This window comes from Anastrepha obliqua, chromosome 1 (genome assembly GCF_027943255.1).
Source record: "Anastrepha obliqua isolate idAnaObli1 chromosome 1, idAnaObli1_1.0, whole genome shotgun sequence".
NCBI lineage: Eukaryota > Metazoa > Arthropoda > Insecta > Diptera > Tephritidae > Anastrepha > Anastrepha obliqua.
This window is the reverse complement of record NC_072892.1, coordinates 81,074,937-81,147,025: the sequence shown is the minus strand read 5'-3', so window position 1 is coordinate 81,147,025 and position 72,089 is coordinate 81,074,937. Positions and strand designations below refer to the sequence as shown.

Genomic DNA, 72,089 nt, shown 5'->3' with positions numbered 1-72,089 from the left:
TCAATACGTCAGTAGCATAAGCACGTCGACTTTGACAATTAAAAGCGTACATATATCGACAATCCTTCTCTTTGCTGTACAAATTGAGTTTCCAAGAGTTTCCAAACAATTCATCGACAGTCTTCGAAATTCTGCTTGCAATGATGTCATTGTTGTTGATGGTCTCCGGCCATGGAAGAATCTCAAATCATCATTGCGTGTAATTATAAACAATCCATCAATGGAAGTAACACGTGACAGTGCGACATACGAGGGGTGCCTTTTATTTGGCAGGATTTGGCAACCCTGGTGTTGCAATCCGGCAACTGACAGCTGTATCGCAAAGTTTGACATTTTTTGGCTTTGACGTACTCAGAACGTTTTGAAATACCAGCGCTATTTGTGTTGTTTACAGTAACTTAAAAGATTCATCTCGGTCCAAAAATGGAATTAAATCGTGAACATTTTCGTGCGATTATTTTTTATATTACAACTTTCGACGTGGATTAACTCAGCAACATTGCATGGATGAACTTAATTCATTTTTTGGCGATGAAGCTCCATCAAGGACCAGTGTTTATCGATGGTATGGTGAATTTAATCGTGGTCGTAGTTCACTCCAAGATGAATTTCCTGAAGGTCGTCCAAAATCAGTTGTTGTTCCGAAAACCATTGATGCTGTGCGCGAACTGATATTGCAAGATCGTCATGTGACCTATCGTGAGATTGAGACAATCTTAGGCATTAGTGGGACCAGCATACATTCAATATTGCATAAACATTTGACTGTGAAAAAAATTTGCTCGCGTTGGATCCCACACAATTTGTCAATCGCTCAAAAAAAGGCTCGTGTCGATTGGTCGAAGGAAATGCTCAAAAAATACGATCGCGGGGCTTTGAAACACGTCTATGACAGCGTGACAGGTGATGAATCATGGATTTACGCGTATGAGCCCGAAAGTAAACAGCAGTCGACTGTATGGGTGTTTCAAGATGAGCCAAATCCAACAAAAGTTGTTCGCGCACGAAGCACTTCCAAGCAAATGGTCGCCTGTTTTTTCGGAAAAACTGGGCATGTCGCAACCGTGCCACTAGAACAACGCAGAACAGTAAATTCTGAGTGGTACACAACCATTTGTTTGCCAGTTGTCTTCCAAGAAATTAGGAAAACCAATCGCCAAAGACGGATCACTCTTCACCAGGACAATGCGAGCTCTCACACATCGGCTCAAACAACTGCATTTTTGAGCCCCCAAAACATCGAATTAATGGGTCATCCGCCGTATAGTCCTGACTTGGCACCGAATGATTTCTTTTTATTCCCGTACGTAAAAAACAAACTGAGAGGTCAACGTTTTTCGACACCTGAAGAAGCGGTTGCGGCATTCAGAATGCATGTTTTGGAGGTACCTCATTCAGAGTGGCAAAAGTGCTTCGACAATTGGTTCAAACGCATGCAAAAGTATATAGATCTTCATGGATAATATTTTGAAAAACAATAAAGTAATTTTCGATGATTAAAATTTGTTTTTTTTCTCTAATCCCGAAATATAAAAGGAACCCGTCGTACACTAGCGATTGTGACTGACTTTTATCGTATTCATAGACTATTTCAGAATAAGTACCGCTCTGAGATTTGTGTATGGTACTGGCACAGCCACAAACTACAGGAAAATGTGTACGTTTTGCGTTTATAGTTTTATTGTGATTTAAGGGGGTATTCTGGTCTAGAAAATTGAAAAAATCAATTTTTTTTTTTTGCATATTTTCAAAGCCTAGACTTTCAAAAATATGCTCTTAAAAGGATTTTTCAAAATTCGAATTATTTTCGAAGCTACAACTATTTTAGTGACGTGGCAGCTAAACTGGTTTGAGGGGACGGCCGTAACTTTAAACGCGTGTTTCTCAAAACTCCTTTTGCTGAGGTGGTTGACACGATATCTGAAGTTCTATTTGACCGATCCCTTTGAAATTTGGTGAGAATCTTTTTCATACATCTCTTTATCACTGGAGCCTTGGATTTTGAAAAATTTTAATTTGAAGTATTTTTAAAAAATTCGTAAAGGTCAAAAAACAGGGGTAAAAAAAATTTTTTTTTTTCAAGTAGGCGCCATTTTGTGAATTTTTATTTTTTTTTTTCGGCCGAGGCTCAAGATGTAGCGACATCTTTACTAATTAAGAATTTTCTTTGTTTGTTCGATTTAGATCACTACAAGGGTTGGAATCATGTCAACCAGGGAGCACTGTTTGACTAGCAACCCCTACTTCACCGACCTGTCACTGGATGAATTTTTGACTTTTTTTTTTTTTTTAATTTTTTTTATATACCTTAAACATCAATAAATATTATATAAAAAAATGGATGGTAAAAATGTTTTTAATTTTTCTTTTATCCTAGTTTGAAAAATACCCAAAAAGTAGGGCTCTAGACCAGAATACCCCCTTAATGGTATTGTACATAGCTGGCCGTCTAGCTATCGGTACTGCTGTTTTACTAACGACTACGAAGCACCGCACAAAGCGGAGAAAGAGAAGAAAGAGAATGCCGTAGGCTTATACATTTCGTGACTGTTTTTAATAACGCTAGCCCGTGTGTCGCGGCCTTGAAATTATACTCTGACGCGCGTAAGAAGCTTGACTTTAAATATGAGTAAAGTTCAAACAAATTATAATGAAAGCATCCCTATCTACACTGAGCTCGGGAGGATTATAGGAAAGTAGGGGCAGATTAATTTCCGAGCCTCGGATCGCTCTAGCAGCAAAACTGCGTATATTTTTAATTGTTGGTTTCCCGAAAAAAAACTAAAAAATAACACTATATATAACATATAAATATTACTGCCAAACAAAAAAAATAAATCTTAAAATATAATATATTTCTGATCTAATAAGTAATATTCGAAAAATTATTTTTATTTTTAACCAAAAAAATTAAGCACAAATAAGAAAGAAATAAATAAAAATAAATAAAGTATTATTTCTTACCAAGAAATATTGTACATAAATATGTACTATAAATAAAAATATATAAAACCTGACATACAATTTTTACTACTGATAATAATGTGTATATCAAAAAATTTTAGAAAACAAAAATATAAGCAATAATAAATTATTACTATAAAAAATTGTTTTGGTTGTTTATAATAACTACGCTCCCAAACATTCAGGTACCCACGTTCGACCAAGTATGTGGACTGGTACGGCTACCCCAATTGAGGTTGTAGGCATTGAAAATTCGTTGGATTACTGAACTTCTTTAATATTGTAATTAATGCAGTGCCACTCAGCAATACCAAAATAACGACTCGCAATAGTTATTAGTATTCGTAAGGAAAGGATATTCCATCAGTGGTTAGCCAGGATATTTAGGTACAAAAGTTAGGAAACTTCGGCATTCATCAAGCAAAACTATATGAGTAGATCATATTGAGCGTATTCCAGATAATTATAAACAAAATAGTGGAATATGAACATCTTCAGCTGGGGCTTACTAAACGCGCTGTATACCTTTTATTTTAAGTGTCTAGATATAGCCTGGATAAGCTTAAATTAAAATAAAGGAAAATTATTATCTAATACAAAAGTAGGTGTTCAGGCTTCCATAGATCAATTTCATATTTCCTAGAATGCTTGTATATTTTGCGAATCAAACCCAAAGTACTATATAGTACAAACCATATTTGAGTGGATATAATTAATCCGCCGACCAACTTCATTTTAATGGGGATAAGACGTATTCGACTTCGTTTCGGCAACGTACTGTTAAATATTTATTTAATTATAATGGATTTAAATACCGTCAATGTAAATGTGCAAATTTGGCCGTGATTGAAAATAACTGAGCCCGAAAAGACTCGTAATGCGGCTGGGCGTTCCATCTGCACTTGACACATGAGAATTTTGACAGACATTGCTTGACTTCTTTCTTTTACTACATGACATTTTAGAAACATCTGTAGTACAATTTTCGTTACGGAAATTTTCAAAATAACTCTTCGAATATCTTTAATCGCTTACGTACCGGCGAAAATTAACAACCCCAGCGGAGGGGCTATTAAAAAAATTGTCAGTTATGGGGCACTTAAAACCCTCGAATCGTGTATGAACGACCTCTAATGATGTCAAAGTCACTGTTGAGTATGGTGTGTATGCTACAAATATTATAAGAAGAAAAGAACTCAGAGGTGTGGCCAACATCCGACCACTAAACGGCTTTCAACGGCTAAGCTAAGTCATGACAGCGGTTTATTTACGAAAAAACTTAGATTGTACTAGTCATACGCAAAAACAAAAATCTTCAAAGTCTTCGCTCATGTTATGGTACTTCGCCATCTGAATAACGACTAATTGGACGAGTGTGTCAACGCGTATGAAATGAGCGGGCAGAATTCCGTTGCCGAGTACCCGATAACGTCACAGCCGAAGATAGTTTTACAATTTAATTTTTTTATTTTTATTTCTATCATCCATTCTAAGGCTGACAAAGGTTGCACGATAATAGTATGTTCCCCCTTCAGTAGGAGAGTGATCATTCATAATTCGCTTTTTCATTTATAAGTCACTTACAAATTAGCTTTCGAATTACGTAATTCATCTTCAAACATATTGAGAGTGAATTACCTCATCTAGAAGTAATTCAGTCTGAAATACCTTGTCAATCCAAGTTTTCCTTAATTTTTATCGGAAATTTCTCGAAATTACAAAACCTTTAAACGCTGAACCATCACCCGAAAAATTTGAATTTTAATAATGGAAGCAAAAAAGGTACAAAATTGTGAAAAAATTATGCTGGAAAGGGTGCTGAATATCTCAAGAGTTTTTTACCATTACAATTTCTTAAAACTTCCTTCACATCTCCTAAAACTTCTTGTAGTACCCTATGCTCAAAAAGTACCAGGAATGTGATGTGGACTGTTTTCTTCGATTGCCAAGGCGTATTGCACCATGAGTACCTTCCATCGGGCCAGACAGTCAATAAAGAATATTATTTAGCCGTTTTGAAGCGTTTTGCGCAAACAGTTCTTGGATTTTGCAAGATGATAACGCGCCATCGCACCGAGCCCAAATATGCTGGATTATTTGACCAAACACCAAGTAAATACTATCGTGCGAACACCGTATTCACCTGATATGGCCACGTGCGACTTCTTTTTGATTCCCAAGTTGAAGTTACCACTTCGTGGATGGAGATTTCAGTCGATAGAGGAGATCAAAGAGTCGATAGAGGAGATCAAAGATAGTGCGAAGGAGCTGAAGGCCATCCCTTTGTCAACCTACCAGGGGTGCTGGAGGACTGGGTTAAACGTTGGCACATGTATGTTGCCTCAGACGGGTCATATTTTGATGGAGATAAAATAAATTTAATAAGTGAAATTTACTCTGTTTTGTTTTATTTAAACATTCCCGGTACTTTCTGATCTTAGGGTATGTGGTTGTTTTTCTAGTGAAATATTGGACCATTCGGCTTTGAGAGCTTTCTTCAATTCCGAAAAACTTTGTCTTAATTTTCTGGACACTTCCTCCGATTACATTGGGATCAGGCGATTGCATGGGTGTTGAGATTAGTTTAGAGAAGTTGCAAATTAAGCATCTGGCAACCATATACTTAACCGCCCGTCACTTTGCCTAATATTAGTTTTAAGAATGTTCAGATTGAAATTTATCCATATTGCTTTCCACAAAATAAAATTTTCCGACATCTGCACTTGAAACAGACCAGGACACCATCCCAGAACCACATTCATGCTTCACGGTAACCTTTGTTTTCTTCGGCACGAATTCAGTACCGAACTTTCTCACCTCACCTAGATATATGAATGCACTTATATATTCAGTGGCACACTTATTTTTCATTACAATTCACTTTATTAGAATTTTTGTAAATATAAATAGCCTAGGCGACCTTTATTTACAATCTAAAAGTTGATAATGGTAATGGTTGTACGGGTTAGGCTAAGGCCTTTATGCACTGTGACCCGATTGATCTATTGTGCGCCCCTAATTACTCAATTATAATTATTTAGTGTACCGAGGAATCGAAGCAGCTGCTTAGGAGGGAGCAATTGTAGGTATTCCTCCTCAAGTAGGTACGAGCCCAGGATTCTGTGACTCCTGTGGTCTAATGCCTCACAGTTGGTGATTAAGTGTTCCATAGACTCAGACATAGACACAGAAGAAGCTGCATTATCTTGTACCAGGTAACCCTATTGTGTTAAAGTATTTATTACAGGCAAAGTGAACTGTAAGTGATCCACAGAGTAATCTAAGGCCTTTTTTATCTCAGGTTAGAGAAGATTTTGCTCTGTTGGCATCGAAATTCAAAAACTTTTTGGAGTGATTAGGGCTGCTTGTGCCGTTCCAGTGTTCTGAAAGTTACTTTTTTATCTTCTCATTATGTATTGTACTTTAGAATGAGTCCTGTTCATTCAATTGCCGATTTCTCTAAAAGTTTTTCGTTTTCGTGCAACTTAACAATCAGCCGGCGTTCCTCTTTAGTTGTCTATTTTCCAGACGAGCCCTTTATGCAGGAACTATATTTATCATTTCAAAGCTTGGAGCAAACTAAAAACTGTACCGGTTTTTATGAAATCTCATTTACATATTGACCGCGCGCTTGAAATGTAACAGGACCCTTTCGCATCCTATTTACGTACGATTATATGAATTCCATGGTTTTGTTTATTTTTATTTCCCAGTTTAAAAATGGTGAATGTAAAAGTTGAGCATTGGGTATGTACGATGAAGCGTTTGAGCCACTGTAGTTATGCGCATACATATGTATGTGCGAGTATGTACCGAGGGCACGGAGGTATATACGCTAGAAATTGTATTCTTACGAACTCCAGTATGAGTAAGCTCTCCCTAAGTATATAAGTAAATATGATACATGCATATCTACCTATGTGCGCATAGAGTATTTAGCGCTTACTTTGGATGCTCATTTGTCGAGTGTCGAATAGATGCGTTGGTGTTAGTGAGGTTGCCTTTGCTTCCGGTGTTATTGCACAAGGCGGGCGGAAATTCTTTTGCATATTTTTCAACTTAACAAATAATTAATTATACGTGCAGACACATAAGTTGAAGAAAAAAACAATTGCGTTTGCGTTGAAAGAGCCGTGAAGTAAAGCATAAATGGAGGCTACCTTGGTGGTTTGTGTGAAGCTCTTAAAGGAAGAACTGCAATTTCATGAATTTAAATTTATGCAATTATTATAATCATAATTATGTTTACACACAGGAATTTATCTTCCTAGATCGCATACATACATACACACACATACAAATATTAATTGCGCATATGTGAGTAAAGTAAGCTTAAACATGGTCGCATGGCAGAATTAGTAAATTTACATACACAAAGTGAGCAAAGGATTTTAAACACCAGTGTGCATACCTTTAATTGCAATTAATGCACTGCTCTGCACTCGATGCCCAATAATATTACATTTTCTGTATTTTGTATTCCTCTAAAAGTATTCAACCGAAAAAAATTAAAGGTCAATAATTTTTTACGAGTAACTAGACAAGCAGACCACAAAACTGTGCCTGTCCTATAAGCCTTTTCTGTTTTTCAATTTAGGGCGAAGACTTTCGGGCGATAGTAAAACACTCTGGAGAAACAGCTAAATCGGTTTTCTGTACCCGCAAACTTGTGTTATGATTTTGTTCACAAAACGGTGGGATGGAACAGCATAAGGGATCGATATAGATATAGACATATACATAATACCGAAATTAACTTGTATTAAAATGCGTGCGGTTATATCCGGTGTTTTTTAGCTGTTTGAGAACTATCTATATTAATAACTATGGTTTGGCTCCTGAGATTGGCAAACTGTGTCTACTTTTCAATTTAGTAAGGTTTGGTAAGCCATTATGAATCGCTTAAATCCAGAACAACGTTTCCAAATTGAGGAAATTTACTTTGAAAAATAAATCTGTTCGGGAAGTTCATAGAGCACTACAGGCAGCATCGCTGATTACACTGGATCACAAATTTCAACTTTTTTTCTGCACCAGAGACGCCGTTATGAAATTCCTATGTAAAATCACCGTTTGATTCCGAAAATCAAGGTTATTTTTTATTCTATGGTAACGTTTTTGAGATATTTACGAATTACCGTTATTTCAAAAAAAAAAAAAATTGGGCCCACTTAATCATATATATCTCGAAAACGAATTGAGCGATTCCAAAACCGTTTAAAGCTTTTAAAAGGTAATAAAATTTCCTATAAACTGTGTGTAAAACACTTTTTGCTAGGCCCTGCAGATTCAAAGATAACGAACTATCATAACGGATTTTTTAAATTTTTTTAGTAAAAATATAAAAAAATTTGTACTTTGAGAGAAAGGATCTCGAAAACTTTTTACTTTTTCGTGTATTTTTTGTTTTCACTCTAAGCTCTGTTTTATTACAAACAAAATAAACTTTGATTAAACAAATTCGATGAACTAATACAAAAGTTACAAGCATTCAAGTAAATATATCCATATAGTAAAACTTAAGTACCCTACAAATAGTAGCATATGTACATATGATTCTGTCATATGTACATATGATTCTTAAACTATCTATTTAGGCGACATATGAAATTTATTACACCAATGAAGAGGAGGGAACCAACTTGCCATTCAACGGACTGCTATATTTGTACTACAAAAGTATTTGGGGTTGGAAAGTCAAGAAAAGTAACCTATGCGAGCGTATCTACAGTGTCATTACCAGAACTAAATTCAACGGAAGCTACATTGCCAGAATCAAATTTAACTTTAGTTTCGGCTCCAGTTTCATTGTCAACAGCAGTATCTGATTACGCGGCATCATGTTGTACTGAATTGCAAACGGAAAACGAAAGAAACCCTTTGTCACAAGCACAACTCAATGATTGGATAAGGGATTTGGAATTGTCAAAAGAAAAGGCCAAACTACACGCCTCTCGTATGCAACAATTTAAATTTGTTTCATCCGGTGTTAAGGTAACATATTATATGACTCGTCACGAACAATTCTCTCAGTACTATACGAAGAAGGACAGTGTTTGTTATTGCAAAAACATTGCTGGTCTATTTAAACAGTTTGGTGAACCATATGATTCAAAAGAGTGGCGATTGTTCATAGACGGCAATTAATTAAGTTTAAAGGCCGTATTATTGCATATTGGCAATCAAAAGCCATCTATCCCGATCGCGCATGCAGTAAATGCGAAGGAAACATATGAGACAATGCAAAAATTGCTTGAATTAATTAAATACGAAGAACATGATTGGAAAATATGTACCGATCTAAAAGTCGTTGGAAAGCTATGTGGTCTACAACCTGGATACACAAAATACTGTTGCTTTCTATGCAAATGAGATAGCCGAGCACGTCAAGACCACTACATCATAAAGGATTGGCCAGAACGAATCGCGTTTCAAGTTGGGGTGCATAACATAAAATACTCATACTCCGCTCCACATCAAGCTCGGCCTTATCAAAAACTTTGTCAAGGCTTTGGACAAAGAAGGCGAAGCTTTTCATTATTTGAAAACAATCTTTCCACAGATTTCAGAAGCAAAAATAAAGGAAGGGATTTTTGTGGGGCCGCAAATAAGGAAAATAATGGTCAATACCCATTTCAAAGAACTATTGTCACCAGTGGAGGCAGCGGCGTGGGACTCTTTTGAAAAGGTCGTTACTTCTTTTTTAGGCAAACACAAAAGTCCTTCGAGCTGATAGAGAACGATTTAATCAAAAACAATGCGGAAATGGGTAAATAAAAAACACATATAAGACCGTTATATATACAATATATATATATATGTATATAAGACCGTTTTCTCAGTTAACTTTAAAACTAAACAAAAAATTTTAAAGCAAATTTTTAAATTTACATGAGAATATATAGCTCTTAATCTAAATTTATTGCCCTGCTCCGAACAAACAAGAACGACCAAAATTTGTTCTGAATTGGAAGATTAACCCAGCCTAAGAAAATTATATGCTAATGTGTCACTTACGTATTTATCTAATTCCTTTTTTAATTTTCTTTCAGGAGTAAATATGTCTTTAAAAATTCATTTTATGCACTCCCATTTAAATTTTTTCCCGCAAAATCTTGGCGACGAAAGTGACGAGCATGGCGAAAGGTTTCACCAGCAAATGAAAATGATTGAAAGTCGGTATCAAGGATTCTGGGATGTCGCTATGATGGGTGACTACTGTTGGTTTCTCATAAGAGAAACCGATCCTTATATAAATAAGCGTCAAAACAAGACACATAACTTTTTCAATTATAAAATAAGATCATAGAGTTAAGACAGAATACATACAGTACATATGCTATTATTTGTAGGATACTTAAGTTTTACTATATGGATATATTTACTTGAATGCTTGTAACTTTTGTATTAGTTCATCGATTTTGTTTAATCAAAGTTTATTTTTTTTGTAATAAAACAGAGCTTAGAGTGAAAACAAAAAATACACGAAAAAGTAAAAAGTTTTCGAGATCCTTTCTCTCAAAGTACAATTTTTTTTATATTTTTACTAAAAAAATTTAAAAAATCCGTTATGATAGTTCGTTATCTTTGAATCTGCAGGGCCTAGCAAAAAGTGTTTTACACATAGTTTATAGGAAATTTTATTACCTTTTAAAAGCTTTAAACGGTTTTGGAATCGCTCAATTCGTTTTCGAGATATATATGATTAAGTGGGCCCAATTTTTTGTTTTTTTGAAATAACGGTAATTCGTAAATATCTCAAAAACGTTACCATAGAATAAAAAATAACCTTGATTTTCGGAATCAGACGGTGATTTTACATAGGAATTTCATAACGGCGTCTCTGGTGCATTTTGGCTGTAAACCAGTGTTATTTCTTTCGAAATAAGGAAGGAGCCGTTACGGTGAATGGCGAGCGCTATCGAGCCATGCTGACTGAATTTTTGTTTCGAAAAATTAATCGGCTAAATATCGAAGACGTTTGGCTCCAACAAGACGACGCAATTTCCATGCAAGGTGCTCAAAAATCGATATATATTCAAGCCACTATTGATTATTTATATACAGATTATAATAAAAAAATCATTCCAACAATATTTCTGTTTTGTATTATCATTTTAAGTTCTTCAGCTCTTTAAAAAAGAACACCTCATATTTGCCCAATAATAATTTGCGTTAAGGGGGAGATTTATTTTGAACATCAATGTTTAGTAAAAAGGGTTTAAGTAGTGATTTAATAAACGAACGCCGTGCATTTATGAGGGTTAGGTTAATCCTGATCGCTACGCTAAAGACAATTTTGTATTCTCTACTAAAATAATACAATATGCAATATTGCAAGAGTTATGTTATAGAAAAATTTTGTTAATTAGCACAAGTATTTCTGTTAAGTCTACATCTCTGCTGTTCGTTAGCTTATACATAAAACATTATGGTATATCTTAGTTCTGTTCATACGGCGGCTGCCGTAGCCGAATGGGTTGGTGCGTGACTAGCATTCGGAATTCACAGAGAGAACGTTGGTTCGAATTTCGGTGAAACACCAAAATTAAGGAAAAAAAACATTTTTCTAATAGCGGTCGCCCCTCGGCAGGCAATGGCAAGCCTCCGAGTGTATTTCTGCCATGAAAAGGCTCCTCATAAAAATATCTGCCGTTCGGAGTCGGCTTAAAACTGTAGGTCTCTCCATTTCTGGAGCAACATCGAGACGCACACCACAAATAGGATGAGGAGCTCGGCCAAACACTCAAAAAGGGTGTACGCGGTGTATATATATCTTACTTCTTAAGCTTAGTTTAGTTTTGAGTGTTATGTTCCCAATCAGAGTTAGTGCTTTCAATAAAATATTGAAGGAAACATTCAAAATAGAGATTAACTGAAAACCATAACTCGCGCGAAGCCCACATTTTAGTGGGACGAACTTTTGGTGACCGAGCTGTCTAAAGAAATGGGCTAGTCATTTTGTCGCTTAGATCACCTGATTGGACTTTTTTACGCCATTCGCTACTGGCCATCATTCGGCGCTTTGTGTGTATTAATAAGAAGAGAGCGGTTATACTCGAAGATTTTTCCAAATTTATAATAATAAATATATCATAAATTCGGAGCCCAATACATAGACCGTTCAGGTTGTAGGGTTGAACTCCTTCATAATAATAATCATCACTTTAAATTTTAAATCTTTTTACTACCTGTCAGTTGACAGAATCACGTGGGCAATTGATAGTTTTTCCTTCTCTCAATCTCCTGACTCTGACGATATCTTGTCTGTGATGCTTCGGTAAACAAGTACCTCGGTGGTTCCTATCCTTCAAGAATTCTACTTGGCGTGTTTCGCTCTTAATTACGTCCCCGCCTACTGGAAGAAAACGGGGGTTGTTTTCATACCCAAGGCAGGGAGGAAGGGCCACGACTCGGCCAAAGACTTAAGGCCTATAAGTCTTACCTCATTTATCCTAAAGGTGTTTGAAAGACTGATTGATTATCATATCCGAGAGCACATCGAATCCAAGTTATCTCCAGCGTAACATGCTTACCTGAAAGGGAAATCTACGGAATCAGCCTTACAAGAGGCCGTAGGGACTGTGGGAAATTTCATAGATATAGAGAGGTGCTTTTAATAATATCAGGGCTGAATCAATTATCACTGCGTTAGATAGTCTATAAGTAGAAAGAGTATTTGTCTCTGGATCACGTTCCTGCTAGGCTGCAGGGAAGTTAATGTGGTGGCAAGAGGGGCTAAGGTCACTAGATTCGTTCTCAAGGGGACGCCGCAGGGTGGTGTCCTTTCGCCCCTACTTTGGCTAGTTGCTATTGACGAAGTTCTGATAATGATAAATAAGGGTGGGGATGAGGTAGTAGCATAGCCGATGACTTGGCCCTCATCTTATCGAGACCGTTCCCTCAGTCATGGCTAAGATTTTGAAAAGGTTACTTGCTGTACTCAGTCGCTGGGCTACCACTTATGGACTCCGAGTCAACTCTGCCAAAACGGAGCTAGTGCTATTTACCAGAAAATATAAAACTCTATCCTTTCGATTCCCAAATTAAACCACCACATTCTCCCGCTTTTATCGGAAGTTAGGTATCTTGGAGTGATACTTGACTCCAAGTTCCATTGGAAGCTACACATTGAAAATCGGGTGAAGAAGGCCAGTAGAGTCTTCTTCTCCTGCAAATCTATGTTCCGACTCAAGCCATAGGTGTCAGTTCATTCTAACGTATGACTGCGTAGTTTGGTGAGAAGCTCTTCGGAAGGGCTATAATATCACTAAACTGGGGAGGGTGCAAAGGACTGCATGCATTGGCAGCACCGGAGCATGTAAAACTTGTCCCAGTGCTGCCCTAAATGCCCTTTTGCACATACTTCCCATCGACTTTTCCGTCATTTCCATCGCAGCTCAAATCAGGTTAAAGCAGATCGGCTTCTGAAGGGAATTTCTCAAGGGACATAGTAACATTTTCGGCCAGTTAACACCGTATTTCTCCAAACTTCGAACAGATCTCTCTATCCGCAAACTAGAGTTTGAGGGTCGGGCTACAGCCATCTTTCTAAATAGACAGGATTGCATCGAGGGGAAAATCTGCACCGAAGTTTGCACCTCTGTCTTCTCTGACGGTTCCAAGATGGAATCGGTAGTCGAAGCAGGGGTTTTCCCCAAATCAGCCAATTTATCTATCTCCTTTAAACTGCCGAGCACTGCTAGTGTTCTTCAAGCAGAAGTCTTTGCAATCCTGCGGACATGCAAAATACTTAGGGAACGCGGGAGCGAGGGAGATATTAACATTTTCTCCGGTAGTCAAGCCGCGATCAAGGCTCTGACAACACCATGGTGCAGAACGAAATTAGTAAACTTCTGTAAGGAGGCAATTAAACCTCTTGGCTGTGCAGATAGCATTTCTCTGATGTGGGTTCCAGGACATAGGAACATAGAGGGAAATAAAATTGCTGATGAGCTTGCCCGGAATGGGACTGAATTGGCCTCAGAGACCTCCTACCCGGTCATCGGCATCCACCTGACAATTGTGAAAGGGGAATTGTACAAATTATTTCTCAGGAAAGCGCAGTAAAGATGGAGCTCCAATTCTTCATGTACTATTTCGGAAACCCTTTGGTCCCAGTAAAATATACGAAGGAGTCAGAAAGTCCTTTATACTCCTGGCCATTCAATTTCCAAACTCGTAGCTGTGTTTACCGGTCACTGGACGATCGGCACAGATGCGAAAAAGCTAGGGTTACCATTTAACCCCATTTGCAGAAGCTGTGGGGACCTTTCAGAGAAGGAAACTGTTGAGCACTTTCTCTGTAAATACCCGGGTTTGGCTACTAGACGACTAAGGTCACTGCGTGCTCCTTCCTTCAACAGCCTGGGGCGGTGCGCCAACCTAAATATCTTTAATAGTCTCCATTATATCAACAGCTGCATTTCACCTACCTACCTACATACCTACTATCTCTGAAAATCATTTATTTATAAAGTTCTACCAAATCTTAGTATTCGTTTTTAATTACAATAAATAATTTTGCGTTAAAATTTATTAATTTTTCTGTTGTACATAAAATTTTCGATTATTCTTTTGTTCGAAAATTAATATGTTTCTCTAAAATTAGCATATTTTATTTAAGTTTTAATAATTAAACTTCCATACATATTCAAACAGGTTTCGGTTACTGATGCAGTTGCCATATACGGAGCATTGCATGGTTGGTTAGTGACAAATCGTACGAAATCTCAATGTTTGTGTGAAATAAAAATCCAAGCATCCAATAATAATACTAAATTTCTATGATAGAGCGCTAACCATATAATATTTGCGATTAACGTACCATAAGTACAATAGTATTTGTCAGCTTTTGTGGTATAGGGAGCCTTTTAAGTACTGTGCGCGACGTCAGTAAATGTATTAGTAAACAAAAATGTTTAGTAAACAAAAATGTAAATTCTGTTTTCCACGATGTAAAGTGGCTGCCAGTGTAAGAAAATCGTTTGCATTCTGAATAACTGACAATAAAAATGTACCGATACTAAAAATAATAAATCGGTAAAAATGAATAATCAGTAGAAAAACAGTTTAATAAGTAAAATTTAATATAATTATTGGAATATGTTTATACTGAAAAAGTATTACCCGAGGCTCCACCCGTAAAGTTTTTTCTTGTTACCAGAACCCTACCGGAGCTAACAAATTTTGTATCTTTCAAAAAATGTCCTTACATCTCAAGAAATCATAAATTCTCTGGTCTCTGTAAACCCATATGCACATTTTAACTTTTATTTGATGGTCTTTCAAAAGTGACGCGTAGATGTCAGTAGTGAATAATTCCTTGATGGTACCATTTTTTTCTGTCATCTTTGACATTAGTCAAGTAGACAGGTGTACAATTTTGCACGATGGAACAACGCGTTCAAATTACTGAAACTTACTATGAAAATTGTCTATCTTTAAGAACAACATATCACAAAGCTCGTGATTTTTTTGTGGAAATAATTGCCCGAATAAGTCGACAGTTCAAAGGTTTTAAAAGTTTCAAGAAACTGGTTCTATCGAGGATAGAAAAAGGACTGATAGACCAAAACCTGGACGTTCTGTGAGAATATTGCTGCTGTAGCTCAAGGTGTTGAAGAAAAACTTTCAACATCGATATCTCGACCATCTCGACGTTCTCAACAATTAAGCATAATTTTGAATAAAAATAGCGAAATTTGAAGGAATATAAATTTTGATATATCATATTTTAAAACAACATCTAGGCGCGCCTTTTGAGATACTCTTTAACATTTGTAATAACAATTACCCATTTTTTCTTTTCTTTATACGCTCTTTTAAGTAAATTAATTGCATTTTATTGAGCTCTACAGGGCACATTCATCGAGATTGATCGGGATTCCATTGATTGCGGCTATGTATGCATAACATTACTTATTGTGCGTAATAAAACAGAAATATCGTTAGAATAAATTTTTTTTATAATTTCATGGCATTTGTTTTTTGAATATGATAACCGGCATATGCCCGACGAGAGTATGACTTACACGGTCCATTCGATCAGTCCAATTTTGGACTGCTTTTTGCAATAAATCCAAATTAGCAAAAATGCAAGACAAACGATGGTCATTTGGTTTCAGTTTCTGCAAGGACTGTATTTTATAGTCACGTGATCCAAAAACCTTGCGTAAAATTTTCCGCGTAGTCGGAGAAATCGACATTTCGGCGTCTTCTTCAATACTTCGTTCTATGAACTTCACGAATAGTTTTATTTTTTTCAAAGTAAATTTCCACAATTTAGAAGCGTTGTTCTGGCGTTAAACGAGTAATGATGATTTTCCAAACCTTATTGAACAGAAGTGTCAACACAGTTTGCCATTCTCAGCTGTCAAACTATAGTTGTCGATATGGATAGTTCACGATATAGGAAACACGTTTTGAGTGCTTTGAATACTTTTAGAAGATAAATTCGTAGCGTTTGTAAGTAGTAAATGCATTACTCCAAATAAAAAACAGCTCGACATATAGGGTGTTTGTTTTAGAGGTTAGGTTTTCAAGATGAAATAAAACGTATATAATTTAGTGTTATGGCCAAGAATTTAGCTTTATTATAAAGATAAGGGTTAGCCATTATGTTTTAAAAATGATTTCGGGCAAGTGGCCGCCGCGGCTGGCTCGAATAAGTTCCAGCCGAGAGGCCCAATTTTCAACCACTTTTTGCAGCAATTGGGGCCGTATGTCAGCAATAACGCGCCGAATATTCTCTTCCAAGACGTCAATCGTCTCGGGCTTATCTGCGTAGACAAGCGACTTCACATAGCCCCACAAGAAATAGTCCAGCGGTGTTATATCGCACGATCTTGGAGGCCACGCCACAGGTCCACGGCGCGAGATAATGCGCTCCCCAAACGTTTCCTTCAATAAATCGATTGTTGCGTTGGCTGTATGGCATGTAGCGCCGTCTTGTTGGAACCAAAGGTCGTCCACATCAACATCGTCCAATTCAGGCACGAAAAAGTCATTAATCATGGCTCTATAGCGCTCTCCATTGACTGTAACATTATGGCCGGCTTCATTTTTAAAGAAATATGGACCAATGATTCCCTCTGCCCATAGAGCGCACCAAACAGTGACTTTTTGAGGATGTAACGGCGTCTCAGCAATGGCTTGTGAATTAGGTTCACTCCAAATGCGACAATTTTACTTATTGACATACCCATTCAACCAAAAGTGAGCTTCATCGCTGAACAAAATTTTCTTCGATGCGTCGCGCGAACCGAACCATTATTTTCGTAATAAATTTGCACGATTTGCAAACGTTGTTCAGGTGTAAGTCTATTCATTATGAAATGGCAAACCAAACTGAGCATAAATCAAGTGACAGCTGTCAAAAAGACCATCTACGAAAAAAGTAGTGCCAACTTGAAGACCTAACCTCTAAAAAAACACCCTTTATTATATATTACATAAATTTTTTTTTTTTATTATTACATTGTAGCTAGTTAACTTTGAATTTAATTTTGTGCAATACAACTAAATTTAATAATGCTCTGCACAAGACTTGCATAAATGTGGCCTACTGCGTGAGCTGGTGCGGTTTTTTTCTTTTCAGCCTTTCTTTCAATTTACCGAATTCAATTAGAGCTAAGGCTTCGCCGTTTACATGGTGGCGTAGTCTTTCCATATGAGACTTAGCGTTTACATATGTTGATCGAAGTGGCAGCTGATTCGATGCCAAGGTCGCGTTCGATGTCGGTGTTGCAGACGTACCAAGCTGCATTAACCGCGCATCGTAGTACCTTATTTCGGAATCTTTGTATGGATTTTATATTGGTTGAGCATGAACAGCCCCATAGCTGGATCCCATAGATCCAAATTGGTTGAAGCACCTACTTATATAAAAGAATTTTATTGTGTATGGAGAATAAGAATTTTATTAAAAATATGGGCAACCAATCAGCCTTGCCCATATTTACCTAAGTGTTTGGTGGTCTTATGGTGCGGGATTTGCACGCCGTTTATGTGTATTGGCAGATATTTGATTTTCTTTTGTGTGAAGTCTAAATGAACACTTATTTTATTTAAATAAATTTGAAGCGATAAGATCTTTTGGGAAGTCCTTCATGAAGTTCAAGTTTTCATGGCAGAATTCCTGTACTTTCAAAATTTAAGCGCATTCAGCGCGATCAGTTGTGGGGAAAGCCTGCAACAATGAACAACAGGCTTTGAGATCGGGAATATTATTTAACTTAGCGAATTCCTTAATGTCTACTGTGATTTCGGAGTGTGTCTTCTCGTCGTTAATATAATCGATAAGCGTCTGTTGGAGTTCATGCTTGGCTTTTGGACTGGCCTGTGCTTTGCGTAATTTTATAATTTCGGCTAGATCTTTTTGGAGAAAAACTTGTTTTAAATATTATATTATTCAGTACATTTGTGTGGTGGGAAAATGTAATTAGTTCACTTTCAAGTCCACCCTTTTTGAGCACATGTACCAGAGGGCATGGATCTCGCTATTTTGAAAGCGAAAAGTACCTCGATCAGGAAGTCGAGAACAATGCCATCTTTAATCAAATGTTCGTTGTTCAGTATCAACAAAACATTTGGGGGCAACGAACCATTAACTAACAGAGCGCTGTCATACGCGCAAGTTTGGTGCGTTAGCTTGGAGTCAAACATTTAATGAATACCAACACCTTCTTCATTTCCTCTTCAAATATGTTCTCGAAGTACTTATATCGACGCATGACTGCGCATCGTCTCAATGTCTTCGTTTGCTTCGGATATGCAATAACTTGAGCGGAGCTTCTCGCCATCCTGGGAGATCGATCCTCCCAGAACTAAGAGACCTCCTGAAATTAATATATCAAATAATACTTCGCCGTAGCGACGGTAGTCTAGTTTGTTACCAGCGCTGTCTAAATTTAGAGATTTGTTTCAAATCACTTTCAGTTTTTTCGACACCAGCAATGACCCCATCACGGAATCCCGTTAAGTCATATTTCTCTCTTTCATCTCTTTTTCTGGTCTTGATGCAGTGGCTATAGTACTGGTCTTTCGATTTTTGGATTCATGCAATAAATTGGATTAAAACAAAAAACAAAATTTAGCTCGGCCGAGAAAATGTAATAAAACTTTGTCTGGATTAAAAACACACACCGCTACTTTGGTTTAATGCACGGAAATAATGTGAAATCACAACGAAATGTCGCTGCCGTGGTAAAAGCTGCTAAGTCTTTTTGGAAAAATGTTACAGTCGAGCGAGAAAGCATCGTTAAGCGGTACAAAACTACGCACTAACTTCAAAGTTTGGAAATATCTTTTTGTGACCCCTTTGCTTCCCAAACACCTAAAAAGGTGTAAGCGTTAGTTATACAGGGTAGGCCATTTAAAGCGGGCCCATTTGTTTCTGAAAAAAAACATTGAAAAAAACATTTTTTTTTGTGTTGATATGAAAAATCATTTATTTTGATTCAAGGAGATTTGTTCCAGCTAGTTTTTGAAAATGATATCCTTCAAATGTTTGCCTCTGGCCTTGATGGCCAAGTGAGTCCTTTTTTCGGCGTTTTCCATCGTTTTGGCCAATATTTCGGCCGGTATGGCGGCGATTTCGCGTCGGATATTGTTTTTAAGTTGAGTTAGAGTCCTTGGCTTGTTGATGTATACCTTGGATTTCAGATAACCCCACAAATAAAAGTCCGGTGGCGTCAAATCTGGTGATCTCGGTGGCCACGGAAAATCACCATTTTTCGAAATCAACCTTCCAGGGAACAATGGCTTCAAAAAATCGATTGTAGCGCGTGAAGTGTGGCATGTAGCCCCGTCCTGTTGGAACCAGTAGCCTTCCATGTCATTTTCTTCGATGATTGGCATAACAAAATCGCGTATCATGGCACGATAACGCTCTCCATTGATGGTGACAGAGGCTCCATTTTCATTTTCGAAAAAGAACGGTCCGATGACCATTCCCGTCATTCCCGTTGTCTGGATGCGTGGCTGGTATTGCTGAGACTACCGTGGTTAATAAATTTTGCGTATAAACGCTGTAAAGTGCTTTTGGATGGCGCACTTTTAACTTTATTTTTTTTTTTAAACGCACGTTGAGTTTTCACAATTGAGAAGTTATTTTGGATGTAAAGCTGAATTATTTCAGCGCGTTCTTTTGGAGTGTACTGCTCCATGGTAAAAATTGTCTTGGACTGACGCTTCCAACGCGCTATGTCATTAGTCGATCTGACGTTCCTGTCAAAAGTTATAGGGTTGCCCGATGGGCCCGCTTTAAATGGCCTACCCTGTATATGTATGTATGTATGATACATTACCCTTTTGTATACTTTATTTATTTCATTGCATTTATTTATTGATGTTGTTGGCTGTACATAAGACTTTAAGCACATCATAATTTATGCAATAATATGGGCACATGATTATACGAAATATTTTAGTTTATAGCTGTAGTAACTTACTGTAATTCATATAAATATTACCTTATAAAATTTTGTATGTTTTTGCTAGGTTTTAAATCATAAATAAAATTTAAAAAGTTTACGTTCTGCAAGTCACTCATTTTCTATTAATTAATTAACCGCAAACTTAGTTGATGCACTAATTTATAAACATACGTATATATCTGACGCCTATACCCTATTTAGGTGTCTGGCCGAGCTTCTTCTCCTATTTATGGCGTGCGTCTTGATGGAGGTGGTTTTATACCGCCTCCGCACGTCAGATAGTTTTTTATGGTATCGTATTTGATGTGCACTTGATGGGCTGTCTATTTTAATGTTTAATTAGTTAAATTATTATTTTTTCATTTATTATTTGCTTTGGAAGTGTTAGCTGTAAAGTTAAGTTTTAGAGTGAATCCAAAACGAATTAAAAAATTAACAAATAATTCGTTTTTCAGAACGTCAAAACGAAACTCACTCACATTTAGTTTAATTTTCATATGAAATATAGTTTTGTAACCTTGCCATTCCAATTCTGCATAAGCTTCGTGAGGCTGCCGTAAGAAAACATTGTCGATACGAGTACGAGTATAGGCCTGCTACTGAACCCTATGTTATACGACATGGATCTTAAGCCTTAAGTCCTATTTAAGCAGGCCCACAGGTCATTTACGAAAATCTTCTCAAATATTTTAATCTTCTCGTACATATAGAAAGGTAATCACAAAGTGGATGTCTGACTGGGTCTTTTTTCATCTAAAATTTACAAAGATTTTAAAGCAAGTCGTTATAACAAAATAATTTCCAAAACCATTATTTTCGTAATAAATTTGCACGATTTGCAAACGTTGTTCAGGTGTAAGTCTATTCATTATGAAATGGCAAACCAAACTGAGCATAAATCAAGTGACAGCTGTCAAAAAGACCATCTACGAAAAAAGTAGTGCCAACTTGAAAACCTAACCTCTAAAAAAAACACCCTTTATAAGGTGATATAAAATTAATAACCCTATCGGTATATTAAAATTTTTGCAAATGGCGTCGTATAAATGATTTCTTGTGAGCTAGACAGCTACATTATACAAACCAAGGCGTATTAAGTCCTAAAGTTGGCGTCTTTCCAAAACAGTTACTTTATTTTTCGTTTAATTTTGACAAGTCAGATGTCAGGAGAAATTGCATGTTTGCGAAAATTCAGTAAGCCATTCACTGAATAATATTCCGAGATTTAAACTGAACAAACTAATGAGTACAAAGTGCCGCGTATTAATTATGAAAAACAAATTAATATAAAGCCTCCATCATTCAAAATCATTTTGTTTCTTTATTTAGTAAAAAAACTTAACAAAAATTGGATTTAAAACCATTGGATGATTAATTTTGCGCCAACTTGTATAAAACTAAAACAACTAAAATACATGTTAACATACATAAGTGCGAGTTCATCTATTTAAATATTTTTAAAAGTTAATACTTTCCATTTCATTCCAATACGAGAAATCAACAAATTTTGTCAACTTTTAAATCGTTTTATTTTTTACGACTCCCACTTAAATGTGGAATTCACTGCTCTGTTAACCTGAATACATCAACTACTTGTATTTACCTTTTTCGGCAGCCAAGACATAAAATGGAATTATAATGTCGGATTGAAAATGTGCTGAAAGCGAAGACTCCAAATGATTTATCGAATTAAATACAAATTAACATCCGCACGTACATACATTCGTATGCATATGATGGAAGATTTTCACCTGTGATGATATAATGCCTCAATGTGCTTCTGTTTAAGGCGAAAACTACAAAACTATTGATAAAATACCAGCTTAATTATTTGATTGCTGGCAGAACACTCGTAAACATTCCGCTTAAGGTGGCTTAGCTTTAAATTCATACGCATGCCATCTTTGGTTAGACATAATGACGACTCAGATCTCAAGAAACTAATGCAGCTATAAAAGAATGGTAAATGCTGCCGAGCTTTTTAAACTTGCATCGGTCTTGCATTGAGTATCTGGAGTACGAGTATATAAATTGTGTCTGCTCATGATTACCATGAGTTTCCGCCTGGAAGGTGCGTTGCTAGTTGTAAGTATTTATTTACTGTAGAATTTTGATTCATATATTTATATTTAACTGATATTATTTTAGTATTGCTGTCTTATAGGATTACTGCGGGCAAAATCCATAGAAGAACTTGATAAGAGTGCCAATGAAGACTCGCAAGAAAATTCTTCGCACGAGTTAAACAAAAAGAATGGGAGCTCTGAAGAAATAGATAAGAATGAAGATTTGCTCAAATCAAAAGAGCTATACAATGCCGAATTCTTGACTTTCACTGCCCCCGAAGAAGATGAAGATGACGTCGACGAAAAAATTGACGAGTTGCTAGGATTGATAAAGTCACGGCGTGTATTACTCATTGAAGCGCCCGAAAACACGACGATAATTGAGTTCAATGGCGATGTAGAAGAAAGTGAAAATATAGCTAAGTCACTCGCACGGCGAAATAATACCGGCGAAAACGTGGACGAAATGAGAAATGGCCCCACTGAGGCGACTGAAATTGGTGCAGAAGATATTTCAGAAAGGTAGGCGCAATGGATCTGTAAACTATATTTTTTACTTCGTGGGAATTTCCAAAGTGTGGATAGTTTAAAAAAATTTGTTTACGTACCTTTGTAAAGATACGAGTACATATACAATATAATATAAAGTTCATAATACGTACATACGATAAGTAAGTATTTATTGTTGGGCATTTTATTTTAATTTTAAAAGGAGGTGTTTTGAGGAAAAAATAACTTCGTAATTTCAGCAACATATAATATATGTATATAAACGGCTCGATAGCGGTTGCTTGAACTAGGAATCGGTAATAATTGCAAAGAAGCAGTCGAGTGAGCATGGAGAGGATCTCAGGCAAGATTGGGGAATCGAATACAAGAAGACCGAAGTTGTAAAGTAAAAAAAAAAATTTAATGGCTGGATATATCCTATGTATTGTATTTTGATATTCATATTAACATACACTTAAGAGTCAGTGTAAGTACTTAAACCGATACTTTAAAGCGATTTTTTTCGTAAAAAAACATACACAGCATCTTCAAGTATAAACATCAAAAAAACTAAGAAAAGCGTACTCGTAGATCGTAGTGTTAGCGTCGAGCTAAAAAAGCTTAAAGTAGTAGAAAAAGTTATACTCTCAAACAGTATGAAAATAATTTTTTGAGTACAAAATAAAAAAAAAAGAAATTTTAATTAAATTTCTATTTGCTATTTACTTTTATGGCAAATGCTGTTCAATTCAACGTCATTATTCCAAATATCTATCGCATTTGCCTTCAAAACTGCCACCGTAGGGTTTCTTTGCTCATATAGGTATAAGGCATGAAAACTATCCATACCGATAACTATGAATTGACAGTTGAGAATTGCGAACTGTGTTGCCATTTCTGTTCAGTGAGGTGTGGCAAGTCATCGTGAATCGTTGAATGCTAGAACATCGCTTTTAAATTGTGGTAATTTACTTTGAAAAAAAAAATCAGTTCGCGAAGTTTAGAGAGTACTGGTGTGGTGCTTATTTCTTTCGAAATCGTTACGATAAATGGCGAGCGCTATCACGCCATGCTGACTGCTGAATTTTTTTTGTTTCCAAAAATCAGCAAAACAGCGATGCCATACGGCTAAAATTGTACTGGTCGAATGGACGACATGCTATGACATTATCTGTCAGATTATAATAAAAAAAATCATTTCAACAATTTCTGTTTTGTCTTATGATTTAAGTTCTGAAGCTCTGAAAGCCAAGATTCATGGAGCATCATCCTGCATAATAGCGTATTGGCATCGGTATATGGCGATAAACATTTTTCAGTACTTTTATTTTTTAGGCAGAATCAATTATTCCTTGAACAAAATATTATTGGACTAGAATCTTTCGATTTAATGCAGCTACAGAACACTAGTAAGGGTAGATTTTTAATACAAGGACAACACAATCATCTGATTACAGTACATTTTGCCTCCTGTGAACGAAGGTTTTGCTTCGCTAACCGCTTCAAAACGACAATAATCGAAAAAATAGTTTAAGGCCAAATATTGCTGAATATTAGAGAAAACAGCAAAATTCTAAGGATGACCTTAATCCATGAATTTTGGAGTAACTCTTATAATTTAACCGCTTTTGACGTATTGTTCAAGTTAACTTTAGCTTTTTTTGTTGGGCGCCTGCAAGTCATTCCATTTTCCTACGAACGGCGACGCAGCGTGGCCGATGGCACCGTGATACCAGAATCATTTAGTTCTTTTGGAATGACTCGGTAGTGTATTTCGACTCTCCATAGCTTTCTGTAAGATTTTACGGTCGGTTCTCGGTGTTGTCTTATGAGCTTTCTTCTATTACTTTGGCAAAGTAGTGGCAACATTTTTTAATCTGGACTTTTTTGCAACATTTACCATGGGCGCCTTCGACACATCAAGTTTTTCAGCTGATATGAATAATAAGTATAACCTTACATTTTTTTGTACCATTTATTTCTTGTTTTTACCCATTATTCGTCACCAAGTTTCGACAAATAATAATATAATAAATAATCCTTAGTTACTTCCGGTATATTAAACAAGTAATGCCATAAACTCAAAAATTCAAGAATTTCGAAAAATCATCATCGGTCATAATTCGATAGGTAAACATTTTATGTACACCCGTCTCTTAGTGTTGGCCTTCGCTTCGCTTTGACCACTAACTGAAAACATATGGATATCTATATGGGAACGCCAACATAACAATGACTTATCAAAGAGGAGTGGATGAAAGCTGGTAAAATTTTTTGCAGCATTTATTCTAGACATCGCGTGTTTTGCGCTTAGCCAACTCCTTTTTATAGCAAAAACGGAAAATGAGAAGAGAACGACCAACATTTTTTTCATTCTTAAATGCAACTAACTTCTCATTGATTAAAATATTTTTAAATTGGCAATTTATTACCGAACTTTTTACATCACCCAATATTTTCAAATTCCCCTTAAGCTAATATCTACATTTCGCGGTTTTCTATTAAAAATGTTAGCTCAACTTAACGTATAACTTTTTCCTTCCTGTGTCAATAGTTGCTCAAGGGCTACAAAAACTCGATTTTTTTTACTGCAATCGGTAGATATATTATAGGAGAATATGCCCCCTAAATTTTATAGCGGAATTCAAAGTGATTTCGGAGTTACAGGCCTGTGTACCGTCCTTCTTTTTTGTTTCAGGTGAAAACTACGACCGCAATCTTATACGCCGTTTTACTAGCGCGCAACGAGAAGCTGTGCGAGATCCCTCATATGTCCGCCATTTTTTTTTATTTTGTTAAAAAATTGTTTATTACTCGTCAACCATGCCTTCAAATAAAGATTAATCCTGTGTGCAAAAGATTATTCCTGTGTGTCGCTTTTTTGCCTTGAAAAAAAAAATTGAGAAAAAACACCTTGTTTTGAAATAGAGGCCCCTCTCAATGCAGCGCTTTTAGCGCTGGCAAATACTCGTAACTATTGCTTGGTGTCGCTTCGTTCGAGTAAATTAAATTGTTAACTGAAGATGCAGCCAATTGCCCATTTATGTGAGCAAAGATGTTATCTCCGAATTGTGGAGCATTGTTAGTGTAGCCACCGAATAATTTCGATTCGATCGAATAGCCGCCTGTAGTGTAGCCATCATTGCTTCCAATCGTAAGAGCATTGTTGGTAGGCACCCCATAAATCTCATGCCGCTGAAGTTGTGACTGCGGCTGTGCTTGTACGGTGACCTGCGATTGTGAGTCAAAACTCAACACTGGTGCAATACCACCAAAAGTGTTGTGCGTAGTGCCTTGAATGCTGTCAAACTGAGCCTGTATTGCTCGTTGAGCGTTCCATGCATCCTCAGGTGTCCGATATTTTACAAAGTGTACTTCTGGTTTGTGGGAACGGTGATATTGCACAGCATTCAGTTTATTTGCAAGCTCACTCAAATCGTGCTGTTTCTGTAGCACAAAAATAGCAGTTTGCTGGTCTTGCGCCTGCTTGGCAAGTGAAATTGCCGCATGCTCAATACCACGATTTTCTGGCGATTTGATAAAAATAACTCGCATATTCTTCCTAAGTGTCCCGGCGACCTTTTGAGCTTCTTGAAATTCCTGAAAATCTTCCTCAGGTGCGGAAAAAGAGAAGAATTCTTTGTTATAGACCGCTTCTTGTGCTGGTGCGTAATGTTTTTCGGATGATTGTTGCTGTATTATATTCGCACTAGCAGGCACCTGTGAGGTAGCCTCGAAGACTTGTGGCAAATAAACTTGACTCGGTGTTTGCAGCGGCGCTGGTGGTTGGTAGTTATAGCCGTTGGGAGCGGCCACGCAACCTGCTAGAAAACATGCAACCTGCAAAGGGAGAACTGATGAGTTTATTTCAAAGTGTATGTATATATTCAATAGCTTACCACAAATAATTTCATTGCTTCGGAAATGTGGGGACGTTGGCCTTTTGATTCGTATTGATTTTTAGAAGAAAACTGCAATAGTTTTATACCAGCGAACTGGCGAGCTTAATGAAGCTCCCAGTTGGTTAAAAGGCTAGCTCTTTCCTTTTAAGTAATGATGTATTTGGAAGCCACATTACCCAAATATGGTGCTCATAGTTTTGTAGGTCAAGTTTGGCTTACATCTTTCTATTCACGAATTTTGTAACATAATATGGAGCTGGCATATGGCTGGCTCGATTTGGCTTTGCGCGAACCTTAACACAACATGGCAGCATCTAAAAACAAATCATTCAAAATTTTAAGTTCACTTGAGGCATGTCTGCAAATGAGTTGTTGGCCTTGACTAAATTAAATTTTTGCTTGGGTTAAATTAGTTATGAAATATATCTTCCCTTGAATGATTTTTGGAATGTTTGGCTAATTACAAACAATTCACCTTTAGTAGATTAATAATTGATATAATAATTTCTTTAATATTAGAAGCAAATACACAATTTTTATGACTAAAAGGCATTCGTAAGTGCGAGTATTGGTCACAAATTAAAAAAATTAAAAAATGTGTGCACTTTTTAAGTAATCAAGGTTTATAAGCAAAAGTTATACTTTTAAGAAGTAGAAGTGGCTAATTGAATTAAACAAAGTATAACCCATTTAGTTTTTGTCGCTCCAGATGTCGCACTACAAGCAAAAGCGAGTTTCGTGAACCACTTGTCTGCGGTAAAACAAAAGCTTGCAAAGTGGTGCATACAAATGAATGAAAAAAATGCAATCAAGTTACTTTTACGCCAAACAAACACAATGGTCCACCATTCAATTAAACTACGTAAAAATCCCACAAAGTGAATGTGTCACTTACTTTAGAGTCCATCTAGACAGGCGGCTGACTTGGCGAAAGCACATCGAAACTAAAAAACGCAACTGAAACTAACAGCCAGTGGTCGCCAAAGATTCTCGACGCTAATATTTACATAGTTCCCACTTATCTATATACATAATTCATTCAGTGACAATTTAAAAGTTTGCTTAGTGACGAAATGAGCCAATGAAATGAGAATGACGCAAAAGCCAAAGAATTTGTAGTTTCAATAAATTCTTTCAATGTTTTATTTATTGGACTATAAGAGCCAGAAACCATTTTTACTCGGTCCAGAAAGAATAAATCATTATTCCGCTTTAAAAGAATAGGTCAATCGATTACACCACTGATGATATTAAAAATAAATCATAGTGAGATAATACTCCTTCTATTTTGCAAAGATTTCAAGTTTAGTTAGGCACATTTTGCATCATACGAAGGAATGGGATAAGCAAAATTAAGTGATCTGAGAGCGAAACGAACTAAATTATTTTAAATTCGTTCAAGTCTATTAGGACGGTAAGTCATGACAGTATATTCCAATTTGATCCTGCAAGCGAGTTAAATAGAAACTTTAGCGTATACTGATTAGTAAAATCCGAACCAAAGCGTTGGATCAAGGCAAATGTTGGATATGACTAAGAAATTATATAATTTAAAGGGCTCGGAAATAAGAATTTCAAATTTCAATATGTACACTTAGGCTCAAATATTCATGTGTAATGTTGAGACGCCATTCCTTAATCAAATTTGAAATGAAATGGTTAAAGTACCACTCTGGCACTAAAACGCCAAGTAGCACTAAAACGCGATTTTGATACCGTTTTGAGACCTCCAACAGACAGGTGTCTACAGCCAACCTGAGCTGTTGATATAATGGAGAAGATTGATGGGATTTAGTTGGCGCACTGCCCCAGGCTATCAAAGAAAGTAACGCCTTGTAACTATAGTCGTCTAACAGCCAAACCAGGACATTTACAGAGAAAGTGCTCAACAGTCTCCTTCTCTGAAGGGTCCCCACAACTTCTGCAATGAGGGTAACCCTAGTTTTTTCGCGTCTGTGCCGATCGTCCAGTGACCGGTAAACACAGCTACAAGTTTGGAAATTGAATGGCCAGGAGTATAAAGAACTTTCTGAGTCTTTCGTATATTGTACTGGGACCAAAGGGTTTTCGAAATAGTACATGGAGAAATGGAGCTCCATCTTTTCTGCGCTTTCCTCAGAAATAATTTGTACAATTCCCCTTTGGCAACTGTCAGGGGGATGTCGATGACCGGGTAGGAGATCTCTGAGGCCAATTCAGTCGACCTCTTCCTAGCAAGCTCATCAGAAATTTCATTTCCCTCTGTGTTCCTATGTCCTGGAAACCAGATCAGAGAAATGTTACCCTCACTTTCAAGAGATTTGATCTCCTCCTTACAGGAGCTTACTAATTTGGTTTTACACCATAGCGTCGACAGAGCCTCAAGCCACCATGACTACCGGAAAAAATTTTATTATCGCCCTCGCACGCACTTTCTCTGAGGATTCTGCATGTTTGAAGGATCGCAAAGAATTCCGCCTGAAAAACTAAGCAGTATTCGACAGCTTTAAGCAAATACAATAGATAAATTGACCTCAACATTTGTATCCCTGAAATGGTGGCGATGGTAAATCGCCTATCTCGCGTGAAATAAAAAATAAACTTCTTTCAATTAAATATGTTTTTTTTACTTCTTAAATAATCTCATAACAGAAAAGTCAACAATAAAATATTTAGAAAAATTCTAAAACCGAAAAGCCCTCAGGATAGCGGCAGGTAAGTATGTCGCTCTTGGTGCAGCTGGGCCTTTGCCTCCCGAAACTCTACCACCCGATCCAAGTCCACTGAGAACACCTCCAACTCGTCCGACATCACCTGAAATTCCGCCAGCAGGGCCAGAGATACCGTCGCTATCACCAGAAGGAGCATTGCGAGCAGCTGGAGATGCAAAGTTGTGAACTGGAGCAGCTCCACCATCGTGCGATTGTGAAGGTCCATCCAACTGATCATATTGCGATTGAATGGCCTTTTGAGCGTTAGCCGCATCTTCGGGAGTGCGATATTTCACAAAGTGTACTTCGGGTTTGTGGCTCTGCAAATCATGTGAAGCTTGCAATTTGTTAGCTAAGTCACCCAAATCCGCTTGTTTCTGCAACACATAGATAGCGGTCTTCTGTTCGGAAGCATGTTTAGCCAAGTTGATAGCGGCCTTTTCCAAACCGTTGTTTTCGAGTCCCTTGATGAAAATAACACGTAAATTCTTCTTTAATGAATTGGCGACCTGGTCGTTGGATTCTGGTTCATTGAAATCACTTTCATCAGCGGTGTATGTATAGAATTCCTTTTCGTATGCCGCTTCTGCTGGGGCGCCAACTGAGCTACTGCTACCAGGTGCGCTGCCACTGCTGCCACCGCTGTAATCACTGGGACCAGAAGGACCTGAGCTCGAACCACCGTCAATGCCATAAGATGGACCACCTCCAAAACCTCCCAATCCACCGCCTAATCCGCCAAGACCATTGCCTAAGTTGCCGAAACTTCCAGATGAACCGCCGCTTGGACCTCCGACACCTGCAAGACCTCCAAATCCACTCAATGGTCCACTACCCAAGCCGCCAAGACCACCACCAATACCGCCTAGACCTCCTGAAGAACCAGGTAAACCTCCGCTGCTACCACTCCCAGGAATGAAGGAAAGACCACTATCCGAGTGCCCCACTGGTTGATAGTTGTAGCCTAATTTATCGGCGGTGGCCAAAGCCACAAAACACATAACCTTCAATGAAGAAACACTTAGTTCTGCTCATATGACTGATATCCTTTATTTGTAAAGAACTCACCATAAATGCACGCATGTTAAGAAGGAAACTATGCTTTTTAATTGAAGACTTCTGATTGAGTATAACAATCGGATGGCAACGAGTCAATTTATAGTTGAATTCGGCCAAATCTAATGAATAAGTGAGCTATGTAGAAAATCTAAACGGTGTTCTGCAAACATTATTCTTCAATAAAATGCTTCCTATTTATGTGAGGGAAATAACTGTATATATGTGCAAATATTCATATACCTAGAATTTAATTCTTCTCATTAAATACAAATTACCATTTGACGAAATTGAACGAAATCAAACGAGTACTGTTGTTTTTTATAGTTCCGTTATATTAATTTTTCTATTAGCTTTTGACTTGAACTGTGGGAAAAGCACAAAGTTCGATGAAACTATGCTAATTTTTGATAAGCATTGAAAACTTCATATGACTGTTTTTGGCCGCTTGTCTAAGTTTTACTCTATTTTGCAAGCCATAGTTGTTGAACATCCTTCAACATCGAATCGAATTATTTGCATAATTACTTATAAATTTAAATGTCATTTGAGTCATATGATTCTTGTGTATTTGTGCACATACATATATACATAAATATTTATAAGTATAGCATATAAGATTATATGCGCGTGTCTGGTATTATTTATAGAAAATACTTGTCTTAGTAACGGAGCGGATACTCTCGAATTGCAAATGGTAAAGTCTGCTGCAATTTTGAACAAATATACGAGGTGTGTTTAAAAATTAAGGCGTTTAAAATTTGGCGGGTAGCATATATTAAATTTTCGACGGTCGAAATATTAACGTTTGTTAAAAATTTGCCTAAGGACCCCTAGGCAATTTCCTAATTTCTTAAAATGCAAAAATCACAAAAAACTCGCCCAATCTAGACACTCTTTTTTCAACTAAATGACCTATTTAGTTTGTTTTTGACCGATCCAAGAGTTAGACATATTTTGGAGCTCGACGATTTTCTGCTACCGAAAAAACCTCAAAAAAATTTTATTTCTTGGGCAAAAACAACACCATTGGGCCTCAGCCACCATTTAGTTTCTTAAAAACCACTCTCTAAGTTTTACCTTTTCTAAGCTGAAGAAGTAAGCAAAGCGATTGGGCCAGGCGGTGAGCTAGGCCAAGGCGATGTACCTCCTGTCATCAAACAAATATATACGACTGTGCTTATCGGCCTCTATGTCACTGTTGACATTTACAGATTTGGAGGAATAAATATTATGAATAAAGTCAAGGACTAAGTCTACATACAGCACATACAACGAATTTAGTAGTTATGAGACAGGGACAAGTTTTTACTATTTTTGTGTTTCTTATTTCTTTTTATGAAAATAAAGCTCATTTTCTCGCAAGAACTTAGAACGAGCATGTAAATTTTTGAAGTGAAACTTCTTTAGCGGCGGTCTGATATTTGAGCGAGAATGGAGAGTGAATTGGAAAAAATGTAACGTTTAGAGATTTCGTTACGCAAGAGAGAACAAAAAATACAACGTAGAGAGAAGGAGAAAGAGAGCTATAGATTTTCTATACCTAAGACATAGGCTTCGTTGTAAGACAGAGTTTACAGATATATAACATAGAGAGAGAGAGAAAGATAGCTATACATCATAATGTTACACGACAGAGAAATTGCTGGTCATGTTGCAGCCCATATAAACAGCCCAGTAAAACAGCGGTACCAATCGGACGACGCACATCAACAATCCCGCTTAACAACAACAAAACGATTAACGCTAAACGATCATATTTACCATTAGTTTGTGCTTGTGCGACGACCATTCACAAGTCTCAGGGAAGCACGTATTCTGAAGTTGTTTACGAATATGATAAAAAACATTCGCAATCGTTAGTTTACGTTGCTTTATCACGAGTCACTTGTATTGAAGGCTTGTGGATTATAACGAATGGAAATGATTTTAGATTCTACCATGGTCGACGAGCATCAGTCAGTATGTCCCATTTACAAGATGAATTCCGGAGACTATCGTTAAATAGACTGGAAACTGTGGATAAACAAATAATCGATTTCATGACTAAGAGAAGAGGGCTATCTGTATATACTCTTAATTGTCAGAGCCTACGAGCACATTCCGCAGATTTAACAGACTCTGTCATCCGCAAATCGAGTATAGTACTTTTGTCCGAAACTTGGTTAAACGATCACGAGGATACCAAATTTCAATATAAGCGACTAAATGTTAGAGCTGGCGGTGTGGCAATCTGCCACAATCAAGATGGTAGCGTAAATATCGTCACACCAAACATGGAAATGACTGCAAGGTAGTCTCAGCAATATGCATCAACAGTCACACCAGTTGGCGATGTTTGCATTGCAGAATGTCAAACGATGAATGGAAAAACTATTGTCATAGCCGCCATCTATATCTCACCGAACCAAAATCTTGATGACATAATATATTTCATTCACCGCTCACTACTGGTTTACAGCCACGCAGGTGCAAATTCACTTGGAAGAGGCGAAGACAAAATTCCATTGATTCTCGGGGGAAATTTCAACGTAAATTTCGGATCCAATGATTCTTTGCCGTTGATTCAATTTCTTCGACATTCAGAACATTCGGTTTGCAGATAAACAGTAACCCCTAAGAATCAACAACAAAATCCGGAACTACACTAGATGCAATTTTCACACGTTATCTAGAAAATATTGAATCACATATTTACATTTCATATTTCAGCTATCACAAACCAATTATATCAGTATTACCAATTGAACCATCAACAGATGATAGCATAATGCATATATAGTTAATAAAATCGAATTTTGGTTACACAAATTTTATACTCTCCTTCACTTCCTCTCTCGCTCTTCCTCTCTCTCTCTCTCTCTCTTATTCACACACAGAAGTTTCACTTCAACCACGTTCACGATGCTGCACATGATTTTTTTTTTTTTTTCAAAATTGCAAACTTCCTAATCAGAGTTTTTAGAAAAATTCCGAGTGTGCAATTTTATAGCCTACAGTGTGTTGGTATGTGCAAAATTGAAGTTCAAGTTTGAAGTAGCTCTATAATAGCATTGATTTCTGAGCATTGTTTTCTGGCGATATTGGGCATTTTTTCCATATCTTAAAGTTAAAAGTTGCGAAGTCCAGTTTTTCAAATTTACAGAAAAGAATAAAAATAAAAAAGTAATTTTTTGTTATTTTAAAACAGCTCTAATTCATATTCCTCGCATATCCAAGCTAAAAGAACTACAAACGAATCGACTTCCACCACGCTGTTGAAAAGCTTTTGTATCCTTCGGGTCTGATAACATATTCGATGAATATTTTTGACTTAGCAAAGTTGCTTATTATTGAAAAGAAACAGTCAAAAGTATAACAGGTAGTTTAGTATTTTAGGAAACGAAGTCTTTTTATATTTTTCTTGCTTCTTTCATTAAAATAGATGTTTTTGGAAAAAGTCGACTCTAAGCTAGCAATAGAACGAATGCGAAACATTTTTATGCCGAAGAAAACGTCCACTGGGGTAACAGTCGCCTCAACATCTAATTTGTCTTAGCCGGAGGCAAGTAAATTTTATCAGGAGTGATGTGATGCTCTCATTGAAAATAAGGCATTTCTCACAAAATATTAAGTTGTTTCGCCAGTATTTGCTCCTATTTTTATTTGATCATAAGATACCCTAAATTCGTGTAAAGTTCTAACTGGTACGACTTGCATATAAAAGAGTTTTATGAGGAAGGGAGGAATATACTAGGTGCGCAACTAAATTCCCGCTGTTTGTCAATAGATGCCGACAGCAGTGTGGGCTAGTCGATTCTAACATAACCTAAACGTCATAAACCAAGCTTCGACATATGGTAAACAATGGCTTCGACACATTAGTTATTTTGTTTTAGTATCATATACTTTTGGTTTTACGATTCAGCGATTCGGGTTTTATCTCCTCAAGCGCATTTAATTTCATGTTTTACACAAAATTGGATGCATTTTTTGCGGTAGCAGAAAATCGCCGAACCGCACCACACTTGTCTTATTTATGCCTCTCGCAAAAACACTAAACATGCTATACGAGTATTCTTAAAACCGTGGACATATCTTCGACACGAATGTACCAACATAAAAAAATAATAATCGAAAGACGGAAGTACGTAGCCTGCGCAATTTGAAAAATCACCTTATTCGTTTAACACACCTCGTATGTATGTTCTTTAAATAAAAATAAAAAACTGTAAGTTTCGTTAATAAAATTTAGGATATATCTTTATTTCTTTCACACCTTTTTTAGTTATATTTGAAATTCAGTAAAATGGTGTGCTAAAATAGCAGTTATAAAAACGAAAACTTTTTTTACTTAAAGCTAACATATCTATTTAACAAACTTATTAAAAACAAAGTTGTTACATTGCGAGTCCTTAAAAACTACAAGGCATCATTTTGATTTTCTTTTTTGAAATTTTAGTTACTCATACTAGTCTTTTGGCAGCGTATTGACTGTTTCACAAACATGGTTGCAGAAACTAATTAAAGAGTAAAATAAAACTTAAATCCAAAAAGAGTATCAGTTTTTCTATTTCATTCATTTACAGTTTCACTGCAATATCCGCAAATATTTCGTGCTACATTGCAGGCATATTCAGAATGGGACTAATGCTGAAGTATAAGTAGACTTAGAACTAAATTTTTATTCGGTATTCAGTATTCAGTAGAGTGGGGCGAAAAAAAATTTTTTTAGGATCGAATCCTAATAGTGCGTAAAAGTTGCACTGTTAGACTAATAAAGTGTGTGCCTAATTTCAGCACAATCGAACGATATCTTGTGTCGCCAGCAGAGGCCTCAAATTTTGAAATTTTAGTTTAAATTCTAAACAATTTTAACTTCTTTCTTGAAAATACTGTTTGTTATCATACCGGTATATGTTAAATACAAATTTTATATGAGAAGGCCCACCGAAACAATTTAATTCACTACACTCCACTCCGTTTGTTTGATCAAGCAAACGTTTATGGAGCTCCCAGTAGCTCGTCCTTGTACTGCAAGTTGAAAGGAAGTTACAGCAATTACTTTGTCTATTTTTTCTTCCGCTTTATTCGAAAGATATTGTTTCGTATAAAGCATTTAATTACAATATTTTATTAAAAGTTGATATAACGACAATGCCATTAACCAAATTTTCCCTAAGACAAGCGTTTAATTGCCCATTGTTGGGAAGTCCTAAAGATTTGCCAGATCATCAACTACCAAGTTAGAAAGATGTAGTGAGATGTTGTTCTTTTCAAGGACGGGAACTGGGAGTAGAGTCAGAAGGAAACAGAGAACCGGCCTTTTCGATCATAGCCGGACAAGTTGACAAGAAAATCATTTGTATTATAACAAGGCTTCTATTCCCACAGTTTCACATTCACGCGTAATATACATGATAAATGAGTATCATAAAAAATACAGAGAAATTAAAACGGGTTTGTATTCTGCACATCGAAGTCCTGCTTTGAAATTTGAAAAACCGTGCTGATGACTTTAAGGCGAATACTTCCCGACTTTTTGATATTTCAGCTTGTAAATGTCAAGATTTTACAACGTGCTCATGTCCAAGAGAAAAAAAGTTCCTCAAAAAGAGTAAGCTTTTCTGTCAGACCAAAGAAGTGCTCGTATGATATAAATGATTATAGTTTCAAACCGAAATATGCCACTGAAGTTTATCATGGCTTATTCTGCGCGAAATAAAATATTAACTTCTTTCAATTAAATATGTTTTTTTTTTTTTACTTCTTAAATAATCTCATAACAGAAAAGTCAACAATAAAATATTTAGAGAAATTCTAAAACCGAAAAGCCCTCAGGATAGCGGCTGGTAAGTATGTCGCTCTTGGTGCAGCTGGGCCTTTCCCACCCGAAACTCTACCACCCGATCCAAGTCCACTGAGAACACCTCCAACTCGTCCGACATCACCTGAAATTCCGCCAGCAGGGCCAGAGATACCGTCGCTATCACCAGAAGGAGCATTGCGAGCAGCTGGAGATGCAAAGTTGTGAACTGGAGCAGCTCCACCATCGTGCGATTGTGAAGGTCCATCCAACTGATCATATTGCGATTGAATGGCCTTTTGAGCGTTAGCCGCATCTTCGGGAGTGCGATATTTTACAAAGTGTACTTCGGGTTTGTGGCTCTGCAAATCATGTGAAACTTGCAATTTGTTAGCTAAGTCACCCAAATCCGCTTGTTTCTGCAACACATAGATAGCGGTCTTCTGTTCGGAAGCATGTTTAGCCAAGTTGATAGCGGCCTTTTCCAAACCGTTGTTTTCGGGTCCCTTGATGAAAATAACACGTAAATTCTTCTTTAATGAATTAGCGACCTGGTCGTTGGATTCTGGTTCATTGAAATCACTTTCATCAGCGGTGTATGTATAGAATTCCTTTTCGTATGCCGCTTCTGCTGGGGCGCCAACTGAGCTACTGCTACCAGGTGCGCTGCCACTGCTGCCACCGCTGTAATCACTGGGACCAGAAGGACCTGAGCTCGAACCACCGTCAATGCCATAAGATGGACCACCTCCAAAACCTCCCAATCCACCGCCTAATCCGCCAAGACCATTGCCTAAGTTGCCGAAACTTCCAGATGAACCGCCGCTTGGACCTCCGACACCTCCAAGACCTCCAAATCCACTCGATGGTCCACTACCCAAGCCGCCAAGACCACCACCAATATCGCTTAGACCTCCGACCCCTCCAAGACCTCCAAATCCACTCGATGGTCCACTACCCAAGCCGCCAAGACCACCACCAATACCGCCTAGACCTCCTGAAGAACCAGGTAAACCTCCGCTGCTACCACTCCCAGGAATGAAGGAAAGACCACTATCCGAGTGCCCCACTGGTTGATAGTTGTAGCCTAATTTATCGGCGGTGGCCAAAGCCACAAAACACATAACCTTCAATGAAGAAACACTTAGTTCTGCTCATATGACTGATATCCTTTATTTGTAAAGAACTCACCATAAATGCACGCATGTTTAGAAGGAAACTATGCTTTTGAATTGAAGACTTCTGATTGAGTATAACAATCGGGTGGCAACGAGTCAATTTATAGTTGAATTCGGCCAAATCTAATGAATAAGTGAGCTATGTAGAAAATCTAAACGGTGTTCTGCAAACTTTATTCTTCAATAAAATGCTTCCTATTTATGTGAGGGGAAATAACTGTACATATGTGCAAATATTCATATACCTAGAATTTAATTCTTCTCATTAAATACAAATTACCATTTGACGAAATTGAACGAAATCAAACGAGTACTGTTGTTTTTTATAGTTCCGTTATATTAATTTTTCTATTAGCTTTTGACTTGAACTGTGGGAAAAGCACAAAGTTCGATGAAACTATGCTAATTTTTGATAAGCATTGAAAACTTCATATGACTGTTTTTGGCCGCTTGTCTAAGTTTTACTCTATTTTGCAAGCCATAGTTGTTGAACATCCTTCAACTCGAATCGAATTATTTGCATAATTACTTATAAATTTAAATGTCATTTGAGTCATATGATTCTTATGTGCATGTGTATATATATAAATATTTATAAGTATATCATATAAGATTACTATATATGCGCGTGTCTGGTATTATTTATAGAAAATACTTGGTTTAATAACGGAGCGAATACTTTCAGATTGCAAAGTTGCATACTCTACTAAAATTTTGAACAAATTTATTAGTGCTAGCGATTATTATAAACATATTAAAATGTATTTCTGAAAAGCAAATACAGAACTTCCAACACACATACGTATGAGCGTATAAATACTTCTTGTAGGTGCAGTGTAGGAATTCCTTAACCCTTTTGATTTCGGTGCTCAAAAATAGAACAATCCTGGTAGGGATATTTCGATTTGCCAAGTGAACTCAATTTTTTCGAAATTTTGTACACATTCCCCAAATTGAGTTTGTGAGTATATGTGAGTCACTTTGACTGCCACGGGTACTCGGCAAGAATGATAGACCAGGTTGGTCCATCAGCTCTGGTGAAATACAAAAGTGGCTGAATAATTTCGACTGCGTCACGTCACATGGGGCTCGGCAGCAGAATTCTTTCCGTTTATTTTAGTCACCCGTCCAAGCAATCGTTAATCTTATGGCAACAATGTAACAGTGTAGGCTTTATTGAGTTTTTTCGTATATCATCAAACTCAGTGTTTTCTCTCCTCTGCCATTACCACGATTATGTCAGCCAATCAGCTGATTCCTTCCAAATCACAAAGAACCGGTTAACGGTTTCATGGTTACCACAGATCTGAATTCTTTTCACCATTTGTGCAACTGCGTCGTCAATTTTTTTCACTTTACAATACTTGACATTTACGTGATGTCCCAAGGGCAGATTTGTGGATGCCAAGGTTCCGCGCATCAGGTTCGGTGACAAACGTCCCACGACCAGGGCCCAACCGAGTCAGTGCGTGCGAAGAGTACGCACTTCTAAAAACTATTGTGTATGAAATCTTGAGGAAGGATCTTAGACCTCACCTCATCTTACATTCAAAATTCAAATCGTGCAAATGCATGGTAAACACTACCTTTTGGAGTGATGAAGCCAATTTTAATTTGTATGGAAATACAAATGAGCAAAATTACCGTTATTGGTCACCTAAAAGACATAGCCGACTATCAACACATCAGCAACCACTTCACTGTACCCAAATTACGGTTTGATGTGCATTGTCAAACAATGAAATAATTGAACCATATTTTTTTAAAACCAGCTAGGGCCAACAATTTCTATAGACGGTGTCTCCTATCGGCGCATACTGAACAATTTTGTTTTTTGTGAATAATGAGATAACATCCTTCTTCCAGTATACACTTGGTTTCTACAAGATTGCGCCCCACCGCAAACGTTCGATCACAACTCTAATAAAAATATTATATTTAAAATTTTAAAATATAAAGCATCTTTTTTTATTTTTTATTCAGCGGACAAAAGCGGACTTTTTCACATTTGAAAGTAAGCCTTTAGTAAAAAATGTATTTTACCTTCATTTTGTATTCAGTAATACTCGAACAAGAGGACATTGCGATCTCTAATTCGTTCTATTGTTCTTGGCTGCAAGTCCATATTTAGAAGCTTCCAATGGATTTAGGGTCACACTGCCTGGGTGTGCGAGTCTTCGTCTCGGGAGAGCTACACATTTGCAGAGGATGACCTGTGTATTTTCACCGTCCAACTCGTAAAAACGAACTGTTAATCCTAATTTGCGGATATGGCAACGATATGTACGTACAGTCCCGTACGGGTTCGTTAGCCACTATGCAGGGTTATGAACCTCTTGTTGCTTTTCTATCAGAAAAGATAAATTGTTATGCTTGCCTGTATCCTAGACTTTCCATCTAGAGTCGTATGAATTCTGGGTCTTCTTAGCAGTTGATAACTTCCTTTATGTGGATTTGGAAAGGCCCGCATTCATGTTAAAAATATAATTAATTCGATTAAATTAAAAACTAGTTACAAAAAGCTAAGTTTTCATCAAGGTTTTTTTAAACAACTTTCAACTGATATTATACAATTTTTGCTTACGTTTGCTTATTACATAGGATCACAAATTTCAACTTTTTTTCTGCAGTGTCCCTCAAGTTTTATTGCGGTGTCCCTCAGAACTCATTACTGGATCAACTAAACTCAAAAAACCAAATTGTTTTCATCAGCTAATAAAGTTTCGCAGGTAACAACGTCGATTTTTGTCGATTGTGTCTTTGTCAATTTTACTCTAATGCACTTCAAACTTTCACACAATAATCTTAAGATGTTATAGAATAATTTAAAAAAAAAAAAAAAATGAAAAAAAAAAATACCATACTACCCCCTTAAGTTTTATTATATGGATATATTTACTTGAATGTTTGTAACTTTTGTATTAGTTCATCGATTTTGTTAAGTAAAAGTTTTTTTTTTTTTAATAAAACATAGCTTGGAGTGAAAACAAAAAATACACGAAAAAGTAAAAAGTTTTCGAGATCCTTTCTCTCAAAGTACAAATTTTTTTATAATTTTACAAAAAAAATTTAAAAAATCCGTTATGATAGTTCGTTATCTTTGAATCTGCAGGGCCTAGCAAAAAGTGTTTTACACACAGTTTATAGCAAATTTTATTACGGTTAAACGGTTAAACGGTTTTGGAATCGCTCAATTCGTTTTCGAGATATATATGATTAAGTGGGCCCAATTTTTTTTTTTGAAATAACGGTAATTCGTAAATATCTCAAAAACGTTACCATAGAATAAAAAATAACCTTGATTTTCGGAATCAGACGGTGATTTTACATAGGAATTTCATAACGGCGTCTCTGGTGCATTTTGGCTGTAAACCAGTGTTATTTTTCACGTTTCACGAGTACATATATTTTACAAAAAGAATTTGGCAGAAATGGGACGCTAGATGCTCAAAGGCGATACTTAAGGCGGACAAAGAAATCGTGTAAATGGTAGTTGTGTCATAGGTCGACAAGCTCAAAGATTGAGCTGACCTCATTTCAACCATTGCAGAAGCTGCAAGAATGAGGAGGAGGAAGAGTCCGTTAGACACCTTCCTTGTTACTGCCCCGCATGACATGCCACTAGGTTAAGATACCTTGGCTCATCGTTTTTAAATGATACTGATGATTTTAAGGATATACTTATAAGTGATTTAGCGAGGAACAGCAGATAAAGAGCTATTGTGGTATCACAATGGATTGGTAACGGCCTAAGTGAGTTGATCTATTTAGTCCTACCAAACGTTCTATTACAAGTTAAGTCCGATATAGGTATGAAATTATAATACTTTTTTTAATGAAGTTAGTTGTATTTAATTATGTAATATTAGAAACAAAAACAACAATTTTTAATTTTCATTCGAAATTCCCACCATTTGCTTGTGCACAAGCCTTAAACGATTAGGCCATTCAGCTATTGCAGCACGCACGGTTTCCATGGGTATTGACGTCGCTGCTCGAACCAAAAATTTTTGAGACTCTCCAAATCTCCTGCTCTCTAATTCTGATCACAAACTGTAGTCCAATGGATTCAGGACTGGACTTCCATACATTCAATCTTATGAGGCTATGAACTCAAGTATATTGTTGTTTAGCCATTGCTTTGGTATTTACTTCATGGGCTGGAGCGGAATCTTGCTGGAAGATCCAACCCTCAACATTGAAGAGAGTACTGCTCAACTGCCTCAGCACGTCTTCTAAGATATCCCCCTAGTATATCCTCTTGGTACCTGTCTCGGTCTAAAACCCTTTTTCGCAGAAAACCTTCCCCACCAAACCCATTACGGTGGCTGAAGGGTGGCCAAGCTGAACCCTTGGAACAGCATTTTTTGTGTCTTTAGAAGTTTTAGCATAAATTTTATTGTTTTGCTTATTGCAAAATTTTTCAACAGTGTAAATTTTCTTATCTGTGAAAATAATCTTTTCATGGCCGTTGACTGAATGCCACCGAAGAAGCTTGGATCTGTCGAGTCTAATTTTCATCAAGCGCGTTCTCCAAATATAATATGACGAGCTGAGCGACGGAAGGCTTCTATGTGAGACATCTCTAAGTAGTCTTGACATGGATCTGGTCGATAAATTCATTTCCCTGGACATGATTTTTTGCCTTCTGAGGAGATTTCTGCGAATTCTTTCTCGAACGGCTTTATGGTTGCACTGCTTCGAAACACGCAAGGACGATGTTTTTCTATGCAGTAACAAAATGTGCTTTACGTTCTTTTCGCTTTCCCTGGAGAGGCACTTCGAAACCTAAAGTATTCTTGAGCCAGATGTGGCTCTCAAGGAACTTACGTTCGGAACATCGGCTACGCATTCTCTCAATTTGTTGGTCAAGCTAGGATCAGTATGCAAAGCGGACAATGTCTGGTCTTTGTATGTCTGGTATGTACCCACATACATATGTCACTTCTCTTCCGCGAAGAGAACATAAGGAACTACGAGATTTCTACGTTTGCCCTTCTACTATACTTACATGAGAATACTCGGTATAAGCAGTGCTGGGATTGGGCATAATTCGGATGCCACAAACATGTCCAATCATAATAACTATACGAAAAATGTACGTACGAGTACATTAAGCCTTTTGAATAAAACCAGTGGAAAAAAAATTATTTCAAACGGTCAATATGTCCCTAAAATTTAGTATGGCTTATTCTGCGCGAAGTAAAAAATAAACTTCTTTCAATTAAATATGTTTTTTTTTTTACTTCTTAAATAATCTCATAACAGAAAAGTCAACAATAAAGTATTTAGAAAAATTCTAAAACCGAAAAGCCCTCAGGATAGCGGCAGGTAAGTATGTCGCTCTTGGTGCAGCTGGGCCTTTCCCACCCGAAACTCTACCACCCGATCCAAGTCCACTCGGAACACCTCCAACTCGTCCGGCATCACCTGAAATTCCCCCAGCAGGGCCAGAGATACCGTCGCTATCACCAGAAGGAGCATTGCGAGCAGCTGGAGATGCAAAGTTGTGAACTGGAGCAGCTCCACCATCGTGCGATTGTGAAGGTCCATCCAACTGATCATATTGCGATTGAATGGCCTTTTGAGCGTTAGCCGCATCTTCGGGAGTGCGATATTTCACAAAGTGTACTTCGGGTTTGTGGCTCTGCAAATCATGTGAAACTTGCAATTTGTTAGCTAAGTCACCCAAATCCGCTTGTTTCTGCAACACATAGATAGCGGTCTTCTGTTCGGAAGCATGTTTAGCCAAGTTGATAGCGGCCTTTTCCAAACCGTTGTTTTCGGGTCCCTTGATGAAAATAACACGTAAATTCTTCTTTAATGAATTGGCGACCTGGTCGTTGGATTCTGGTTCATTGAAATCACTTTCATCAGCGGTGTATGTATAGAATTCCTTTTCGTATTCCGCTTCTGCTGGGGCGCCAACTGAGCTACTGCTACCAAGTGCGCTGCCACTGCTGCCACCGCTGTAATCACTAGGACCAGAAGGACCTGAGCTCGAACCACCGTCAATGCCATAAGATGGACCGCCTCCCAAACCTCCCAATCCACCGCCTAATCCGCCAAGACCATTGCCTAAGTTGCCGAAACTTCCAGATGGACCACCTCCCAATCCACCGCCTAATCCGCCAAGACCATTGCCTAAGTTGCCGAAACTTCCAGATGAACCGCCGCTTGGACCTCCGACACCTCCAAGACCTCCAAATCCACTCGATGGTCCACTACCCAAGCCGCCAAGACCACCACCAATACCGCCTAGACCTCCTGTAGAACCAGGTAAACCTCCGCTGCTACCACTCCCAGGAATGAAGGAAAGACCACTATCCGAGTGCCCCACTGGTTGATAGTTGTAGCCTAATTTATCGGCGGTGGCCAAAGCCACAAAGCACAAAACCTACAATGAAGAAACACTTAGTTCTGCTCATATGACTGATATCCTTTATTTGTAAAGAACTCACCATAAATGCACGCATGTTTAGAAGGAAACTATGCTTTTGAATTGAAGACTTCTGATTGAGTATAACAATCGGGTGGCAACGAGTCAATTTATAGTTGAATTCGGTCAAATCTAATAAATAAGTGAGCTATGTATATTAGAAAATCTAAACGGTGTTCTGCAAACATTATTCTTCAATAAAATGCTTCCTATTTATGTGAGGGGAAATAACTGTACATATGTGCAAATATTCATATACCTAGAATTTAATTCTTCTCATTAAATACAAATTACCATCTGACGAAATTGAACGATATCAAACGAGTACTGTTGTTTTTTTATAGTTCCGTTATATTAATTTTTCTATTAGCTTTTGACTTGAACTGTGGGAAAAGCACAAAGTTCGATGAAACTATGCTAATTTTTGATAAGCATTGAAAACTTCATATGACTGTTTTTGGCTGCTTGTCTAAGTTTCATTCTATTTTGCAAGCCATAATCGTTGAACATCCTTCTACATCGAATCGAATTATTTGCATAATTACTTATAAATTTAAATGACATTTAAGCCATATGATTCTTATGTGCATGTGCACATATACTCGTATATATAAATATTTATAAGTATAACATATAAGATTATATGCGCGTGTCTGGTATTGTTTATAGAAAATACTTGGTTTAATAACGGAGCGAATACTTTCAGATTGCAAAGTTGCATACTCTGCTGAAATTTTGAACAAATTTATTAGTGCTAGCGATTATTATAAACATATTAAAATGTATTTCTGAAAAGCATATACCGAACTTGGTACACACATATGTACGTATATGCGAATAAATACTTCTTGTAGATACAGTGTATGAATTCATTAACCCTTTGGATCGCGGGTATGTATACCCAGGGCAGTGGTGATGCACTAGAGAACCGGTGAGACGAAAAAACTTGTCTGTCACGTTTGGCTCATCTCTCAAAAACATTACGATATTTTCTTTGTTTTCCTAGCTTTTTTAGATTTTTAAATGAGATGGAATTGAGAGTTATTCCTGCAATTAAAGAATGGAGTTTGATATTGTGTAGTGTGGCAAGCTTTTTTATTTCTTCAGCTTTTGTGAGTAATTTGAGATCGCGATGTATTTGGGCATGTGTGCTGTAATATGGTGCGTTTGTAATCATTTTTAAGGTTTTTTTACTGGAATCTGTGGAGTATTTCAATGTTAGAGTTAGCTGCAGTGCCCCAGAGTTGCATACCACAGCTCCTTATTGGTTTTTAGATGGCTGAGTGGAGAAAGAACTTACATTTGATAGAAACATGAGAATTTAAGTGACCAGTATAGGTTTCGCAGATTCATTCCAAGTGCCTTGCCTTTAGTGAAAGTATGTGTTTTCTATGTAAGCTTGCTGTCGAGGTGCATGCCGAGATATCTCGTAACAGTATTTTGGGATATGATTACGTTATTGAGTTTCGCGACAGGCCAAATGCTTTCTCTCAATCGAAACATTTGCCCTGTTACTTGAACTGATTTCGTTTCAGTGGATTTTATTCTCCAATCATTTAATCATTGTGTGAAAATATCAAGTCATTTTTGGAGTTTAAGTGAAGCTTTATGGGGTTGGATTGCGAGAACAGCGGGTCATCTGCAAAAGTTTCGATGATAGTTTTCTTAGTGACTGCTAAATCGTGGGTGTAAAACAAGTATAGGGTTGGACCTATTATACTGCCCTGAGGCCAGCTAAACTTTCACAGAGTTCAGAGAGTTCTTCGTTTTGCTTAACAAAGATATATCGGTCTTTGAGGTAGAACTTGATAAAAGTAGAATAATTTCGTGGTAGAATGTATTTTATTTTGCATAGCAAGCCGTCAAAATCTCAGTTTTGTCGCAAACCGCTGTTATGACCACGGTTAAGTCATCCACTCAGCTGATTCTTTCAAAATCACTGATAACCAGTTAACGATTTGATGTTGACCACATCTTTGAATTCTTTTTACCATTTGGATGGACATAGAGCGAGCGCACCCTGGGCAATGTAGCGGACGATGAGCGACATTGTATTCTGTGAGAACAGAGCAGCAGTGTGTAGTAGTCCAACTTGTAGATGAAGAGAGAGGTGCATGGTTCTTGCGACCACGTCCAGACCTGTTTTGAGCTTCTTTATCATACTTGAAGTAGAGGTCAAAACGGGTACCAAGGGCTTAACCCAGGACCTTTGGTTTTATGGATATGACGGCGGATGGTAAAGCTAAGATGTCTGGAGTCTATAAAGAGGACAAGTTCCGCCACCAGAATATAGACTCCGCCTCAAAATCTTTGCGCCAACGAAACATCAACTAAGCCTCGGATTGGATCTGCTTCATAGGCGGCTTCCGGCTCACTGTTTGATGATAGGATTCAAGGTAATCAGAATGCAAAACTTCTTCAACTTAAACGTGAATTTCGTCAGTGAAACAGGATGGAGTGGTTATGGGACTTATAGATCCCACAACGGCAACGAATTTATTTACTCCGGCAGAAGCGATAGACAAATTCGTGAAACAGACTTATGACATCTAATGCCCTTAACACATGATTTCCTTTAATCCGTTCTCTGAAAGATTTATTACAGCATGATTTTATAGCAGAGTTCGAGTACTGAAAGTGAAGAGTATGATTTTTACAGCTACAAAGACGTTCCGCGTGGGGACATCGTTATAGAGATGTGTGATCTTAATGCCAAAGTAGGAAAAGACAAACTTTCCTCTCGCACGTCATGGATAAATACGGCGTTGGCGATCACAACGATAATGGTGGTCGTTTTGTAGATTTTTGCAACGCACACCACTCAGTTATTGCTGGTACCAATTTGAAACTTAAACTCTGCCATCGTGTCAGCTGAGTATCGCCGATAGATCGAACTCAGAATCAAATTGATCATTTTGTAATCACTCGACGTTTGCGTGGCTGCCTTTCAGATATACGTAACGTGCGTTTATTGGGAACTGCCATGACCATCATCTGATGATTTCCTAGTTACATCTTCGGACAGCAGCCATTAAAAATAGCGCAAACCAAATGGCGCAAATAGCCGCGCTCAAACACCTATTTTACTGAATGATTAAACCCAACAATGGATTTGAAATAACACCTTCAAGTAATGGCTCCCAACAATGAGAGCGTATTAAAGAAAGATATCGTAAAGCAGGTGATGCAGTAGATGCCGAAAACCCACTTCCATACATTTCCTAACAATCTTCTACTCGAAAAGAACGTACCTCCCAGCAACACTTTACTCCAACTGCATGTGAATACTCGCATTGAAGCCGATGTACCCAGCATTGAGGAAATTATGGATGCCATCAAGGCGTACCGAACAACAAGGCTGCCGCCATTGACGGAATTCCCGCCGAGATTTATAAATGTCAGCCCGTGCAATCCACCTCACTTTTGTGCCCTGTTATTCAAGCTGTTTGGAATAATGAACATTTCTTGAAAGAGTTGAATGAGGACACAATCGTTACGATCCCAAAAACGGCGATTTGTACATCTGCGACAAGTGGCGTGGTATTTGTGTACTCCCGGCTGTGGCCAAAATCATAGCAATAGTGATCCTTGAGCGAGTAAAAAAGGCTTTATACGATTCCGTATGTACACAACAGGAAAGCTTTTGACAGCCTTAAGCACGACTTCATTTGGACAGCTTTACAACGAAGAAATGTGCTTGATAAAATTATATCTTTAATACGGGCAACATACCAAAATGCTTGCTGGCGTGTGCTACATAAAGCGAAACCGCCTGAACCCTTTGATAAACAGCGTACAGTAAACACTATTTTATGAATTGATGAAGCCTATTTACATTTAAATGGAAGTGTAAATGAGCAAAATTACTGTTATTAGTCACCAAAAGACTTAGCCGACTATTAAAATATTAACAACCGCAGCATTAAAAGTGTTAGAAATTAGGGTTTTTTAAACCATTTTAGTTTGACATCCTTTCCTTAAATTTTCGTTTACCTATTTAATTTGGGGTTTTCAAACAGGTGGTAACCCTATTCTCGGCAATAAGCTTTCACAAATCTCTTTCGTTTGACACACATATTTTAATACTTCATCTACTTAAACTAAATTTTTCAAACAGGTAGCAACTCTACCTTCTTTTAACCCTGTAATACTAATGCCTTTTTCTACAACACTAATAAAGCTACGTAAACTTTCCGTAGTGGTGAATATCCATCTGAAATGCTTAAATTATTCCAAAGCTTTGCTGAACTGAATTATTTTGGTGTGAGCTGTTATTTTTGATTTTATTGAAATATTTATTAGAAAAAAACTTAAAATAAAATCCAGCTTCGTTTTAGAATATAACAAAACGAGAAAGAGTGAATTTCATTACTAATCTACAGAACAAATTAGGACAAATTTTATATTTGAGTTCACTACAAATTGCGGATTGCTTGGCGTACTTCACAGACAATGTTTTTCTATGCAGCGACAAAATGTGCTTTACGTTCTTTTTCGCTTTTCCGGGAGAGGAACTTCGAAACCTAAAGTATTCTTGAGCCAGATGTGGCTCTCAAGGAACTTACGTTCGGAACATCGGCTATGCATTCTCTCAATTTGTTGGTCAAGCTAGGATGAGTATGCAAAGCGGACAATGTCTGGTCCTTGTATGTCTGGTATGTATGTACCTCCGTACATATACTTTCTACTATATTTGCATGAGAATAAGGTACTATAATATATTTGCATGAGAAATAGGTAGGAATAAGGTATAAGCAGTGCTGGGGTTGGGCATAATTCGGATGCCACAAACATGTCCAATCATAATAACTATACGAAAAATGTACGTACATTAAGCCTTTAGAGTAAAACCAGTCGAAAAAAAGATGATTTAAAACAGCCGAGCAGCGAGACTAATGATCAGCATTGATTAACTTACACGGCGATTATGATATAAATGATTATAGTTTCAAATCGCAATATGCCACTGAAGTTCAGCACGGCTTATTCTGCGCGAAATAAAAAATAAACTTCTTTCAATTAAATATGTTTTCTTTTTACTTCTTAAATAATCTCATAACAGAAAAGTCAACAATAAAGTATTTAGAAAAATTCTAAAACCGAAAAGCCCTCAAGATAGCGGCTGGTAAGTATGTCGCTCTTGGTGCAGCTAGGCCCTTGCTACCCGAAACTCTACCACCCGATCCAAGTCCACTCGAAACACCTCCAACTCGTCCGACATCACCTGAAATTCCGCCAGCAGCGCCAGAGATACCGTCGCTATCACCAGAAGGAGCATTGCGAGCAGCTGGAGATGCAAAGTTGTGAACTGGAGCAGCTCCACCATCGTGCGATTGTGAAGGTCCATCCAACTGATCATATTGCGATTGGATGGCCTTTTGAGCGTTAGCCGCATCTTCGGGAGTGCGATATTTCACAAAGTGTACTTCGGGTTTGTGGCTCTGCAAATCATGTGAAACTTGCAATTTGTTAGCTAAGTCACCCAAATCCGCTTGTTTCTGCAACACATAGATAGCGGTCTTCTGTTCGGAAGCATGTTTAGCCAAGTTGATAGCGGCCTTTTCCAAACCGTTGTTTTCGGGTCCCTTGATGAAAATAACACGTAAATTCTTCTTTAATGAATTGGCGACCTGGTCGTTGGATTCTGGTTCATTGAAATCACTTTCATCAGCGGTGTATGTATAGAATTCCTTTTCGTATTCCGCTTCTGCTGGGGCGCCAACTGAGCTACTGCTACCAGGTGCGCTGCCACTGCTGCCACCGCTGTAATCACTGGGACCAGAAGGACCTGAGCTCGAACCACCGTCAATGCCATAAGATGGACCACCTCCAAAACCTCCCAATCCACCGCCTAATCCGCCAAGACCATTGCCTAAGTTGCCGAAACTTCCAGATGAACCGCCGCTTGGACCTCCGACACCTCCAAGACCTCCAAATCCACTCGATGTCCCACTACCCAAGCCGCCAAGACTTCCACCAATACCGCCTAGACCACCTAGACCTCCTGAAGAACCAGGTAAACCTCCGCTGCTACCACTCCCAGGAATGAAGGAAAGACCACTATCCGAGTGCCCCACTGGTTGATAGTTGTAGCCTAATTTATCGGCGGTGGCCAAAGCCACAAAACACAAAACCTACAATGAAGAAACACTTAGTTCTGCTCATATGACTGATAGCCTTTATTTGTAAAGAACTCACCATAAATGCACGCATGTTTAGAAGGAAACTATGCTTTTGAATTGAAGACTTCTGATTGAGTATAACAATCGGATGGCAACGAGTCAATTTATAGTTGAATTCGGCCAAATCTAATGAATAAGTGAGCTATGTAGAAAATCTAAACGGTGTTCTGCAAACATTATTCTTCAATAAAATGCTTCCTATTTATGTGAGGGGAAATAACTGTATATATGTGCAAATATTCATATACCTAGAATTTAATTCTTCTCATTAAATACAAATTACCATTTGACGAAATTGAACGAAATCAAACGAGTACTGTTGTTTTTTATAGTTCCGTTATATTAATTTTTCTATTAGCTTTTGACTTGAACTGTGGGAAAAGCACGAACTTCGACGAAACTATGCTAATTACTTATACGCATTGAAAACTTCATGTGACTGTTTTTGGCTGCTTGTCTAAGTTTCATTCTATTTTGCAAGCCATAGTTGTTGAACATCCTTCAAAATCGAATCGAATTATTTGCATAATTACTTATAAATTTAAATGCCATTTAAGTCATATGGTTCTTATGTGCATATGTACATACATATATGTATATATAAATATTTATAAGTATAACATATAAGATTATATGCGGGTGTCTGGTATTGTTTATAGAAAATACTTGGTTTAACCCTTTCGCTACATCTTTTTATTGCGCCATCCAAAAAATCCAAATTTTTGTCTGAGTATTTATTTTAGGACCAATAACAATACAAATAAATTTTTTTTTTTTATTTTTATTGTTAAGTGCTTTTTTTTAATGTTGCCATATGGCAACAAATGTTTTGTATTGGTTTCAATCGCAAATAAACTTCTTCTGCAATCTAATGCAAGTTAACACCTTACGAGAAATTTGTTGCCATATGGCAACAAGCTTAGTTTTAAAAATTAGCACAGCTTTTAAAGCTGCGAGCGAAAAAATATTTATATGCCAAATGACATATTGAACATTTTTCTATATACTTTATTCAAAAATTGTTGAAAACATTTGCCCAAAATGCCTCAAAAATCTAAAAATGCAAAATACAAATTTCAGAGTGAAGTGCTATATGCCAGAGGCTTTCTTTAAAAATGTTGTATTACCGATATATAATGGGCGGTTATTATTTATTTTAGTTCTGTTTAACCACTAAACTTCAATTTTTGAAAATCTGTAACAAAAAAGTTGATATTTTTTACAAGAGAGTGTTGACGGCCTTTTAAAATTTACTGTTGCCATATGGCAACAATATCGCGAAAGGGTTAAAACAGAGCGAATACTCTCAGATTGCAAAGTTACATACTCTACTGAAATTTTGAACAAATTTATTAGTGCTAGCGATTATTATAAACATATTAAAATGCATTTCTTGAAAGCATATACAGAACTTGGAACACACATACGTATGAGCGTATAGATACTTCTTGTAGGTGCAGTGTAGGAATTCCTTAAACTTTTTGATCGCGGCTTTGAATACTCAGCGCAGTGGTGATGCACTAGAGAGCCGGTGAGACGAAAAAACTTGTCTGACACGTTTGGCTCATCTCTCAAAAACATGAATATGATATTTGCTTTGTTTTCTTAGTTTTTGGTGCGTCTCTTGAGCAAAACATTTTAAGTTTTATCTTAATGTGACTATATAAACAACGATGATGCTGGAATGTGCCAAGCTTCATCATAACAAAAATTCAATTTATATGATACCTGTATGTTTGGTTTTCTCGTATACAAAATGACTCGAGATTTTCAGCAGTTGCAATACACAAACTTTTGTTAATGTAAACCTAACTTCGATCTAAAAATAGGAAATACTTTTTTTTCTTTTAACATTAATACATAGGTAATTTTTATACTTTCTTTTAGGACGTAGTTTTTTCAGCATTTTTGCGTAAAATTTTGCACAGAACTCAAATATGCCGTACTTTTTTTTACGCAAATTTTACTCCAAACAAATTATGCCACCCTAAAATATAAATATGCCTGTGGTTATAAGCGTGGAAAAGGGTTTGACTGATTGTAAAGTACTTTGCGTATGGCAACAGCCACGGATGTTTCGCATATCGAGGCCATATTTTATGGAATGTAAAAGGAAAGATTTTCAGTTACGAAACTCAAATCCGAAAGGTTTTTAAAATTAGTTGAAAAGGCAATCTTCGCATCATATCTAATTTGAAATCAATATGCGAAGTAGGTATAAAGTATATACATATATGTATATATAAATTGGAGATATTCTACCCAGTTAACCTTAGCAACATTCTAAACAAATTCTACAATCAAGGTCTATATACATGTAATTGTTGGTAATCATAGCATGGCTATTTTGCGATCACTTTAAGCTTACCAATAAAAGCGAATGGGGTTATACAAGCCTTGCAACTTTTTGCAAAAAATTTATATGGGGATTTCTTTTAATAAATATAGAGCTTACTATAATATTTATAATATTATAAAGACGATTTGTATTTAAAATTATGAACAACTAGCATATGCATTTTCCTATAATAGGATGAGAAACCATGAACGAACACTATTTGTAAATTGAGAACAGCTTGAATGAGGCATTTCTCTTTCGAGTTTGATTTTCGAGTTTCATCTCGTCCGCCATCGAGCAACACGCGGCTTAAACAGCGCTTTTCGTACCGAATCGTCAAGAGAGGTGAGAAATGGTGCCTTTACATCAATATGAAGCAAAGAAAGGACTGGGTGGCTCCAGGAGATACGCCAAAGCCGAGAGTCAAGCCGGACCTTCATCCGAAGAAGATCAAGATATGTGTTTGATGGGAGTGGAAGGGCATGCTGCACTGGGAAATGCTCGAAGAAATGCCACGGTCAATAAGGAGCTTCCCATTGCCCATTTGACTGAAAAGACCTGATCGACATGGTCAAACCATACTCCTTCACGACAACGCCAGGCTCCGTGTTGCATAAGTTTTGAAAGCTGCACTCAGAAAGCTCGAGTGGGAGGTACTTCAGCATCCGTCGTGTTCTACGGACCTTCCACCGACCAATTACAATCTGTTGCGTTCACTGTCAAAATGAAGGGCGTAACCTTCGATAACAAAGAGGTCCCTAGAAACGGGCTCAATAAATTCAAAACAGAGTTAAATGACCCGTCTAAAGTAACACACATGTGCCAACGTTTAATCCTTCCCATTCTCTTTGATCTCCTCTATCGCCTGAAATCTCCTTCCACGAAGTGGAACCTTCAACTTTGGTATCAAAAAGAAGTCGCACGGGGCCATATCAGGTGAATACCGTGTTTGCACGATAGTATTTAATTGGTGTTTGGTCAAATGATCCAGCACAATTTGGGCTCGGTGCGATGACGCGTTATCATCTTGCAAACATTTCCGGCCGTTTGCGACATACAGCATCTCTCAAGCGCTTCAAAACGGCTAAATACTCGTAATATTCTTTATTGACTGTCTGGACCGATGGAAGGTACTCATGGTGTACTACGCCTTGGCAATCGAAGAAAACAGTCAACATCACCTTCCCGGTACTTTTTGATCATAGGGTATTTAATATTAAAGCATTGTTGGTTAACAGTAGCGGATTCCTTTTTCGATCCAGTCTCTTAACAAAGAGATGTGTAATTTTTTAAAATCGTTACATAATGGCTTATTATAATATTACTCGTCCCCAAACAAATATCGCTCCCCCATATAATATGATCTACCTTTAGTCGCTTATCGTTTTCCTTCCTACTTTCCAAATTTTTTCCATCACAAAATTCCGTCCGAAATTTTCAAATTTTCAGTTAAATTGCGTGGCCGTTTTAGGTGAAAGCTCATCTTTAGCTTATTGGTAGTGTCTGTAGATTAAATTGCAAGCCGCAAAAAGCTTTCCCCTTACAGGAGTTGCTCCTTCGTCAGCTCTGTACAGTCGATAACTTATCTATTGATAGCTAACTTTACCTATTTATTAACATCCATCCAGTAAATGTGTTAATAATTTGAAGCTAACCCTCATGAAACCGCAGGTATTAATATTAACTATAATCAACAGATTTTTCCACATATCGTAACTTTGAAAACCCAGATTTCCTGTCATTCAAAATTTCGCTACATTTGGCCATACTAAAATTTGTAATGTAAAATGCAGTCAACCTTTTTTTGGTGTTGGTGTATTTTATTGAAGAATTTCGAAATAGGTGGCTATATCAATATTTACAATTATTAGGTACAACTAAACGTCTAGAAGCGGAGACGTTTCAATAACGAAGGAGGCAGATAATTGGCATTCGTGTTACTTGCAGCTGGATTATAGTTCTGTTGCTGTCCATATGATTGTAATGGAACGGATGGCGAAGCAAAGTTGAGCACGGGAGTGACACCGCCGTTGTAGTTTTGAGATGCACCAGGCTCTTGATCGTATTGCGATTGAATGGTGCTCTGTGCGTTAGCCAGATCATTAGGGTTGCGGTACTTAACGAAGTGAACCTCAGGATGGCTGTTACGCTGGTCGTTGAGAGCACGGAACTTGTTGGCCAAGTCAGCGAGATCGTGTTGCTTCTGCAGCACATAAATGGCGGTCCTCTGTTCAGCAGCATTTTTGGCCAGAGCAAGAGCAGCCTTCTCTAAGCCATTGTTTTCGGGACCCTTAATGAAGATGACACGCACATTCTTCTTCAAAGAGCTGGCTAACTGTTGAGTACCTTCAGCATCGTCGAACTCCTCTTCAGGAGCGGTAAAAGTGAAGAACTCCTTGTTGGCTTCCTGTGTCACAGGCGATAGAGCAGATTGTGCGCCGGAGTCAAATCCACTGCCTACGCCAGTTAGACCGCCAAAGTTTCCAGAGCTACCTGAACCGCCTAGATCGCCTAATCCGCTGAAGCCGGAAAGATCTCCACCTACACCACCGCTGCCGGGTGCGAAGGAAAGTCCTGATGAAGAGTGGGGTACGGGTCTGTAATTGTAGCCCAACTTGTCTGCGTATACGGCCGCCACCAAGCACAAAACAATAAAACCACGCATGCTGCTCGTAAGATTAGATGATTTGTTCTGAATAATCGAACTGTGAATAATTCTAGCTAAAACGGGAGCTACTTTATATAGGTTGACCAAAGTCGAGGTTATGAAAAGTTTGGCGGAAAAATAGCAACAACATTCCTTGAGCGATTCGCTAATATCCAACGGGTTTCGACTCGCTTTCTACTCACACGCAAACCCGGTTACTTTCCAACAAATACGCAGCGTATGGGGCATGTTTTGCAAAAAAGTAGAAACTATTCTGGCGAACTTCCATTAAACACATACACACACATTTACAATGTGCGACCATAAAACCTTTCAGATGCAAATATCTGGCTAAAACGAATACATAAGTAGATGGCGCGATGGAAATTGTTTTTGTTCATCCCTTGTTTCGGTAGCGGCGCATAGTTTCTTCTATACTCGTATGTATGTATGTAAATCAATATGAGTATTATACGTGGATGCCGGCATTTCTTGAAAGACACCAAACCTTTATTTGGCTTCATTTCCAATACTAACAAAGACTCTTAATGGTGTTTTGGCGGTTTAACGTTTATTTATTTAATAATTATGTACAAATGAATTGGGTGAGAAAATGAAAATTGAAATTCAAAGCAATGCGGAATTAGTTTCCGCTTATAATATTAGAAGCGGATTCGCTGGCTTTATTCTTTGAATATGTTAATTACTGTGTTATGTGCATGCATACATTCATACATACGTACAATGCTAATTAATACAAATATGATTAGGCAAGACGTCACAAACGTAGAACCGGTCAAGCGGTATTTTCGCAGCTGGATAAAGCCGGTCAATCTGCATAAAGCCGTAAATATGTCCGAATATGCCAATAGTATAATTCATTCATTTTATACTCACAAGACTGGTCAAATCCCAAAATAGTTTTTATGATATTTGTAGTGCTGTATGTAAACTTCGAAAATGACTATGCAACAAACTAACAACTTATGAAAACCTTTAAGGAGCCCAAGGGGAGGCAATTATACAATAAAGGTGTATTTATTTTATTCTGACTATTAAAAATGTATAGTTAAAAATCCATTTGTAGCTCAGTAAATCCTTTATGAATTATTGTAAGAAAAAATGTGCATCTTCATCAATATTTTTTGAAAAATAGTTTATACGATATACATTAGGGTGGGTCAATTTGTAGCTAACGATTTTTTTCGACGTCGCGCCTAGCAGATATGGACTCTACATGAATTTCTTGGGAAAAAAGTCCATTAGGGCCCCCAAATTTTAAAAGAAGCTATTCTTAATTAATAAAAAAAAGGATTTATGGTTATGGAAATGGAAAGTTCAGAAAAGGCACCTCATGTTGGAAGTGAAAAGGATCTAAAACTAAAATAATTGTAAATACGTTGTAAATTAAATAAAAAAGTTATGGGACGAAAATTTCGTTTAAATATAATAAAAATGAAATACAAAATATTGTAAAGTTTAATTGCTTTTGGTTTGTTTCAGTTTTAGTTGATCTACCTATGCACTGGAAAGGTGCATTGCTGGATATTTCTGGACCTCTAATATGTACAATACAATATTCAAAAATTACATATAATTTGTTTTTAGCGACATCTCGTGGTTCTTTAAATAAAAAATACTTATCGAAAATAAATTCTTAGTACCAAAACAGCCCGAAGTAGAAATTTGTATTAAAAAAATTAGCATACACAACAGAAAAAAAATAAATAATTGGCACGCACACTTCTGTTAGATGTTTGGCCGAGCTCCTTCTCCTAAATGTGGCGCACGTCTTAATATTGCCGAACGGAAAGTGGTTTTTTATGAGGAGTTTTTCATGGCAGAAATGCACTCGGAGGCTTGGCATTTCCTGCTCAGGGGCGACCGCTATTAGAAAAAACTTTTTCATTTTGCTGTTTCTTGCACGAAGATTCGAAGCTACGCTCTTACGAATGATTGTCACGCACTAACTCATGCGGCTACGATGGCCACAATACTTTAGTAAATATTCATCTTCATATCACTTGTGTATCAAATAGAGATAAAATAGATTCTTTTTAAATTTGGGGCAGCCGAATTTGAGTTTTGAATCCCCATATTTGGTATACAATGAACAATGTTTTTATAAAAAGTTGATGGAAAAAACTTAGCATGAAAAATTTTGCTAATAATGTAAAAAGACGGCGGCAGCCGACGTAACCGAATGGGTTGGTGCGTGACCACCATTCGGAAGTGCACGGGTGAGAAACCCCGGGCATGAAAAACAAAGAAGGAGGGGGAGCGCGGGTAACGCCCAATAAAGGGCGTAAGCGCCAATTATATATAATATAAAAAGATGAATTGACTATGTAGATATTTAAATCATTAACCTTAACAATTTCTTGTAGCGTCTTCACTTTCATGTCAGCCTGCTTAGTTTAAATTTTGTTAGCAAAAACTTGAACTTACTGGCTTCTGCACATCTCTATGCCTGCTTACTGATACGTTGGCAAACTAATATAATATTTGGCTTTGACTAATCTTTGCAAAACTTCGAGCAAGTGAAAGAGTAAGAAAAAAGTAGTTTCAGTGGCCTTTTCTACGCTTCTTCATGCATGCATGCGCAAATGTTGATGCGGTATTTGAATCAACATACCTACATAAAATTAGGAAAGCATAAAGCAACGAGTTAGTGATTATGAAACTCGTATGCCTAATAAATTATAAGATTATTATTTTTCACTATATATGCATGTGCGTGCGTACATACATACACACATATTTATATCTATAAAAACTAGTTTTCCGTCGGCATAAGTCTTCATCCAAATACAGATGCCCAAAGAGCCAAAGAAAGATCAAACCAGTTGTTAGTGTAGTTAGAAAACAATTTTGGCAAGAAAATAATGTCAGCTTAGAAAAAATACAATATTATTTTAAAGTATCAAATTTATATATTATTGTATACAATATTAGAGTTTTTTAATATCTAAATATTCATTTGAGAACAAAGAAATACATAATTTTTGCGGTTAATGGTTTAAACAGTTTTGTAGTCGATCTTTAGTTCCTGGGCGATGCTACTGCTCCTAACATACTGGTCAACTTCGATTTTTGTCGTGATTTTATCGACATTATCGACATTTTCTTTAACATCGAAAATGCCTGAATGGATTCGACGGAACCAAAATTGCGCGCAATTAGCTGTTACAGTATCGGCACCATAAGCACCATTCACAATTTCAGTGGCCTGGCTTGCACTTTCGATTTTATCAGTAGGTTCAGGGCTCAATCCCTGTCCCAGTGACGGCTACTGCTTACATGTATGTATGTTTTGAAAGCCGTTATTTTCTGTTTGCAAAGCAGCAGCACGGCTGTATCGGTTAATGAAATTTTGGCTATACATTATGTATGAGCTGCATGGGATTATCTTACGCAAACAAAATTTTTAAAATGTTTCATAAAAATTGAGCTCCAGGAATTCGAAAATTCTATAGAATCTAACATACACCCGTACATACTAGTACGGACAGATCATTGGGAAAAATGTAGATAATCATGTTGAGTCGTTTTTACCATACAACTACTAACATTCCTGCTATCATTTACATTTATAAAGAGTGCTTTTTTAGTTATTATCTTTTTAAACAGTTGGTTTAAACAGCTGACGCACGTTTTGTGTTTTGTGTCACTATCAAATATCTTCAGTTTGATCTATAATTGAACCATGAATCATCTTACAAACGAACAACGCTTGCAAATCATTGAATTTTATTATGCGTGTTCTGTTAAGAAAGTTTATCGCGCGCTTCTTCCATTTTATGGCCAGTTTAATGGACCCACTGAAGCGGCTATTTGAGCTATTGTGACTAAATTTAGAACCAAATTTACATTATTGGACATCAAACTTTGTTACTCAACAACGTGGAAAATATAGCGAAAGGATTTAGGTGTGAAGCCTTTCAAAATACAGCTGGTGCAAGAATTGAAGCCGAACGACCTACCGCAACGCAAAATTTTTGGTGAATGGGCTCTTGGAAAGTTGGCCATAGATCCACTTTTTTATCAAAAAATTGTATTCAGCGGCGAAGCTCATTTTTAGATCAATGGGTACGTAAATAACCAGAATTGTCAATTTTGGAGTGAAGATCAGCCAGAAGAATTGCAAGAGCTACCAATGTATGCAGAAAAGTTCACAGTTTGGTGCGGTGTATGGGCTAGAGGTATCATTGGACCGTACTTCTTCAAAGATGCTGCGAATCGTAACGTAACTGTGAATGGTGAGCGCTACCGTGAAATGATATCCAACTTTTTTTTGCCCAAAACGCAAGAGTATGACTTGCATGACATGTGGTTCCAGCAAGACGGTGCCACATGCCACACAGCACGCGTAACAATGGACTCGTTGAGAGGCGGGTTCGGTGAACATTTTATTTCACGTTCGGGGCCTGTCAATTGGCCACCCAGATCGTGCGATATAACGTCTTTATATTATTTTTTGTGGGGCTATGTTAAAGCTCAAATCTATTTCGACAAGCCTTTATAAATATGCGAGGTGTGTTCAAAAAGTATCGCGAATTTTGAATTTTCGCAGGTTACGCATATTCGAATTTCGATTTTTTTGTGGCGATATGTCCTCATGCCGACGAGTTCGGCCATTTTGAATGTTCAGTTAATTGTTGACAGTATTAAAAGATGGATCAAAGAAATTGTATCAAATTTTGTGTGAAAAACAGTCCGAATGTTGACTATGTCATACGGGAAACGCCGAAAAGCGTGCCGGACGCCCGAGCACTTCAACAACAGACGAAAAACTTGATTAAGTGAAGAAAATGGTATTGGGCAATCGTCGAATTACCGTTAGAGAAGTCGCTGAGAACCTAGACATATCGATTGGCTCGTGCCATTCGATTTTTTCAAAGATTTGGGCATGAGACGGGTCGCCGCAAAATTCGTATTAAAACAGCTCAATTTCGACCAAAAGCAGCATCGCATGAACATTGCTGATGAGATGTTGGACTCTGTCCACGACGACCCAAATTTACTCCAGAGGGTCATAACTGGTGACGAATCGTGGGTTTATGGTTATGACGTGGAAACCAAAGCTCAATCATCTCAATGGAAGCTGCTGCACGAACCAAGACCGGAAAAAGCGCGCAGTTCAGTCGAATGTAAAAGTTTTGCTTACCATTTTCTTCCATTGCAGGGGCGTTGTGCATGATGAGTTCTTGCCACAGGGTAAAACGGTCAATAAGGAATATTACTACAGGTATTGCGCAATTTGCGCGAAACAATCCAACAGAAACGCCCGGATTTGTGGAAGAACAAAAACTGGCTCTTGCATCACGATAACGCCCCTGCTCACACATAGTTGCTTGTGCGCGACTTTTTGGCCAAAAACAACACATTAATGATGCCACAGCCACCGTATTCCCCAGATCTGGTCCCCTGTGACTTTTTCTTGTTCACGAAACTGAAGAGACCCATGAAAGGACAACGCTACGCTACGATTGGCGAGATAAAGACGGCATCGAAGGAGGAGGTGAACAAGATAAAAAAAATGATTTTTGAAGTGCTTCCACGATTGAAAAAAACTTTGGCACAAGTGCTTAATATCCGATGGGGATTACTTTGAAGGGGACAAAATATATTATATTTTAATGAATAAATAATTAATTTTTGAAAAAACACAAAATTCGCGATACTTTTTGAACACACCTCGTATGCATGTATAAGACACTACAGAATAATTAATTATTAGGATTTGAGAATTACGCAAAAGTAGTTTTTGAATAGTGGTGTCACTTATTTTTTAATTCAATAAGTATTAGAATTGTCTCATAATATAACAAAAGAAACTCATAACTGCGATCGGCCTATATAAACGCCGAGCACTCAGCTATAATTCGGGAAAAAAGTAACTGGAGATGAAATGAAGAATACTTAAATAGATGAAAAAATAAGGAAATGTTGACTAAAAACAGAAATTGTTTGTCTTTTCATTTGAAACATCTATTATTGTTAAATAGACATTAAGTGTTAAAGACATTAAGATTATACAGTAAAAAAAAAGGACCAATATATTTGAAACAAAAATTAAAAAAAAAAGTAAAACAATCAATCACTACTAACAGTTACAGTTACTAACATCTCCTCGCTCTGCCCATCACCTTTTACTGACAACAAAAATAGTTAAATATGCACAAGAATTTCCGTATTTCATAATATCTTACCACAGTTAAAGGAAGGGACTTGTTTGAGGTAGCTTAAGAAGAGTGAGAATTTATCTCCACGGGCTGTCCAACATTTTGGCCACCAAATTAAAAAAAAATGCTGATGTGATTGATTGCTTCAGAGCAAAAAATTTTTTAATTTAATATTTTATTTAAATCTTGATTAAACTCAGAAGATTCTTTCAGATTGTCAAAATAATGCTAATTTTTGAAAATCAAAAATTTCATGAAACTATGTATTGAAAGTAATTTATAATAGAATCAAATTTTTATCGAGTGAGAATATTTTGTTGTTATTAGCACACTGCGTACTTTTCGTCTAAAAAACGTGTTAAAACGATAGCAAATTAACAATTTTCTATTTCTCTTCATTCTTTTCATTCTCATTATTTTTTTTTATAAAAATGTAAATCAAAAATCGTATATATCCAAGTTTCTAATTATATCCCAAAATTAGAAAAATTCAACAAATTTTGTGGAACAATTGCACGATTTTTAAATATGTCGAAAAGTTTCTTTTCATTTATGAAAAATGGAGCACTGTACTTTTCATTGATAACTATTTTTCTTATAAAATTAAATAACACCAAATAAAATAAAATGAAAATAATAGATAAAATGCAAATGCTAATAGATCTATGAATAAGTTCGTGCGGTTTTTTTCGAAATTTGAATTTCGGATCATTCCCATGGCTTTTAAACGTTTGGAAATGGTTGATTGATCAACTCCCAAAGTTTTTGCAACCTCTTCTTGCGTTTGAGCCGGATCTTGATCGAGCAATTCCTCCAATTCGGTATCCATGAACTTTGGCGGCGCACCCTCGCGTTCTTCGTCTTCCAAGCCAAAATCACCACTTTTAAAGCGTGCAAACCACTTCTGGCACGTTCGCTCAGCTAGAGCATGCTCACCATAAACTTCCACCAAGATACGATGACTTTCGGCTGCTTTTTTCTTCATATTAAAGAATTCCCCGCAAAAACACATTATTTGGCACGAAATTCGACATTTTCAAGTGTGGTAAAAATATTGTTGTTTACGCTTCAAATAAAAAACGTATACTGACGTTTGTGCCTTACGACAGTAGCTCTCCAATGAATGTTTGGAAATGTGGATCGATGGAATAATAATCAAGTTACGCCATCTGTTGTCAAACCGCACGAACTTATTCATAGTCCTATTATATGACATATAATGCAACATTTTTTTCCCAACCTCGGAACAGTCATTCGCCCTTATATGTGTATATGTATATGTATGGTAAAAATATTGTGGGATACATTAGTCACAATTCAAAAAGGGTCTTGCGATAAGGTAAATGGAACATTTTGCTGAGTGTAATATTGCGAGTAGGTCAATTGAGAAGTATTAGCTCCCGTATAAGTTGGAATTTGTTAAGATTCGTGGCTATGTTCCTTATAAACATTACCGAAGAAATGTTTCCTCGGATATCTTATGTTGATAACAAAAGCTATCTAATTTCATATGTAGGCAAACTACAGGCCCAACAAAGCGAATGAATGGCAAATCTAGTGAAACGTTTCTGGACCATCTCAACTCTCAATATAAAATGTACGCCGACGTGGTATATGCATAAATACATATAATTGTCATTTACATCCTTTGTTCGTTTTTTGGACGAGATCCACTTCCAATTCGTGGTGTGCCTCTTAATGTTCTTCCACAAATGGAAGGGCCTACAATTTTAAGCCGACTCCAAACGGCAGTTTTTATGGCAGAATCACAGTCGGAGGTTTGCCTTTGCCTGTTAAAAAAAACTCTTCCTATAATTTGGGGTTTCATAACCGGGGTTTCGAATGGACTATCGAATGGTTGTTACGTATCAACTCATTCGGCGCCTGCAAGAAAGGCGATGGACTTCTATTATGTTAAATTTACCAATGTTGAGAGCCTTGATAATAAAAAACACAGTTTGGCAGAATGCATGAGATTGGGTAATTCATCGATGAAAAATAGATTAAAAATTTCCTGTTCTAAAGTTGAATATGTGGACATATGTAATTGTCGCATACTTTCATAGGTATTTGGCCAGTTTCTTCTGCTATTGATGTTGTGAAATAAAACAATGAAAATTTAAATTGATGGGGCAATCTTTATTATTTTTGTGTAGAACCATTCATGACATTTCTCTTTTAAAGATACTCCCTTTGAAATGTAGGCCGTAAATGCGCCGTAATTCGGCCCTCCGTTAACATCAATTTTGAATGACTCGCTGGAGGACTTCGGTCGGTATCTCGTGAATAACTTTAATAATGTTGGCTTCCAAAGCCCTAACCGGAGCTGGTTTATCCACAAAGCATTTGGCATTTGTGCCACAATGTAAAACTCCCCCACAAATAAAAGTCCAAAGGTGTGATATAACCCGATCTTGGTGGCCAATCCACTGGTCTGAGACAAGAGATACATTGCTCACCGAAACGACGATGCAGTAAATCGATTGTTTCATGAGCTTTGGGGCAAGTAAAGCCGTTTTGTTGGAATCAAATGTTGCGGAGCTCACAGGCTTAAATTTCCGACATCAAAAGGTTGTTTATCAAGGCCCGATAGAGTTCGCTATTCACTGTATGAGCCCATGATTCCTGCAGCCCATAGACCGCACCAAATGGTTGTTTTCCATGGATGTAATGGCTGTTCTTGAATAGCTTCGGGTTGCTCTTCTGGCAACATACGGCAATTTTGCTAATTAGCGTAGCCATTAAGCCAAAAAGGGTCTCATCGCTGAACACCAAGTTGGTCTGAGCGCGCTATGAACACTTTTCACTTTCGATTTTCGTAATACAATTGGGCGATTAATGAATACTGAATAAAATTATGTATTTAGTTTGACAGTAGTTACGCGTGATCTATCAAAAACCCCCTATGGGAAATAGTACTTCCAATCTGATCATTCTTAATAATACATTCTGTGAAAAAAAAATTTCGGAAATGTACAAAGCGCGCGTTATACATATATATTACCTAAACTTTTTTTGCTGGAATGTTGGTACAACTGTCCTCTATAGTGTCGCAGAGTGTGAGCGTGATCTGTCAATTAGCTTGTTTTTGGTTAACCAGGTTAACCGCATGTGTGCTCTGCGATTGTCCCTATGGATAAAAATATCAAACAAAAAGTTTGTCTTAAATTTTGTGTTTTCAACGTAATTTCGGGTGCTGAATCATTGAAAATGTTGCAGAAAGCCTATGGCGAGTGTGCTTTATCAAAAACACGAGTCTATTAGTGGTATAAGGCTTTTGCAGAGGGCCGAGAAGTCGTAGAAGATCCCCGATCTGGTCGACCATCAACGTGTTCAACGGATGAAATCGTGGAAAAAGTCAAGGAAATGGTGCTGGAAAAACCATCATTTAAGTTTGAGAGAGGTAGCTCGTGACCTTAGCGTGTCTCACAAATCAATTTGCAGCATTTTACATCATCATGACATGTGTTGAAGAAATTCCACGAGTCACGAGCGCCGGACTAAAAAGAGAAATTAAAATACTAAAAAATAAAAAATCCCCTGGTTTCGATATAACCACTGCAGAAATACTCAAGCAGCTTCCACCTAAAAGCATCCAAATTCTCACTAGCATAATGAATGCATCTTTTAAGTTTCATTACGTTCCTATTCTCTGGAAAACTGCGGAGGTTATTATGCGCCAAAAACCAGGCAAACCTGGACACGAAGTTTCATCGTATAGACCTATATCACTCCTACCAGTGATCTCAAAGCTGTTTGAAAAGCTGTTGTTTAAAAGACTCAATAAAATAATAGAACGAAAAAAAAAATAATTCAAACACATCAGTTTGGTTTTCGAAGTTAACATTCTACAATCGACCAGGTACACAGGATCACGCACGAAATAGAAAAAGCACTCGAAAAAAAAAAATGTTCTGGCGCAGGTTTGCTTTTTAAACTAAAATTAATACTTCCTAAGCAATACTACGAAATCTTGGAGTCGTATTTATCAGATCGCTTTTTCGAGTCAAGCAAGATGATGCTTATTCAAGTCTTCGACAAATAAATGCAGGAGTACCTGAAGGCAGCGTTCTTGGGCCTCTGATGTACCTTATCTTTACACATGACCTACCGTCTGATCCTAATTACGTCACAGCAACGTTTGCAGATGACACCGCCTTGATTGCAGCTGGTGAAACTGAAAACGAATCGACATTATAACCCGCGTTAAATAAGATCTGCCAGTGGACTAATACATGGAAAATTAAACTTAACCAAACAAAATCTGTACACGTAGTTTTCACAAACACTAAAATACAACATATACCTCTATACATAGATCAACAGGTCCCATACTCAAACTATGCGAAGTACCTAGGTATGACACTTTACTGCAAACTTCGATGGAAACGGCATGTAGCAGCTCATGGGTCGCGGATCAGCTCTCACGATAGAAAAAAAACTGTTAAATTACAAGCAGATACTAAGGCCAGTATGGAGTTATGGTGCGCAGCTATGGGAGTGCGCCAGTCAAAGTACGAAAAACCAAATCCAAAATAAGGTCCTTAGGTGCATTGTCAAAGCACCATGGTACTGCAGAAGTTCCGACATTGGCGCGACCTTAAAATAAACTCCGTCTACACTGAAATCACAAAAACTGCAGTTGCCCATAAAGAAAGACTAATAAACCACATCAATGAAAAAGCACTTAATTTAATTGAAACCAACGGATTAATACGAAGGCTCAGATGCACTAAGCCTAGCGATCTCATACCTCCATAGAAATGCTTTATGTCATGTAGAGTGAAAATTGTGTAATGTTATCATAATTAAGTTGCTTGTTAGTCATTTGTAAATATTTATGAACTAGTTGCAATAAAAAATTAAAATAAAAAAAAAGCGGCATACGCTAAAAAAAAAAAAAAATCATGACATGTGCATGAGACGCATGTCTGCTCGACTCGCCCCAAGAGAGTTGAATTTCTTTCAAGAAATTCATTGGAAAAAGGTGGCTAAAGACATTCTTGAGCAAGTGAATTCGGACTCAATGTTTATCCAGCGCATCATAACAGGTGATGAGACGAGGGTATATGAGTTTGACATGCAAATCAGTCAACAGACGGCTGAATGACGCATTTTTTTTTACGAAAAACTTGAAAACCACCGTATTCACCGGATTTAGCCCCCTGTGACTTTTTCGTTTTCCCAAAACTCAAATTGTCACTCCGCGGATGCCGCTTTAAGTCGACTGAGGCCTTCAAGGAGAATTCGCTGAAGAAGCTCAAGAATATCTCTTCAAACGCGTTTAAAAGGTGCTTTGATAACTGGACTAATCGTTGGCATATGCTTCGAATGGAGCTTATTGTAAAGGCGACAAAATAAAATTTGACGATTAAGCAATTATTTTGCGTTTTATTGAACAATTCCTGGTACTTTTTTGACAGAATGTACTTCACCCGTACGGCAATTGGTTTCATCAGAGAAAGCTTCTGCTTCGGTCACGTTTGGCTACAAAACTTGTGCTCTATTTGCGTTCAGCTTTGGCAAAAAAAGGCGATCTTTGACCGCTTTTTATTTTTTATTTTTTTGGTTCAAAAGTTGTCTAAATATCTTTTATGTTCTCGTTCTTCTCAAAGTTATTGTGTACTGTAGATGAAAAATTATACTGCGAATAAACAAGACGGCCAACACCAAAAGAAAATTCGGAATGTTGAAGCAACAAAAGTATTCCTGTATGAATGCAGTCTAATAAAACTCTCTTAAAGTGGAGTTGGCTGCATTGAAAATAATGAGTTATACCAGTATTACGAGGTACAACCATGGTCGCTAGCGGCGAGTCTTGCTCTATAATTTTATTATTGCTTTCACAAGCAATTTTTTCGTCAAGTGAGCATAGCCAGAGATAGCGAGCGGGGAAGTGGCGAATCGGAGGTGTTTAATAAAAAATTATTCAACAATGATTATTTAATAATTACTACATATACACAAGAAAAAAAGTTGTTTTTGTTATTTTACCAAACATAAGTATACATACATATGTAGCGAACTGAAATGAATGTAATGGAAAGTTTTAATAACAAAAAATCTGTATTTTTAAAAAAGGATTGCGTGCTTATTATTTAGACCTTTGAAAATGTTCGTTTTGGTTTGGTTCGGTTTGGCTTAGAGTGAAAATTCGATGCTCGATCGTTCTCTGGTTTTCATAAAAAGTTTTTCACGTTAGAAATGCACTCGGTTTGCCGTTATCTGTAGCGAGCCCACAGTTCCACAAGTTGGCACTCAGGTACACACCCGCTCGCCAGCGCTGGCTTGATAGTTGACCTAAGAGTTATCCCCTTATCAAAAATTATTCATATATTTTTTTTTTAATTTTGCATGGCTAAGTAAATACATTTTTTTATTAAAAGTAAATAACAAGTTTAACAAGAATTTTCAGTCTATATATATACAATTTTTAAGTCACAATCATGTCTTTATATCAAAGTTATGCGCATAATTTAGACACGGAAAATTGAAGATGGCAGGTAAGCAGCTCCGGGAGCACTGATAGGACGTAGAGCTGGCTGAGCAACAGGAGAAGCGAAATTGTGAACTGGTGCGGCGCCACCATCGTGCGATTGAGAATTTCCACCCAATTGGTCGTATTGAGATTGAATGGCGCGTTGAGCGTTGATCGCATCCTCTGGTGTACGATATTTAACGAAGTGAACCTCGGGTTTGCTGTGCTGAATATGGTTTTGTGCTTGTAACTGGTTAGCCAAATTGCCCAAATCGGCTTGTTTCTGCAGCACGTAAATGGCCGTCTTGTCCTCAGAAACTGATTTCGCCAAGTTAACAGCGGCTTTCTCCAAGCCATTACCCTCAGGTCCTTTAATGAAAATAACTCGAAGATTCTTTTTCAGTGATTCGACTACTTTATCGTTGCCAGCAGGTTCACTGAAGTCATTCTCATCGGCTGTGTATGTGAAGAATTCCTTTTCGTATTCAGCAACTGGAGCTTGATATGAAGGGCCAGATGCTGCAGGACCAACGCCACTACTGCCGCCTCCCAATCCTCCGAAGCCACCTAATCCACTGCTGCCTCCCAATCCTCCAACGCCACCTAATCCACTGCTGCCTCCCAATCCTCCAACGCCACCTAATCCACTGCTGCCTCCCAATCCTCCAATGTCACCTAATCCACTGCTACCACCACCAGGTGTAAACGAAAGTCCTGAATCCGAATGACCAACGGGACTGTAATTGTAGCCCAATTTATCCGCACAGGCAGCGGCGATCAAGCACAGAACAACAAAAGCGCGCATTTTTTAATCTTTTTTGGTTATTATTTCCACTACTTCGCTTTGCAATTTTCCGATAAGACTCTCAAATGGTCGGATTTGGAATGACTTGCTGCATTCGGTGGGTCATCTTTTATATGGAAATAAAGTACAAAATCTTAGCATAACTCCAATCGTTTCTATTATTTATGGCAAAAATATTATTATGTGTACCGAATTTGATTTTTTATTTTAGTTGGGTTGGCCAAGTATTTCAATAATCTTATTGAATTCAATTTGGTTTGATGTGCCGAAAGCATGCAAATGTCAGCGTTTGCTCCACTTATCAAAGCTTGGCTAATAAATATGCAGACGTCTAGTCTGCCCAATGCTCCACTCGTCTTCTTTGCAAAAGAATTAAGAGCGCGTGTGATTTAAACAGTAGCTATTAAAAAATTAATTTAAATTGACATGAACCATCTCATCAACGCTAATAAAAATTTGATTGTATGTATGTATGTTGTGAGCACCTACTCTTATACCCAACGAAATGCTGAACCTACACTTGAAATATTAATACATCAGTAGATTAATTTAACCTTTACATTTATATTTGGTTGAAAAAAATAGATGAAATGCATGTGGATACATACATACAAAAAAAAAACGAGTTCCCAAAAGCCACAAAGTAGTGACGATGTCATGAACATAATTCGTAACGTAAATCTTCGAGGATTACTGTGCGGATAGACGAAAATTCGAGCTGTCTCTCATTTATCCTGCCGGCAAAGAAACAAGGTGCATCTGTTAAGAGGTGATTGACTTTGCCTGAAAGTTAGTTCGGTATAACAATTGGAATTTTGATATACTACATATACAGGGTGCGTATGGTATTTGAGGAAAACTTGAGAGTAAAACTAATTAGTTTTTACTTCAAACAAAATTTAATGAAACTTCACGAATTTTCTACACAACCTTAACTTATTATATATCAATAAGTCATTCAATACATTCTCCATTAGCTGCAATAACTTCCTTGATCCGGGTCGGAAACCAATGGGTGCTCGAATCAAATTACCCTTATTTATATTCGCCATAACGGTATTAATTGCAGCCTTCAGAAAATAAATGGTGTTATGAGGATTCCTATTGGTTTCACGCTCAACTATGTCCCATGCGTAGAAATCCAGAGGTTCGAGGTCTGGGGAGTTCGACGGCCATAGGTTCGGTGTTATATGGTCATGGAAATTTTCAGCCATCCAATTTTGTGTCGCCATCGTTTTGCGGAAGGAGAAAAGTCTTGCTAAAAGATGTATGGGGTTTCATCGCGTACACTACCAATCTAAGGTTTCACTACTGCCTCTAGAACCTCGACTTGTGCAGCAGAATTCACTCGAAATCCTTGAGCAAAGAAGTGGGATAGTATGACCTTGACCTTTAAACATGTTCTTTGTCGCGCACAACCCCTAAAACCATAACAGTGGCTGGAAACTTCGTTTGCATGACAATAGGAGCACCTGTAAACCATAGCCTTCTGTCATTTCCGATTTCTACAGTTAGTTTTTTGGTCTTGGCCACAACTTTTTTCGTAAAAAAAAATAAAACCATAACAACTCAGGCACTTCGAGTGTTTAGTTTTGTTTAGAAGGCATTTTCATAGGACGACTCGCTGTTCTCATTCTGCCTTCTGCGTATAACGTAGGATTTATATCGGACATCTTCATGGACAACTCGACGGATAAGATCCTGAGAAACATGAAGCTTTCTCGTAAAGGCTCTCATTGCGTTTCAAAGTTCCTTATCATTGCTCGCTTGCGCTTGTTAAATAAATTCCGCAGATCGGACATTAAAACATTTCTCGTGTGCTTTTCATGTTGGACGAACGGGCGTTCTAAAGAAAATTAGAGATTTCTAAATTGGTATTACTCGCTCATACGAGGGGTGCATTTTATATGTCGGGATTTGGCAATACTGGTGTTGCAATCTGGCAACTGACAGCTGTATCGCAGAGTTTGACATTTTTTGGCTTTTACGTACTCATAACGTTTTGAAATACCAGCGCTATTTGTGTTGTTTACAGTAACTTAAAAGATTCATCTCGGTCCAAAAATGGAATTAAATCGTGAACATTTTCGTGCGATTATTTTTTACAACTTTCGACGTGGATTAACTCAGCAACATGGCATGGATGAACTTAATTCATTTTTTGGCGATGAAGCTCCATCAAGGTCCAGTGTTTATCGATGGTATGGTGAATTCAATCGTGGTCGTAGTTCACTCCAAGACGAATTTCGTGAAGGTCGTCCAAAATCAGTTGTTGTTCCGATAACCATTGATGCTGTGCGTGAACTGATATTGCAAGATCGTCATGTGACCTATCGTGAGATTGAGACAATCTGAAGCATTAGTGGGACCAGCATACATTCAATATTGCATAAGCATTTGACTGTAAAAAAAATTTGTTCGCGTTGGATCCCACACAATTTGTCAATTGCTCAAAAAAAGGCTCGTGTCGATTGGTCGAAGGAAATGCTCAAAAAATACGATCGCGAGGCTTCGAAACACGTCTATGACTTCGTGACAGGTGATGAATCATGGATTTACGCGTATGAGCCCCAAAGTAAACAGCAGTCGACTGTATGGGTGTTTCAAGATGAGCCAAATCCAACAAAAGTTGTTCGCGCACGAAACACTTCCAAGCAAATGGTCGCCTGTTTTTTCGGAAAAACTGGACATGTCGCAACCGTACCACTGGAACAACGCAAACAGTAAATTCTGAGTGGTACACAACCATTTGTTTGCCCTTTGTCTTCCAAGAAATTAGAAAAATCAATCGCCAAAGACGGATCACTCTTCACCAGGACAATGCGAGCTCTCACACATCGTCTCAAACAACTGCATTTTTGAGCACCCAAAACACCGAATTAATGGGTCATCCGCCGTATAGTCCTGACTTGGCACCGAATGATTTCTTTTTATTCCCGTACGTAAAAAACAAACTGAGAGGTCAACATTTTTCGACACCTCAAGAAGCGGTTGCGGCATTCAGAATGCATGTTTTGGAGATACCTCATTCAGAGTGGCAAAAGTGCTTCGACAATTGGTTCAAACGCATGCAAAAGTATATAGATCTTCATGGAGAATATTTTGAAAAACAATAAAGTGATTTTCGATGATTAAAATTTGTTTTTGTTCTCTAATCCCGAAATATAAAAGGCACCCCTCGTATGTGTGGCACAATATCTGCATTTCTCTTCATTTCTTGAGTTAAGTTGTGTTGCTTCATGTTTTATCTGAAGAAAGCAAAGAGAAAAATTAAGGTTTCGGGAAGTTATAGCAACATACATATGTATATGCCTGTCCTAAAATTCCGTATGAACCCTGTTTATATTGATAATATATAATATATATTTTAACAACTTAACCCAAAGGAAGTCCGAAAATGCTTCAGAGAAAATGGTTATCTGATGTGGCTATTGTAGGGATCATTGA

At 37.4% G+C, this 72,089-nt stretch overlaps 8 protein-coding genes and 1 pseudogene across 8 annotated transcripts; 1 reads left to right on the top strand and 8 right to left on the bottom strand.

The window, feature by feature from the left end:
* Positions 1-18,028: 18,028 nt before the first annotated feature.
* LOC129235628 (protein krasavietz-like) lies at positions 18,029-19,025 on the bottom strand (annotated as a pseudogene).
* Positions 19,026-22,454: 3,429 nt separating this feature from the next.
* LOC129235625 (uncharacterized) lies at positions 22,455-22,994 on the top strand. Its single transcript, XM_054869560.1, has 2 exons — positions 22,455-22,473; positions 22,567-22,994. Exons 1-2 carry the CDS (start codon positions 22,455-22,457, stop codon positions 22,992-22,994), a joined length of 447 nt encoding a protein of 148 aa, XP_054725535.1.
* A 2,900-nt stretch (positions 22,995-25,894) lies between these two features.
* Positions 25,895-26,871, bottom strand: LOC129235615 (uncharacterized). The gene is made up of 2 exons (XM_054869548.1): positions 26,857-26,871; positions 25,895-26,797 (listed from the first exon to the last, which is right to left on the bottom strand). Exons 1-2 carry the CDS (start codon positions 26,869-26,871, stop codon positions 25,895-25,897), a joined length of 918 nt encoding a protein of 305 aa, XP_054725523.1.
* A 2,650-nt stretch (positions 26,872-29,521) lies between these two features.
* LOC129235606 (pupal cuticle protein 36-like) lies at positions 29,522-30,632 on the bottom strand. The gene is made up of 2 exons (XM_054869539.1): positions 30,618-30,632; positions 29,522-30,553 (listed from the first exon to the last, which is right to left on the bottom strand). Exons 1-2 carry the CDS (start codon positions 30,630-30,632, stop codon positions 29,522-29,524), a joined length of 1,047 nt encoding a protein of 348 aa, XP_054725514.1.
* Positions 30,633-36,404: 5,772 nt separating this feature from the next.
* On the bottom strand, positions 36,405-37,596 carry LOC129235600 (pupal cuticle protein 36a-like). The gene is made up of 2 exons (XM_054869525.1): positions 37,582-37,596; positions 36,405-37,517 (listed from the first exon to the last, which is right to left on the bottom strand). The coding sequence occupies exons 1-2, from the start codon at positions 37,594-37,596 to the stop codon at positions 36,405-36,407; spliced, it is 1,128 nt and encodes a 375-aa protein (XP_054725500.1).
* Positions 37,597-42,867: 5,271 nt separating this feature from the next.
* Positions 42,868-44,044, bottom strand: LOC129235592 (pupal cuticle protein 36-like). The gene is made up of 2 exons (XM_054869513.1): positions 44,030-44,044; positions 42,868-43,965 (listed from the first exon to the last, which is right to left on the bottom strand). Exons 1-2 carry the CDS (start codon positions 44,042-44,044, stop codon positions 42,868-42,870), a joined length of 1,113 nt encoding a protein of 370 aa, XP_054725488.1.
* A 5,056-nt stretch (positions 44,045-49,100) lies between these two features.
* LOC129235586 (pupal cuticle protein 36a-like) lies at positions 49,101-50,220 on the bottom strand. The gene is made up of 2 exons (XM_054869500.1): positions 50,206-50,220; positions 49,101-50,141 (listed from the first exon to the last, which is right to left on the bottom strand). The coding sequence occupies exons 1-2, from the start codon at positions 50,218-50,220 to the stop codon at positions 49,101-49,103; spliced, it is 1,056 nt and encodes a 351-aa protein (XP_054725475.1).
* Positions 50,221-54,412: 4,192 nt separating this feature from the next.
* On the bottom strand, positions 54,413-55,192 carry LOC129253233 (uncharacterized). The gene has a single exon (XM_054891526.1). It carries the CDS (start codon positions 55,190-55,192, stop codon positions 54,413-54,415), a length of 780 nt encoding a protein of 259 aa, XP_054747501.1.
* Positions 55,193-67,835: 12,643 nt separating this feature from the next.
* Positions 67,836-68,642, bottom strand: LOC129253041 (uncharacterized). The gene has a single exon (XM_054891270.1). The coding sequence runs from the start codon at positions 68,640-68,642 to the stop codon at positions 67,836-67,838; it is 807 nt and encodes a 268-aa protein (XP_054747245.1).
* Between the last annotated feature and the right edge of the window lie 3,447 nt (positions 68,643-72,089).

Excerpts from the sequence above, each read along its gene's own strand:
- LOC129253233 (XM_054891526.1), bottom strand. The coding sequence starts at position 55,192 with ATGCGTGGTTTTATTGTTTTGTGCTTGGTGGCGGCCGTATACGCAGAC.
- LOC129253041 (XM_054891270.1), bottom strand. The coding sequence starts at position 68,642 with ATGCGCGCTTTTGTTGTTCTGTGCTTGATCGCCGCTGCCTGTGCGGAT.